At 39.5% G+C, this 70,493-nt stretch overlaps 5 protein-coding genes and 1 long non-coding RNA gene across 6 annotated transcripts; 5 read left to right on the forward strand and 1 right to left on the reverse strand.

Moving 5' to 3' along the window:
• The first annotated feature begins 241 nt into the window (after positions 1-241).
• Positions 242-18,962, forward strand: slc25a14 (solute carrier family 25 member 14). Its single transcript, XM_031750280.2, has 9 exons — positions 242-429; positions 1,018-1,122; positions 2,448-2,586; positions 9,648-9,742; positions 15,335-15,420; positions 15,641-15,736; positions 15,998-16,122; positions 16,208-16,421; positions 17,628-18,962. Exons 2-9 carry the CDS (start codon positions 1,059-1,061, stop codon positions 17,667-17,669), a joined length of 861 nt encoding a protein of 286 aa, XP_031606140.2. The 5' UTR covers positions 242-429; positions 1,018-1,058; the 3' UTR covers positions 17,670-18,962.
• A 5,441-nt stretch (positions 18,963-24,403) lies between these two features.
• btg4 (B-cell translocation gene 4) lies at positions 24,404-28,446 on the forward strand. Its single transcript, XM_031750355.2, has 4 exons — positions 24,404-24,873; positions 26,203-26,340; positions 27,394-27,676; positions 27,985-28,446. Exons 1-4 carry the CDS (start codon positions 24,701-24,703, stop codon positions 28,186-28,188), a joined length of 798 nt encoding a protein of 265 aa, XP_031606215.2. The 5' UTR covers positions 24,404-24,700; the 3' UTR covers positions 28,189-28,446.
• On the reverse strand, positions 26,455-27,484 carry LOC120442163. The gene is made up of 2 exons (XR_005614531.1): positions 27,348-27,484; positions 26,455-27,209 (listed from the first exon to the last, which is right to left on the reverse strand). It is a non-coding gene; the product is annotated as an uncharacterized LOC120442163 (long non-coding RNA).
• A 5,650-nt stretch (positions 28,447-34,096) lies between the features above and the next one.
• On the forward strand, positions 34,097-40,682 carry LOC116328511 (heterogeneous nuclear ribonucleoprotein A/B-like). Its single transcript, XM_031750320.2, has 9 exons — positions 34,097-34,251; positions 35,654-35,844; positions 36,034-36,202; positions 36,406-36,564; positions 36,930-37,061; positions 37,779-37,881; positions 38,081-38,218; positions 38,754-38,844; positions 39,824-40,682. Exons 2-8 carry the CDS (start codon positions 35,678-35,680, stop codon positions 38,822-38,824), a joined length of 939 nt encoding a protein of 312 aa, XP_031606180.2. The 5' UTR covers positions 34,097-34,251; positions 35,654-35,677; the 3' UTR covers positions 38,825-38,844; positions 39,824-40,682.
• Positions 40,683-52,174: 11,492 nt separating this feature from the next.
• Positions 52,175-56,341, forward strand: LOC116328534 (cornifelin homolog B-like). The gene is made up of 4 exons (XM_031750350.2): positions 52,175-52,277; positions 54,243-54,356; positions 54,441-54,598; positions 55,078-56,341. Exons 2-4 carry the CDS (start codon positions 54,251-54,253, stop codon positions 55,198-55,200), a joined length of 387 nt encoding a protein of 128 aa, XP_031606210.1. The 5' UTR covers positions 52,175-52,277; positions 54,243-54,250; the 3' UTR covers positions 55,201-56,341.
• Positions 56,342-62,173: 5,832 nt separating this feature from the next.
• Positions 62,174-65,791, forward strand: LOC116328520 (cornifelin-like). Its single transcript, XM_031750332.2, has 4 exons — positions 62,174-62,320; positions 62,608-62,721; positions 63,773-63,930; positions 65,217-65,791. Exons 2-4 carry the CDS (start codon positions 62,616-62,618, stop codon positions 65,337-65,339), a joined length of 387 nt encoding a protein of 128 aa, XP_031606192.1. The 5' UTR covers positions 62,174-62,320; positions 62,608-62,615; the 3' UTR covers positions 65,340-65,791.
• Positions 65,792-70,493: the final 4,702 nt, after the last annotated feature.

Below are 70,493 nucleotides of genomic sequence, written 5' to 3' on the forward strand. Positions count from 1 at the left end.
AACATTTAGAAATAAGTGCAACAACAGTAAACCATCAGTAGCCTAGCTAAATCACTATTTTAAAATTGTTTATTTCATAAAAAACTTTATCTTAAGATCACTGTTTTCATTTTTAGCCACCTGAAATTAAATTTAGCATTACTTTGTTTATTTATGTTTTTTATGTGTAAACACTGCTTTAACCGTAACGACATAAGTGACATTGCTTGATTACTTTAGTTAGACAAAAGGCGTTTTATTTTGAAAGTGCTAACGGAAATCCTGTTTTTACAAATTCTGCCCCAGTTGGCGCTAGGCTAGGGTAAATGGGAAGCTAACGAAAGGTGAGAAGTTTTCCGCCGGCATTGTATTAAAGTCAGTGCATAGTTATTCTCTGACACATGGGAAACCAAGCTGCATAGAAGGTCGAGGACTTTATCTACAGCACAGGTACGTTCAGTTTGACAGTAACTGGTTGCCAGTTGGTAAATTTGCTAACAGACCGGCTAGTAATTTTTTAGAAGTAGCCGTTAGCCTAGTAGCAGCCATCTGTTTCGAGGCGGAACGCTGGAAGCAGGTGGGCGATCATCTCTGTAAAAAAAAAGACCATTTTATAAAATGATTAAAACTGTATTATATCATTATACGATTTAGATTTCATTAATAAAATAGCTTCTTAACGTCGTTCTATGACCAGTATTAATAATAATAAATAACTTAATTTATTTCTCTTGGCACTGTTGCTACCGTTAACGCATTCCGTGCCCGCCTCTTACACCCCAGCCAATCAAGACGCCGAAAATGTTATTGCCTTAACTATGAGCCAATAGTAGGGTCACAACAAATATGACGGCTCTCCTCGCCGTGTTCAATACAGCGGGGCGTCTCTTTCCGGCGCAGTATGCTGGGATGCTGATGCTGAGGCACTTCGTTGATCTGTAGCATCCTCTTTTACCTCAATGTTTGTCGACATGTTGTATTGTCTGAGGTGGCAGCACTGCGTTGACCTCTGTCTGGGTGGTCTTCTTCTATTTTTAGCGGGGCTGCAGCAGGTGGAAGCAGCAGCCGCCGCCACGGAGATGGCCAACTTGAACTGGAAGCCGTTTATCTACGGAGGGATGGCCTCGATTGTCGCAGAATTCGGTACGTGGTGCGCCGCAATATCCACACATTGACCATCAGATGTATTTTTTTGGGGGGGGCGGGGGGGTGTTTAATGTAACACGAGTAGAGTGCGTTGTATGCAAATGGTTAACCGCCAGTATTTGTAGTTGTAGGAAAATGCATCACTAGAGATAACACTGGCTCCAAAAAGGGAAATGGTGCATGTAGCAGAGAAAATGTCAAAGCCATTTGGTGATAATTGTGTTCCCCATTCTGCAACTGCAGGTGTGTGGCATTCACAAAGTTCAGTCCAGGTTGTTGAGCGATGACAAAAGTCTGGTGTTTAGCTTCAGTTTGTGTCTCTCACACAATCATCACATTCAAAATCATTTTTAGATTGTCTGCTCCATGCAAAAACACATTTAAATCACTCTTCATCAGCTACTCTTTGCTATTTAATCCTATTGTCTACTATTTATATATTTTGTTCCGGTACAGTTGGTGTGGAGCACCTCCAATTTCATTGTACATGTACAATGACAATAAAGGACTATTCTATTCTATTCTTCTTCTTTTTTCTCTGCAGAGAACATGAGGCAAAATTAAAATATTTTATCTGTTGCTCTGTTTAGAGTCTTAAAGAATGAAGAAAAATACATTTCCAGTGTTTAAATAGATGTTGCTTAGAATTGGGTTGTAAAACTAATAACACAAAGACCTTCTAAGAGCAAGTAGCCAGTAGCAAGAGCCATGGAGGCATTCAAATTCAAATTTTAACAACACTTTGGCTTTCAGTCCATCCCATTCTTTCGCGTAAGCGTCTCCATACAAGTTCAGATTTACTCTCTGCTTGGTTCTGGCAGGTTTAGTTCATTTTACATGGACCTGTTTGTTTATTTTTTTGCAACTGAATGCGAAGTTCTACAACTAAAAAAGACATGTTTCTCTTTTTAATATAAACAATAAGTAAATGTGTAATTCTGTTGAATAATCTGTGGTTTGAATGAGTTTTGAGATTAAAGTAACTGTTAATAATAGTTTTGTCATAATCAATTTGTAATTTTGAGGCGTTCATTTCAGACTAATCTTTTTTTTTTTTCTAAATGCCAAAAATGAACTTTTTCTGGAAGTTATGCTTCTACCACTATCTTTCCTCTCATAGAACTCATCTATTGACTTCAGTAGAGGATTTCTCTTTGAAAATGTTTGATGTTTACTGTATATGATATGAACATAGAGCTACATGATATGCATTTTTTTTCTGTATTCTGAGTCTTTTTAAAATAATAAAATAAATAAAATAAAATGATAAACCACATAAAATATGTTTTTAATCCCTATTTATCATTATTTTTCATTCTCAGGCACATTTCCCATTGACCTTACTAAGACCAGACTACAGGTCCAAGGTCAGTCTCAGTACACAGAGGTGCGCTACAGAGGCATGTTCCATGCCCTGTTCAGGATCGGGAAGGAGGAGGGCATTCGGGCACTCTACTCTGGGTATGGAATATTATCTTTTAGGCCACTCATTTGATCTCCATGTCATAGTTTCACTGTAGAAGGGTTTTTCATGATGTTCCTCTCTAGTTTACATGAATGCTATTACTTGATCAAGATTAAAAATTCCTGTCTTTGCTTAATACGCCAAGGATTTTTGTTTCTGACTCAAATTGAGCCTTTGTAGGCTGACTGTGCACATAAGCAGTGTTGGCAAAGAGCCTGTGTTGCTTTACCTAACGGACGTCTTAGCATTTCCTGTAGTTTTTGGGCCATTTGATGTACAGAAAAGTCTTAATAAATTTAACTCTGTAGCAACAATGTTAAAAAATCTGGTTTATATCCCTTTGGTGGAATACCAAAACCTCATTCTTTGGTTTCATCATTTCTTATATGTAGGAAAGTCCATTTGCAATTAATATTTTCTCTAATGTTATAAATAATTCTGCTATCTCCCTGTCTACATTGCTTGCGCTGCAGAGAAGCGACTGCCCCCTCGCCAGTGTTTTTCATTTGAGCTTTACTGAGAGCTAATACACTTTGAAATGGGACTCCGCTGTAAGTTTAAGTGGGGGGTATTTGAATAAAGATTTCCTTAAAATTTCAGTCCTACCAGCTCTTAATTCCAGGGAGTATGCATACAATCCCAGGTAAATTATTGTTTCTAGAAGACAGGGAGCTCTCATTTTCTTTTCTCTCATTGTGCAGTCAAATAAGTCGCCTTACTTGCTACTCACTTGTGATATCTTATATGGGTGACGCTGGCTGCTCTGTTAAAGCAGTTTACTATTCTATTTTAGCTTCATGATATTTTGTGTAAGGGGGGAGAAGGGAGTCGGGTCACGTATGGTTAGAGAGTGGTCAGCAGCTTGGTTTGGTCGGGATACAAGCTTCAGTAAATATGAATGCACTCCACTGGTTAAAAATAAACTCACCACCGTCAGTGTTTCTCACATTGAAGTTTCAAACTTTTATTGTCATATGCACAAAATATCTGCATATAACAAAATATTTCCCAACATGTTTCCCAGTACAACTAAATTTCTCCTTTGCTGTCCACAATAGATGCAAAAAATGCCCACATAAAATGGAGAAATAGAATAAGTGATCATTTAAAGGAATAATAAACGTATAAAAACAGCATATGAGAAATACAGTAAAAATGTATGATATGCAAAAAAATATAACTATATGAGCTGTACACAGGGCTGTGCAATAAATGAATTTTAATTTCAGCCTAAACAATATTTGTGCTGCTTCTACTTTTAAATATTTTTCTCTTTTGGCCTTCATCACATCTCTTTCCTTGAATTTTGCCTCTTAATAAAAATCCCTGCCATGCTGCAGTAGGTTTGGTTAAGTTTATTTAGCTTTTGTTAGGTAAGGTATAATAAAAGTTAAAGAAAGATGAAGATAAAATATTTTATTTGCCGTTTGTACACATCCAGTAGGTCTGGGTTCATAGGAAATGTAGTTGAACAAACAATGCTTTTCTTATTTAATAAATCCCTTTCTTTTGAGTGATTGTGATGAATATCTATAGTCTTACTGACCAAAAAACACATAATTAAGCAACCCTGTGTTCACATTTGTGGCTCCTTTCTTTGCACACATTTTCTTAAATGAGTTATTGAATAACACAGTTAATAAATTCTCCCGTGGAAATATTTGTGAAGTACTTTGTGGCCATAAATACCTGAACAATACAATCAGCTGTCTCTCACCCTGTGGATGAACTCCAACTCCACTATCTTGGACTGGAGCTGGTGGAAGGTCAGTAATATCATGGATTGCCAGAGTAGCTAGCTGGCGAGCTGTTGGGGAAACCACAAGGTGGGAAGAATTAATGATATACTTGGGTTGGCTGCCCACGTGAAGCCTAAAGTCCTCTGAGTTCTTTAAATTATGCCTCCTTGTCTCTTCTGTCCTCTATCCTCCTGCCAGTGACCAGGAAATAGGGCTGCTCGATTATGGCAAAAATGATAATCACTATTATCCATCCATCCATCCTCATCCGCTTTATCCGAAGTCGGGTCGCGGGGGCAGCAGCCTAAGCAGAGAAGCCCAGACCTCCCTCTCCCCAGCCACCTCCTCCAGCTCATCCGGGGAACACCAAGGCGTTCCCAGGCCAGCCGAGAGATATAATCTCTCCAGCGTCCTGGGTCTGCCCTGGGCCTCCTCCCGGTGGGACATGCCCGAACACCTCACCCAGGAGGCGCCCAGGGGCATCCTTGTCAGATGCCCGAACCACCTCAACTGGCTCCTTTCGATGTGGAGGAGCAGCGGCTCTACTCTGAGCCCCTCCCGGATGGCCGAACTTCTCACCCTATCTCTAAGGGAGAGGCCAGCCACCCTTCGGAGGAAGCTCATTTCTGCCGCTTGTACCCGCGATCTCGTTCTTTCGGTCACTACCCACAGCTCGTGGCCATAGGTGAGGGTCGGGACGTAGATCGACCGGTAAATTGAGAGCTTCGCTTTTACACTCAGCTCCCTCTTCACCACGACGGACCGGTGCAGCGTCCGCATCACTGCAGCCGCAGCACCAATCCGTCTGTCGATCTCCGGCTCCCTTCTCCCATCACTCGCGAACAAGACCCGAGATACTTGAACTCCTCCACTTGGGGCAGGAACTCATCCCCGACCCGGAGTGGGCACTCCACCCTTTTCCGGCTGAGAACCATGGCCTCAGATTTGGAGGTGCTGATCCTCATTCCCGCTGCTTCACACTCGGCTGCGAACCGTTCCAGTGCGAGCTGGAGGCCTTCACCTGATGAAGCCAACAGAACCACATCATCCGCAAAAAGCAGAGATGAGATTCTGAGGCCACCGAAGTGAAAGCCCTCCGCCACTTGGCTGCGCCTAGAAATCCTGTCCATAAAAATTATGAACAGAATCGGTGACAAAGGGCAGCCCTGGCGGAGCCCATCACCCACCGGAAACAAGTCCGACTTATTGCCGGCAATGCGAACCAAACTCTTGCAACGGTTGTATAGGGATCGAATGGCCCGTAACAGTGGGCCAGACACCCCATACTCCCGCAACACCTCCCACAGGACACCCGAGGGACACGGTCGAATGCCTTCTCCAAGTCCACAAAACACATGTAGACTGGTTGGGCAAACTCCCATGCACCCTCAAGTATCCTCGAGAGGATAAAGAGCTGGTCCAGTGTTCCGCGACCAGGACGAAAACCGCATTGTTCCTCCTGTATCCGAGGTTCGACTAACGGACGAACTCTCCTTTCCAGCACCCTGGCATAGACTTTCCCAGGGAGGCTGAGGAGTGTGATCCCCTGTAGTTGGAACACACCCTCCGGTCTCCCTTCTTAAAGATGGGGACCACCACCCCGGTCTGCCAGTCCAGGGGTACTGCCCCTGATCTCCACGCAACATTGTAGAGGCGTGTCAACCAGGACAGCCCTACAACGTCCAGAGCCTTCAGGAACTCGGGCGGACCTCATCAACACCAGGGGCTCTGCCACCGAGGAGTTGTTTAACTGCCTCAGTGACCTCGACCCCAGAAATTGGCGGGTCATTCCCTCATCCCCAGACTCTGCTTCCTCCTCGGAAGACGTGTCAGTGGGATTAAGGAGGTCTCTCAGTATTCCTTCCACCGTCTGACAATTTTCTCAGTCGGCGTCAGCAGCGCACCGCCAGCACTATACACAGTGCAGGTAGAGCACCGCTTTCCCCTCCTGAGGCGCCTGACGGTTTGCCAGAATCTCTTGAGGCAGTCCGAAAGTCTTTTCCATGGCCTCTCGAACTCCTCCCACACCCGAAGTTTTTGCTTCAGCCACTGCCTGAGCCGCATTCCGCTTGGCCTGTCGATACCTGTCAGCTGCCTCTGGAGTCCCACAGGCTAACCAAGCCCGATGGGACTCCTTCTTCAGCCTGGTGGCTCCCTTCACCTCTGGTGTCCACCATTTGGTTTGGGGATTACCACCACGGCAGGCACCAACCACCTTGCGGCCGCAGCTCAATGCAGCAGCCCGGCAATGGAGCGCTGAACATGGTCCATTCGGACTCAATGTCCCCAGTCTCCCTCGGAATGTTGTTGAAGCTCTGCCGGAGGTGTGCGTTGAAGATCTCGCGGACTGGGGCCTCTGCTAGACGTTCCCAGCACACCCTCACCACGCGTTTAGGTGCACCGGGTCTGTCCAGCGTCCTCCCCGCCACCTGATCCAACTCACCACCAGGTGGTGATCAGTTGACAGCTCAGCCCCTCTCTTTACCCGAGTGTCCAGAACATATGGTCGCAGGTCTGGTGATACGATTACAAAATCGATCATCGACCTGCGGCCTAGAGCATCCTGGTGCCACGTGCACTTATGGACACTCTTATGTTCGAACAAGGTGTTCGTTATGGCCAAACTGTGATTTGCACAGAAGTCCAATAACAAAACACCACTCGGGTTCAGATCAGGGAGGCCGTTCCTCCCAATCACGCCCCTCCAGGTCTCGCTGTCGTTACCCACGTGAGCATTGAAGTCTCCCAGTAGGACAACAGAGTCTCCAGGTGGGGCACCTTCCAGCACCCCCCAGGGACTCTAAGAAGGCTGGGTACTCTGAACTGCCACTCGGCGCATAAGCGCAGATGACAGTCAGGACCCGTTCCCTGACCCTGAGGCGCAGGGAACAAACCCTCTCATCCACCGGGAAAAACCCCAGCGCACCGGCAGCAAGCCGGGGATATTAGAATACCCACCCCAGCCCGCCGCCTCTCACCAGGGGCAACTCCAGACTGAGACAGAGTCCAGCCCTCTCCAGGAGACTAGTTCCAGAGCCCAAGCCATGCGTGAGGTGAGCCCGACTATATCTAGCCGGTACTTCTCAACCTCACGCACTAATTCAGGCTCCTTCCCCACCAGAGAGGTGACATTCCATGTCCCTATTGCCAGTCTTGGCAGCCGGGATCGGTCCGCCAGGGCCTCCGCTCCTGGCCGCCGCCCGACACACATTGCACCCGACCCCTATGGCGCCTCCTGCGGGTGGTGGGCCTGCGGGAGGATGGGCCCATGTCTCCTCTTCGGGCTGTGCCCGGCCGGGCCCCATGGACTAAGGCCCGCCACCAGACGCCGCCCTCGGGCACCCTCCCGGGCCTGGCTCCAGGGCGGGCCCCGTAACCCTATCCCGGGCAGGGTAAACTGTTCCCTCGATGTTCTTTTCATACGGGTCTTCTGAATCGCTCTTTGTCTGGTCCCTCACCCAGGACCAATTTGCCATGGGAGACCCTACCAGGGGGCAAAAGCCCCCAGACAACATAGCCCCTGGGATCACTATTATTTTCACTGAAATTGAGATCTCGATTATTTGACGATATTTATTTAACAATAACAATGTATTGAATAATGGCTTTAAAGATTGTTAAAAAATAATATAAAATAGTGTGCAAATACTGATAACAGTGCAAATGTTTGCAATATAAAAAATAAATAAAAAATGTAAACATCTATGTTTAGTGAACTTCAAAATACTGCATAATATTTATGCATACAAATAACCAAACATCAAGGCAAGCTGTGTAGCCACACAATGCACAATTGCATCAAACGTATGTCACTTTGTGAGCGGTCTTCAAATGACTGAATAAATTTGTAGTGTTGCTCTGTGGTGCAGCTATGACACCGTAGCAAAGTTTACACACTATGTCTACTTGATCCACGTCTGACTCCGCGAACCCGTAATGTTTCCACACCACCGAAGTCGTTTTACCTCTCTTTTCAACCAACGGCATTCTTTCTTCAGCAGCCATTATCCTCTCCTCTCCAAATAACTTCTGCTTAGCTTTCTGAGCTTCCCTCGGGTCCTCTTAATTGTTGTGACGCGTGCTCGAAACGCAGAGAGGTGCGCTTGATTTGCCACACGGAGCAGCGCGAGAGTAAAGCACAAGGGAGGTGCTAATAATTCGCTCAGTCATTTTTAATGATCGTTGAAAGCCCAGATCGTAATTTAGATTAAAATTCGATTAATTTAGCAGCCCTACCAGGAAATCAGTCTTTTTCCACCATACTGAAAAATGTTCGAATTCTTACAATTCATGTGGAGAGCATAGAGAACAGGCATACAGGGGAAGCTGCTAATTGTTATACAATCGTTCTTTACTTTAATGATGTCTCGTGCATTTTCAATCAGCTAATCTTTTGCATCTGTGTGGTGTTTCAGTTATTAAGACAAGAAACTAATCAGACTCAATTTAACTAAGTCCTAAATGGTACCATGTCATGAGCGCTGTTACATCTGAGATCGTAGCATACATCAGTAGGTGGGCAGTAACTAACCAATTTATGATGAAGCTGCACCACATGCCCTCTTTAACTGAGGCGCAGAGGTAAATACATTCTCATTCTGTTCAATTCATGTTGCCTCCACTCCTCTGCTCACATTTCTCGTGGGTGGAATAAGACACAAGTTGAGGATGTTGCAGTCTGAGAAAAGCAAAAAGTGGGGGAATCATTCGCTTCTCATTTATCAGCCACGCTCATCGTCAGCCCTTTGGTACTCACCTTCTGAAGGAGAGAAACTGGATGGCTGTTCACCATATGGTTTTTCTTAACTGTTTGTAATCATCAGAACAAATAGTTTACATGTGCCACAGCAACCTCTTCAGGACAAGTAAAGGCTTATTATTTGAACATGATAAGACACAGTGAATACCTTTTTACATTTACTGAGGGGAGGGAAAAAAACTGAACGTTAGTCTGGAGCCTTGATGTGGTCTACAATGTACAGTAATAAAGACTGAACACAGAGCTGCTACACTTTGTGGGCGGCTGAGCTGAATTCAGCTGACAGCCCACCAGGAAAAGTATTGCAATCCATTCTGAAAAAGATTAAAAACAAGCTTCTCTTTGTTTTTAGAGCATTCAGGTGTTTTCAGAGCACACTTTCTAAAATCCTCTTTCTGTGTAACAGACAATATCTTGAATTTCACAATCCTTAATAAGGCTGAAAAGGTATTGATTTGCATTCCTAGCCACGCAAGTAAGTTCTTGATATATACTCGCTTTAGGAACTGACTTGAATCAAACTTTCTTTTTAATTTTTTTTTTTGTCTTCTCCTCACAGAATTTCCCCGGCTCTTTTGAGACAGGCTTCTTATGGGACAATCAAGATAGGAACCTACAATTCTCTGAAGAGGCTATTTGTCAGTCGGCCAGAAGGTTGGTATCACTATTTCTAACTCTATTATCTTTTTTTGTGTCTTTTTACTAGAGATGGACCGATCCGATATTACGTATCGGTCCGATACTGACGTAGATTACTGAATCGGATATCGGAGGGAAATAAAAAAATGTAATCTGATCCATTAAATATCAAAAAAGCACCTCAAAAAATTAACAGGGAAAAGGGGGCACAAAGACATACTTTTCTTTCTTATTCTCATTTAAAATGTCTAGCTTTTAATAAATAATTATCCGAATCTTACACCCAAAGTTTTAATCTGATGTAAAATGTATAGAAGTCCATTACTGTATATAGTAACTATTAAGTCTAATATACCCTAGTAAGCTATAGTACTTTTTCCTTTGGGAAGGTACCATCTGTGCAGTCTGCAATTCTGTTGAAGAAAGATGTTGAATCTATTTAATTATTCTTGAAAAATAATTGATTTCTGTGCATTTTTTTTCACACTGCATCAAATTAAAGTTGATTACATCGATTAAGCATCACCAGGTGGAGGGTGGGTGGTTCCCTTTTTTTTGCTGGGAGATTTAGAACCCTATTAGTTAGGTTGCTCACTCTTTAAAATACCAGAATAGGGAGGATGGAGTAGGTTTAAGTTTATTAGATTGATCAGTATTGCTGAACTATGAAATATTTTGGGTGCAGTGTATTTTTTGCATACAGGTATAACAGAATAGCTTTAGTGTTTTGTTTTGTTTTTTAACTTGAGTATGAAGTTATACAAAAAGCAGCAAGATATTAAAAAAACAGTTTTACTGATTAAAAAACACACTATATCGGATTCATATCGGTATCGGCAGCTATCCAAATTTAAGATATCGGTATCGGACATAAAAAAGTGGTATCGTGCCATCTCTACTTTTTACTAAGTTCTCCTTAAAAGTCTAATTTTACAGCCAGCCTGCTGTGAAGGAGACTGTCTTTAATTCACAGGATTTGATTAGTTAGTTACAGAGAACCCAGCTGAAAACTTAGTATTCTCGCGTTTACTCTAATCAGCTAAACCAGGCAACTGGCCAACCATGTAGGTGTTTTAATACGGCATAAAATTTAGAATAACAATTATTCTGTCCTCACAGGAAACTGATGCAATGTCCTTTAACATGCATTTGATTTGTAAGATTTTAAATTGGGCTCAGCCAAAACCAGAGATTACAATAAGCAAATGCCTTTTAAGCTATCTTGGATCTTCCATAATAAAAACGGAACTGACAGAGAGCCATTTTCTTACATTTGCATTTTAGCTGGTTAACTGATGCTGCTATTCAGAGTCATATCTTTGAACTCTTTAACACATGAAATGGAAAAACTATGTAAAACATTTTAGTTAATGTGTTAATATAAAGACACAGGGCTGTGCAATAAATAAAACTTTGAGTTTTTGGGAGAGGAATAAAAAAGAAAACGGAAGCAGTTTTGTGGCACTTCGGCCATCTCTTTACACAAGGGGTGGGCAACTCCAGGCCTCGAAGGCCGGTGTCCTGCAGGTTTTAGATGTGTCCTTGATCCAACACAGCTGATTCAAATGGCTAAATGACCTCCTCAACATGTCTTGTAGTTCTCCAGAGGCCTGGTAAGATCTAATCATGTGATTCAGGTGTGTTGACCCAGGGTGATATCTAAAACCTGCAGGACCCCGGCACTCGAGGCCTAGAGTTGCCCACCCCTGCTTTACACAGAGTTGCATTTGTATTGTGACGTCTGATTTTTTTATTTTTTTTTTCCCTAAATGTTTCCAAATATCTAAACACCCTCCAAACTGTACTAATGAGAAAGTCTAAAACTAACACTGAAACAATAGAAAACTAAAACTAAACATTTTCAAATGATTAAAAACTGAACACACTCAAGTAAACTAACTGAAAATAAAGTGAAATGAAAACAAAAAGGCAAAGATAATGTGTTACAACTACACTCATTAAGATGATTGATCATTTTTTCCCCCATAACTTAGTGGTGCCTGCTCGGATGTAACAGAGGTTCGTGGCATGGTGGAGTTAGCTGGTCCTATATAGACAGGAGAAACGGGAAAAGATTAATATTGCTGTTTATTTATTTATTTTTTAAATGGTAAAAACTCTGCTACGTAAAGCAAGCACTTTACAAGCCTGCCATGATCTTTAAGGCAAACTTTGAAGCTCAGTTAAACTGTCCCCAGTGAATATCAATAAATGTCCTTCTCTAATGGCTCCCTGAGAGACAACAGCCATTTCTTCTTGCCAAGTGTTGAGTTGATCATTAAGATATACTGACATTGAACAGGAATTGAGCATAACCAAAGCTGCACTGTACTGATTTACCTCAATTTGACTTCTAGCCAGTATTTTTTTTTTTTTTATTACTATGCAAGTCATATTTCTAGGACAGCAAACCAAACAGCAGAATATCAGAATCATTTAACATTGTAGTGTGGAATAATTAACACAAAATTCGGCTTCTAAAATGCTCTTGGCCTTCAATAAATCTGGGGTTGGTGCATTTTCATAACTATAGAAAACTCCATTGCAGGTTAACCAAAAATTGATTGTGCATGACCGTACTTCTCTTGCTTTTCATTTTTCATGCTCATTCTTTTTCTTTCTGTTTGCAATCAATGCTAGTTTTGTGCATCAAACATGAAAAACTCCTTGCAAATCTTTTCTTCGTTGTTTGGATTGCAAAATATTGGGTGTTGTGTTGTGTTGTCACTTGTTTGAGATCCAGTGGATGAAAAGAGGTTAATGATGTTTGTATGTTCGTTGGAAATGGTTGAAAGTAAAGCAGTTATATGATAATTTGCCCCTGGAAATGAATAAAATACATTCACCTTAGCTGAGTGGATGTCCTTTATTTGTTAAAAATCAAAATCAGCCTTGCTAAAGTAAACAATGTAAGGGAAAATGCAAACACACTAAGGTCCCAACATTTTACCCAGGTTAAGTTGGACATTTCTTTTTGCCAACATATTTCCTCTGAATAGAGCAACAATACAACACCTGTGTTGACCCATGTGGAAGTTAGTGTGTTAACCTGCCAGCAGTAATTTGCAAGCTAAACAACAGGCAAAGTGCGTCCAGGAAGGAAGGAAGGGACAGAAAGATGAGTGGGGATGGAAAAGGCAGGAAACTATGAAAGAGGCTGTTTTGATACTGCCACTCTGATATGCTTTTATCCATTTGTCACACATACATTTGATATTAAGTGTGCACAGCGCAAAATTGCATACATTTTTATTGACAGAAAAGGAAAGTGATGTTGTTTGAGACTGAAATTGGCTTCCTTTTTATATATCTTGACTTTGCATGCTTGTCTGAAACATGCCATATTAAGTCTGTCTTCCCTGCAAGACAGCTTTGTTCTGATTGCCTGCCCTTACCAAACAAAGTTTGAAATGCAGGTGGGTGGAGTTTCTCTACTTTGATTTAAAGCTGAAATAAATATATTTTATACATCTTAAAAGCTGGGAAGTCTCTGACAGAAAGCATATTAGGCACATTCTGTCACATGGATGTCATCCAAAGCCAAAAGTGGTGGGTGGTGGGGGCACCAGCTACCTTGGCAATAGTTGTTGTGGTTTGATGCTAAATAATATTTAAAGTCAGTTTAAAATATAATAAAATTGAATTTAGATAGCATTTGTCAGCACATTTGCCAGCTTGTACTTGAACTGACCTTATTTGAGACCACAAATCACAGGGAATTGTGTACATTTCTGTCCCGAATAAGCAACACAGCGATTACATTATTCTACTGCTAATGTCAGATTTCTACTCCAGTGTGGACACCACACTGGGTTACTACAAATGAGATCAACCATCTGAGCCTTTTTAAGCCAGTATGCACAATGCAGATTATAGAAAATATGAGAAAATTATGTGCAGATAAGCCAAATTGGCAACAATGATTACACCTTTGATTTTCTCCCTCTCTCTTCTCTCCCAAAACTGACTGTGAAGTACTGTGTGCTTGATAAGAGCTCTGAATAGGAATCGGTAATTTCAACTTGGTGCCTTTAAGCATATTTTTAACCTTTCAAACTTCCAGGAAATAGCTATCCTAATATTGTAGCTTTTACTCAAAACAAAGAGAGCTTCATTTCAGACAGCCTGTTAACTAGAGCCAAACAGATAATGTTTCTTTTTGAGGCTAATAATGATTTCTGCGGAGTTCAAATAATTCCAGTGTTTTTGTATATCATTTGCTACTGTCGATACACAATATTCTGTAGTATGCATTTAAAGAGAAAAATAGTCAGAGGTTGGGTAGGTTATCACCTACTAGCAAAATATTTTACAAGGTAGTTAGCAACTTGCCATGAAGGTGTCACTTGACTATGCATTGTCTGCTTAGCCGTGTTGCCTACTCCATTCTGCTTGCATGTTGTTGTGTTCAGGCCATTTCCTTTTTTTATTTAAATGTATTTTTGGCAACTGCCAAAAGAAAATCACCCAGCGAGGTTTAATTTATTCAAGCTTAGAAAAATGCATAGTTTTCTGTTAAGTCTGTAAAAATCTTGTTTAACAGTTTAAGGACCAGTTCAGCTCACGTTCATAATTACTTGAAGGCTAGTTTTTAGGCAGAAAAGAGCTTTTCCTGTCTTGGTTTTTGAAGACTTTATAAAAGGCTCATTGAGATTAAAAATCTCCCTTTTCAAGACAGACCTGGCCAAGGGCAGAAAGTACATCAAATATAAGTAAAGCAACAAGTAGAACTGATACTCAGCACAGGTTTCATTTGGACAAATTGATTGTCTCTTGCTATTTGGGGGGGGGGGTGGGTTGTTTAGTTTAATGGCTAGTACTGTTGGACTGCAGCAAACTCTCATATCTGTCTAGAAACAGCTGTAAACACTGAAATGTGATAATACCATTTATACATTTTTTTGTGAGGATTTTTTTTCAGCATTATAAGAAACGTAAAAAAATAAAGTGTGAACAACAACATCAACATTTACACTAATGCTGAAATGAGAGAGACTGATATATCAGTTGAGCTCTACTCTTGATTTGTCGTTTTTAAGGATGTAAGATATTTAAAAGGGTTGAGTCTTTGATATGTCGGTTTTTCTCATTGATCAGACGTTGATGTGAGACGTTGAAAGTACAAGGTACACAAACAATTGAACTTTTCTTCCTCAACAGATGTTTAAAAACAGGCCCTAAAATAATGCCAATATTTTTTGTTTTAATGTCACAAAAAGTCAACATTTTAAATTGGTTTGCATTAAAAAAATTTATTTATATTTTAAACTGTAAATATACAGTAACTGGATCCTTGCAAAATTAACACTTTGTTCTGTAATCTACAGACATTAACATTAAGAAGAAATGATAATAATTGAACTGAGTTGTCTCGGTTGCTGTTGCTAAATAATAACACTGATGTTTAGACCCAGAGAAGATGCAATAGTGTGCCAAAACTGATACACAAAGCAAGAATTAAGTGTTCATAAAATTTACATTATCTCTAGAAATAACCCTTTAGAAATCAATTCATAGTTAATTATAGGATAATCTTAATAGCGTATTTGTAGGTTTGCCGGTTGGTTTTGGCTCTGTCTTGACTCAATTTGTGTCATTTTGTGACAGATGAGACGATGGTCATCAACGTCTTCTGCGGTGTCGTGTCTGGAGTCCTGTCGTCCTCTTTGGCCAACCCTACAGATGTTCTCAAGGTGACTCCTAATGTTGGCAGTAAGCCCTAGGATATTGGAATGTGTGTGCTGTCAATATCAAAGCACTGCTTTATTATTTATTAAACAGCAGTTGTGACACTGATATGCTGAGAAATACTCAGAAACAGAATACTAGTAACCTTACAGTTGATTGATCCTTTTTCTTTTTTAAACCTAATCCAAAAGTTTAGTAACTGTTTTGTGTATCTGTTTGTTTTAGATCAGAATGCAGGCACAGGGCAGCCTGCTCCAAGGCAGCATGATGTCCAACTTCATCAACATCTACCAGACAGAAGGCACCAGAGGACTGTGGAGAGTGAGTGCTGCATTTCACTGTATAGCTAGGTCAAGGCGTTTTTGGCTATAAAAGTTACAGTTAGGTCTGGTCTAGCTCTAAACGTGATTTCCTTACAAGTTAATCTGGTCCAATCTATCCACAGTTTAGCACAAAGCCTAAAAGCAACTTTTCTATGCCCTCAAGGGAAAAAAGGCACCCATCTTGCTTCATTCTGTTCACTGAGTTGCACTGTAAGTGTGTTACGGTCTGATTAATTTTCTCCATCCTTCACTTCCTCAGGGTGTCATCCCCACAGCACAGCGAGCAGCTATTGTTGTCGGAGTGGAACTTCCTGTCTATGACATAACAAAGAAGCACCTCCTTCGCTCCGGCCTCATGGGAGACACTATTTTAGCACATTTCATGTAAGTTTAAACTATTCTTAAAGTCTGTCTTTAGCTGTGCAGTAGGAACAGCTGTAGTTTATCTGCATTCTGTGTTTTTCTGCAGTTCAAGTTTTGCATGTGGCTTGGCGGGGGCACTGGCCTCCAATCCTGTAGATGTGGTCAGAACTCGAATGATGAACCAGCGAGTTTTGTCTGGAAACCCCATTTACAAAGGAACATTGGATGGACTGATGCAGACGTGGAAGAATGAAGGCTTCTTTGCTCTCTACAAGGGATTTTGGCCTAACTGGCTACGACTGGGACCTTGGAACATCATTGTATCCTTTAAAGAAAACAAAACTTGAACTTTGGATCATTTCTAGCTCTTAGAAAAAAAAATTAATTCCATAAAAGACCTGGAATAGGATCAGAAATAGTAAATCTAGATATATAATATGGAAAAAAAAACTGCTAGTACTTTGAAATTTAGCATTTGGCCATCCCTATTAGACCCGGGCTATATCATGGTGTTATGGTATACCAGAGTAGTTATAAATCCCAGTGGATATGACTTCCAGTTTTTAGGCCTGCCACTTCTTATTTTGTCCTCAACTTAATTAATTTCACTGCCTCCATGTCACATAAATACCTATGAGTTCTCCTCTCCTCGACCTTTGCATTCCATTACTCCATTAAGCAGAAGGATGATGTCCATCTCAGCCACTGTGGTCAAAGCCAGTGCCCACTCCTATGTATTTTTATTGGATTCATTTTATGCATTTATGAGAATGCATCAATTTCTTAGAGAACATAATTACACACTAATCAGTGTATATTTATGAGTGAAGTATGCTTTTTGTTTGTTTGTTTGTTTTATATTGCTAAATAACTTTTTTTTTTTTTTTTTTTTTTTAACAGCTGGCCACTGGCTGTACTTTTAAAGAAAGTCTGGCTCCTTAGAACAGCGGTCCCCAACCCCCGGGCCTCGGACTGGTACCGGTCCGTAAGTCGTTTGGTACCGGGCCGCGAGAGTTGAGGCTCAGGTGTGAAATGTATGGTTTTCAGGGGTTTTATCGGTTTTCAGCGTTATTTTGTTATCGTTTTTATCGTTAACTCGGTTTTCCTGGGTCTTTTTCACGTGTGTTATGAATAAATCTTTCTTTTTTCGGTACCGGCACTAGTTTTATTTTGTTGTATTTATCCGCGACACCTTATTGCCGGTCCGTGAAAATATTGTCGGGCATAAACCGGTCCGTGGCGCAAAAAGGGTTGGGGACCGCTGCCTTAGAAGAAAAATATAAAGAAATTAAAGGAGGCTTGAGACTTTTGCACAGTACAAGTTAAATTGACTTGTATGGCATTCAAGTAATGGACTCGGTGAGTTTTTTCAGCCTACCCCATGAACCATCGTAGTGCAGGCAATGATGCCCTCTGTCAGTGTTTTCATTGGTGCAATTTGAATACCAACTTTTTTTTGCAAGGTAAATGCATTGAAGTATTTGTATCTGCCAATCCACTGTCTGTTTCCTTAACATACTTCTCAGTTCTTCATCACCTTTGAGCAGCTGAAGAAGCTCCCATTTTAACAAGAGCCGGTAGTGGGACTGTGTGGGTCGGTTGGACTGTGTCAGAGATAAGTGGGGCATGAGCATGGCAGCACCAGGAGATTTGGCAAATCTATATTCACACTCCCTTTGAACAAAAACCAGCTTCATTTCAAGTCTTTTTTTAAATTTTTTTTAAGTTTTATTTATTGTCACTGATTCTGTTTTAAAGCCTGCTGTGGTTAATGATTTCGCTCACCATTTCACACTCCTCAGGCAGCTAAATGTGTAGTTCTAGCAAAAGAGGGAAAGCTTAGAGGACAATGTGTTTTGTTTTGTTTTTCTCAGCTGATGAGAAACAGATTAGTGTGAATTGCATGACTGGATTTTTAAACTTGGGTTTTCTGAGAATAGAGTGCACATTTCTAATTATTTGCTCAGGATTCTTAGACACAGCTGATGCACGTACAGAGGAAAAAGGGTGGTAGATTTTAAAACGACTGTGTCGAAAGCTTTGTTTTAGGGGAAAGATGGCGCATGAAATTTGCTCAGAAAATCTCATTTTAACTGCCAGTGAGGAATGGCATGAATGAGTGGTACACGTGACAAAGTGACTGTTACTGGTAGTCACAGTAATAAGAGAGATGAAGGTACAACAGAGTTGACACTGAAACAGAGAGATGGTGGCTCTTCCAGTGAGTTGTCTCTGTGGAGTTTGGTGGAAAATAACCCAACACATTGACTTTTTTTTGGTCATCTAAAGGTTTTTGCTATTCATTTGTTCTGTTCTGTTGTTTTACAGTCAGAAATCTGAACCATCTGAGCCTGTGAAGAGTAAATAGCACACATCAGCTCTTATTAAGAAATACTTGATTCAAAGCAGCAGCCAATCCTTAACAAAAGGTTTGTTTTGTTTATGTTTCAGTTCTGTTCACATCCATCTGAATCAGTATTAGGATGTAGTCGGTGGTGAGCAGAGCTTGCTGCCACACCAACAAGAGAACAATCAGTACATAGTGTAAATGTATGTACAGACACATTCACTAACAGAGGTGGATGTATTTTACCTGAAGCATGTTCCTGTACATACAAGGCCTTATTGCGCTATCTTTCCTCTTTTAACCTCAGTTCCTGTGCCAAATTGCGTCCCGTCCCCAACTTGCACTTGGTCTTTGTAATAAGTCACTGTAGTTGATGTAGATTACTCGGTGACATGTGTACATTTGTAAATCACATTCTCTGAACTCCACCCATGCAAAACAGACCAGACATATTTACATTTATTTTTAACTGCGTGTTTAAATTTTATTTAAAATAAACAAATTTTTTCCCTCATTTTGTGTCTGGGTGCTGGTCAAATTCAGGTTTTTTTTCGCTTAACTTATCAAAATCCTTTAACAGCACTGTTGTAGGCAGCCGTGCTCTTTAAGTTGTATTTGACTAATATTTCATAAACCAGCACCACGTTGGTCATACTCATCCACATAGCTGTGCCATCTTTCTCTCAAATGCTAAAAAAAAAAAACCTGATTGGATTTTGTGAATCTGTTTCTTCCTCTAATTGCATCACCCCGTCTCCTCTGGTTTTGATTAAAAGAAGCACACGGTGTCCACTGGTACTGAATCATTGCAGCTGCAGAAATGTTTGGGGGTTTTTTAGGCTGCATTTGCACTACATGCAGTAGTCCTCCTTTCCTGCCCTTTAATTACATGTACTTAATAATCTGGCCCTGAGAGCGCTTTAGTTTGTCTCCGCATCTCAGCTCTTTTCTATCATGCTTGCTTGACTCTTTCAAGCAGCTCTGGGCAGCACTCTTCCATAGCGCAGTTAGGATCATAAATTTATGCATCTTGTAGTTTAATTGAAACAGTTTGTTAACTGCGTAACACAATTTTCATAAAGGCAGCTGTTTAAGTGCCCTGCTTAAGCCTGGGCCTCTGTGTACTCTAATCATGCTAATCAAACAAGCGGGGTACATGGTACCCACCGAGTTCTCCTTAATTGAGCCTGACTTTAGAATCCTAAGTAAAACAGACAGTCTTCCAGTAAATGCTGTCGTCCTGTGCACATTTTTTTTTTAAGTGACTAATAGTGAATAAAGTTTTCTGCGGAGTTGTTGGTAGATTTTACCTGTCCTCAAACTGCTGTAGCGTTTAATTTTTTTTTCCAGTTTGTGCTACAGAGTTTGTAGTGAGCCGTTTCACTTTGCATCTTTGTATGTCTAAGTGTACTTCATTTCGTTATTTTCTGGTGTAACGTGCTGCTTTCAGAGGTCACTTTAAAATAGGTTTTCCTGAAGTCCTGGGAGCGTTGTGCTGTTACAGCCTTACACTGTACATCAATCACCTGTTAGAGATGATATTCTGTAATTATATTCTTCCAGTCCTGTTCTGACGGCTCATCACTGCAGTAAGTGTACTGATTTTTGCACTTCAGTTTTATTTATTGTGTGCACACTGGTAATCTGAGTGCAGGGTTTAATCCACGGAGTGGGTTAAAGACTCAGGTTGAAGTCAAAGGCCACTGGGATGTTTTTCATAACAGGGTACATCTGAAAACAAAGATGTGTCTTCAGGTTTGGATTCAGTCCACACTGAAATAACAATACTGCAGTTATAAGTGTGTTTAATATTTTTTTTAATTTTTTTTTTTAAGTATCAGCAGGAAGTTCTAGGCAGAAGGAAAAAGTGCAGACCTGCCTGATTTCAAACTTGGGTTTTTGTTTTGTTTTTTAAAATTAAATTAATTTTTTTTGTTTCCTCCTCAATAACTTCCATTAATATACTGAAGTATTATGAACATATGATACAGTGTCATATGTTCATAATTTTGTTTAGAATGCTTTTCCTGGATGGAAACCTCTTTGATGTGCAAACAGCATTTTCAGATGTACCCATGTAAATGTGGATAATATTGAACATTTACTTAATATTCAATTGTCTTCGACTCATTCAACATGATAAATGTAAACTTTTTTTTTTTTTTTTTAATGATGAAATTACTGGAAAACCAAATTGTCATTTGGACCGAAGAACTTTAAGTTTAATTCTCTTTGGACAAACCTTTTCAAGCCGTTAATTTGTAAAGGATGGTACACAAAAATATTATAATTATTTATTAAATCCGAGTATAACAGCTACTTTTTGCACATTGTTGTGAATGTAAATGTGATTGTGATTCTCAGACAGGTAAATGATGAGACTTTCTGTTGTGTACTTATTTATGAACAGAGCTGAACTGAACAACAGTCGAAGGTCGGCTCAGTTAAATTTACAGAACATGTTTTTGTCTTCACTCCTTCTAATGTTCTGTAAAACCAGAAGTGCTGACTGACATTCGCTCTCATATTTCCTGTTTCCACGAATGTTTGTCACAGTGGGGTAATTCACTTTCTGCTCAACCTGTTTTCCTGCTTTTCAGTTTCCCCTGTGATATGTGTACATTTCAGATGATGCTCATAATAAACATCAGCAACATAGAAATAATCCCTGTAATTGGAAACCCCAGGCTTCAGATCGCTCAAAACAGCAAGTTTCCTGTTTTGTTTTTTTTTTGTTTGTTTTGTTTTGGTTTTGGTTTTTTTGGTTTTTTGTTTTTGTTTTTGTGGGTTTACTTTCCTCCTCATATTTAGATGAATGAAGTCAATCAGGGTGGATACCCCAAATATGGTCATCTTAGACACAGGACTCTGGCAGTGAGCACAGTGGCCCCACCCACATGCTGTGTGTGTGTGTGAGTGTGTGAGAGAGAGAGAGAGAGGGACAGCCAATTAGAAGAAGGTTTAATTCAGACACAGGATGAATTGAGGGCCTGAGCAAATGTCCAGTGTAAGATAAATGGGATCATTTTAAATTGTGAACTAAATCCGTTCTAGTGCAGTCCAACGGTAAAACCACGGAGCTGGAATTCACTGTAATGTTCTGTGAACTGTTCAGCATTTAAACATCCAAAGGTTTCTCTTCTCTTCTGATTGTCAAATATTTTGAATCATGATTGTACAGGATCATTTTATGTTTGAAGATGAAATTTCAAATTTTTTTGCTGATCTTATGTGACAACCTGTACATTTGTCTATTTATTCGACTCTCTTCAGTTAACCTGAAGTCAAAACATGTTTGTTTTATTTGTTTGGGTGTATTTATTTAAACTGTTCTGGTGCTGATGTGTCAACCACATTATTTCACATTTTCGGGCCAAGTAATTTTTCCCACCGGTGTGTGCCATGTTATTATTTTCACTCTTATTAACAAAACTAAAACACTGTTACACTGACTTAAGGGCCAATAATTTAGTGTTCGATTTTGGGCAGTTGTCATCAATGATCTTTGTGACGCAGGGGAAATGGGTTTTTCTGGACATGTAGTGTATTAGTTTTATTGTTTAGTTATACTTCATGAAAACATGTAATTGAAGGTTGGGTTCCATCCATTAAAGGCAATGTTTCTTGTCCTGATGAGTTCAGACACATTTAAATTTCATCAATTTACTGTTTAAAGAATCTTAATAATGAAACTTTGTAACTGCCAAATTTTCATCTTCAAGTGTTCATCTTCACTCCCACTGATCATTTGCACTTTTATTTGTGATTAGCTCGTGTCATTGCTGTATAAGACTTTTCTTTTTTCCTTTTTTTTGGACAGAATATAAACTCACTGTTCACGCATAATTAAAATATAAAGCTGTGATTATTAATTTCCTGTATTTTTGTATGTTTGTTTATTCAGTTGATAAAATCAATTTCATGGATTTTTTTTTTAAAAATATGAATAAAAATGTATGAAAAGTAAAAGTAGCTGATATTAGTAAATAACATTAGTAACTTTTTCTTAGTATTGGTAATTATTTGTTCTCTTAGGGGAGGAAAGTTACAAGTTATGTGCTGTCACATTAATAACACATCTAAGAGTTAAAAAATATAGAAAGAGAGAGATTTTGTTTTAGATGGATATAAAGTTTTAGGTAGGTGAGGAAAAAAATGCTGTAAACAAAGAATGCTTTCAAAAATGGAAGTGTTAATCATTTATTTTCATTAATCAACAAAATGCAGTGAATGAACAAAAGAGGAATCTACATCAAATCAATATTTGGTGTGACCAAGTCTAGGTAGACTTGCACATAGTTTTTCGAAGGAACTCGGCTGGTTGGTTGTTCCAAACATCTTTGAGAACTAACCACAGATCTTCTGTGGATGTCGGCTTCCTCACATCCATCGGTCTCTTCGTGTAATCCCAGACACACTCGATTATGTTGACATCAGGGCTCTGTGGGGGCCGTACCATCACTTCCAGTACTTCTTGTTCTTCTTTACGCTGAAGGTAGTTCTTAATGACTTTGGCTGTGTGTGTGGGGTCGTCGTCCTGCTGCAGAATACATTTGGAGCCAATAAATAATCATTTATATTTCTGAAAGCATTCTTTGTTTACAGCATTTTTTTTCACACCTGCCTAAAACTTTTGCACATATGAGAGAGAGATTTATATAAAGAGTAAGAGAGCAGTATCAAAGCATCAGCAACATGGAAAAGACTAAAACACCAACGGTGATGCACACAACCGTGAAGCTTACTTGGGTCCCCAGTACAACCGTCAAGGTTCAAGGGGATAGGGTAAGTGAAACACAGGAAAGAAACATTTTTTATTAGTGAGGTTAAAAAGAAAGGCAAAAATGTGTGTTTGAATTAGATCACATGACTAGTAGTCATGTTAAAACCTGAAAAAACACAAGATTCCCTTGTTAATATAGTTGACCGATTAATCCGTTTATCAAGGTAATGATTTCCAGGCTTACTTAGAGGAAAGTTTCACTTGCATCTACCAAAAAAGTGTCTGGTTTGTTTCACTCTTGGCTAAATCAGAGGCACTGGCCTCAGGCTTGTCTGATAACCTGTTTGGAAAACTTACATTAGTATCTCACAGCTGCATTCCCCGCCTCGGGCTTTCTGTGCACTGTAATGGTTTTTGCCAGGCCTGCGGCACAATTGCTTCACTCATGTATGAAAAGACTTGACATGACAGCCATGTTAATTTATCACGTTATTCCTTGTATCTTCATTATATCACAGTATATAGTCAGGTAACAAAATAGGCTGTTTGTGAATGCCAAACAAATGAATAACAAAAACATGTTTATTGTTCTTTTTCCTTGCAAGTTACATATTCGTTGTATAAAACTAAATAATCAATTACAAGCACGATTAGAGTCACATATCAGTTAGTGTCTGGTTAAGGGCAGCTTTACTTCTACATGACGAAATAGGCTTGATGTAATCACTGACTAACAACTCCAGAGGTAAATATCTTGCTAGGATTATGATGGGCTGCATATTTCTAGAATCACTCTAAACATGCATGTCTCTGGACTGTGGGAGGAACCACGGAAAACATGTCCAAGTATAGAAAATCCAAGCTCCACAGAGAAAGGCCCCAGAACCGTCTTGCACAACAGTACCACCATAAATATGTAAGTGAAACTGATTTTAAATTAAGCTGAGTCAAAGAAATAAATATAAGTTGTAAAAACAACTTTTTCAAACTTGCACCATCATCAGAAATGCTACTCTTCTTATCTCTTCTTCTTTCTTAGATTTAATGTAGAAGTCTGTTTCTGCTGCATAGAACTGTTCACTCATTTCATCAAATTTGGGGCATTTTAACACTGAAAAAGTGCAGAGAGGGGGTTGTTTACATTTTAACCCTGAGAGGAGTCATTAAGTAAATCAGCATCAGCTGTGGCAGCTGGTCACACAGCTGAACTGTGGTTTTATTAAAAACTCTTAGAATTTGATTTGAGTGAGGTTTCACTGCTGAGAATGGCACTGCTGCGTTTGCACATTTAGATGCATGTGGATATATTTGTGTTTTTGTATCTTTGATGAAGCAGCCTTACAATCCAAGCTGAGTTCTCTGTTGAGCTTCAGCAGCAAATATGTTTGCTTGAATTGTTTGGTTTTCACTTTGCTCTGGGAGTTTTTATTTTCTGTGGTACTAGGATCCCTACATGTGTTTTATCTGAAGAGATCATTTTTTTAAAAAAAATACAGTTTGAGTTTGCTGGGCTCGGTAAGTGTGTCGCCATGAAGGAGGAAATTGCTGCCGCTGTGTTCTTTTTGGCTCGGCTGGTGAAAAGATACGGATGTCTGGACAACGACAGCAGAGAGCGCTTTGCTGCTTCCCTCACCTCCCTTCTGTTTGAGAACTACAAGAACCACTGGCACCCAAGTACACCTGCCAGGGGTCAGGCCTACAGGTCAGTAATCAAAAGCAAGTGCTTTTGGTCCAGCTGAGGGTCCTGCTTCCTTTTGAAAACTAAATTTAACCAAATGTAATTTTAAAAATTAAAACTCAATTAAATATAAGAGAAGAAAATTTGAAACAAACTTGAATCTGTATCCATTTAGCACTCTCCTTTTAAGTTGTATGGATTGGCCAAAGACAAGTTGGTCGGGGACCCACAGGAAATCAGAATATTTGATCAGAACTAAATGGTTTAAAAAATAAAATGATTTGAGTATTGTTTTTCAGACTGGTGGTTTATGTACATGTTTTGCATGCACAGCATTATTGCAGAGATTTTACCTTTGAATATAAACTACCTTGAGGAGACTGTTGTGATTTGGTGCTATATAGATAAAAATGAATTGAAGTGACTGAGCTGGAGCCTGAGAACTGTTTGTAGTGAACAGCTATTTTGCAAAGTATCTATACTTAAAGGTCTGGTTGCTGAAGTAATGGTAAACGTTTCTCAATTAAAATTCTTAATGAATGTGCTTGCTTCAGTAATTTTGTTAATAATTTGTATATTTTGATACATACTGATTTTATTTTTAATGAACATCACTTTAATGTTGCAGCTGGTGATTGTATTAAATATACTGGACTATAAAGTATCCAAAGCTTTAAAATTGTAAGGTTATGAAACTCTTGATGCCTTCAGAAATGCAACAAATATTATGAACCCAGGTTGTAATTAAAAGTATTGATTCTTTACATAAAACACCAACTGTTATACTTGAGTTATTTAACCTTGTAAATGATCAAAACGCCTGGAAAACACTTAAAATGGACGTGTTGTAATGCTCCACTCTACTGGCCAGCCAAAGGAGAGGTCTGAGGACGTGCAGCTCAAAGTACAAGACACCTTACGGTTGAGCAGGAGTAGAAACCAGCACAATAGAAATACATTTGCATTGCAGCTGTATTTAAGTACTGGAGTAAAAGCACTAAGCTCCATTCCACTGCACTCTTTGAGTGGTGCTAGGCCCTTTAATATCGGGTGTTATTAAAACATGAACGCACTATAGGTAATTCTATAGTTCTATACTGTCTTCATTATTTGATTCGGCATCCTACAATTTTATGATTCATGAAAGGGAGATCTACAGTTTGTTTTTGTACCATTTAAAGGACTAATGTGCCGATGTCATTCCCACTTGTCTGGCTATAAACCTCTTTTAACTGGCACCAACTACTACTCTTCCATTTGTTTCAATTGGATCTTTACTGGACTTAATGTCTTGATGACCACGTGAAATTGCAACACTAGATAAAATACTTTGAGCTGCCCGGTGTTTTTCAGGTGTCTGCGTATGAACCGTGTTCGGCTGCAGGACCCGGTGTTGGAGCAGGCCTGCGAGCGGAGCAGGGTGAGGTACGAGGACCTAGGCCTGCCCCAAGAGCTGACGGTGTGGGTCGACCCTGGAGAGGTGTCCTGCAGGTTCGCTTTAATCATTAGTCACCTTGCATCTGTGCAACGCTGCAGGTTTCAAAGACAAGAGTTCTGATGTAGCTCTATAATTACTGATCAACAACACAGTGACCAGACTTGAGGAAAACTGCAAATAAATTGATTTAATACACATTTTCTTTATGGCTCAAACAGATGGTGATATGATTAGTTATCAGTGTCTTTATGTCAAAGCTAGAGCTAGCAAGTGGTTCAGTGAGTTACAAACCTAATGTTGAATCAATAAAGTGAGTTTCTTGCTATAATACACAAAATCTTCCTTGATCTGAACTTTTCCTAGACCACCTGGAGTTAACAGCCAAAGTAAAGGTTCTTATCTATATCACTATACCATTACATAGGCTGACAACCATTTGGCAAGATGATAAAATGACCACTTTTTTTTTTTTTTTTTTTTTTTTAACTATTTTACCCTGTGCATCTACCACACCTATAGTTGTAATTTCATTTTAACAAATAAGCATCTGATTACTGGTAATTAAGTTTGTCATTGGCATGGACATGTACTAGTGTATTCATAGTCAGGGGTAGGTGAATTGCCTCCACAACATGTCTTAAAGTTCTCCGGAGGCCTAGTAATGAACTTATCATTTGATTCAGGTGTGTTGACCCAGGGTGATATCTAAAACCTTCAAGACACCGGCACTCGAGGCCTGGAGTTGCCTACCCCTGTTCGTAGTTGTGTACTTGATGATTGCTGCTGAGGGAGGAAATGGATTGTACTGAAAAGGGCTGATTTTGCTTCCTTGCTGGAGCTTTTGTCCTGATTTCCTGCCCCTAAACTAAATAAGTTTGAAGCACATGAGTCGGGTTGATGTGGTCACACCTCTGACAGATTTCTAGAACAGAACAAGGAGACATGGGGGAACAAATGTTTAGAGCAGTGTCAAGGTGGAACTTCTGGTTTGTGCATATACTGGCCTCATAATGGAATAGTCCTTTATTGTCATTGAACATGTACAAAGAAATTGTGAAACCTGAATTTGCTGGCAGTTTCTCTAATTTTCTTTTGAATCCCTGCAGGTATGGCGAACATAGCAGTCCATTCTGCGTCTCAGCGGTGGACAACTGTCGACGCGGTGATGGGGAATTATCCCGCCGCATCCATGAAGCTGTGGAACGGGCAAGTCTCGACGTCCCATCAGGAAGCTCCTCAGATGAGGATGAAGACGGAGGTGGAGACAACAGCATGAGCACGAGTACCAGCAGCAGCAGCCTTTCAACTCTCTGCCCTCCTCAAATCCCACCCATGAACAGTGAACCCAAAACCATTCCAACTGTCAGCAACCCCAACAGTGTTTACAGGGTGAGTTCAATATATGGAATACAGTACAATTTAAAGTCTCCCAAGCTTGTTGCATGATGATGGTAGCATTTTGTATCTGAACATTTTCATTCTCTAAGCTTACTAACATGGTAAGACTTGGAGAATAGGCTTCCTGAAAGTGCAGGTCTATTGACCATCTTCAGGAGCAGAGTCTGAATTTTGGTAAAAAATTTAATTCTGCTGAATGAAAATTGCAAAGCTCTAGATTTAAAAAGTATTTTTAGTGACTTAAATATTTCTCTAAGAGATCTCTGTTTTCTATATGATTTTGTTGTACCTGTCCTCAGTTCAGCGAGTTCTCTCCAGGTGCCCCTCAGACCTGGCTGAGGGAGAAGCGGAAAGGCTTTCCTGGAGACATGTTCCCACCTCATGGCGCTCCTGCTGGAGCCCAGTTCTCAAGCCAGAAAGGCTTCAGATCCTATCGAGCCACGTTTACCTTCACTGGGCCTCGTGTTGACAAGTACCACTGGGTCAGCAAATCGCGATCCTAGCCTTAAAGCTACAAACCAGAATCTGGTTCCTGCTCATGTTGGATTTAGGCCACAGACTTTGTACATCTTTTAAAGGATAAGCTTATTTGTACCTGATTTAAAGTAATGCTGTTTAAGTATGTTTTTAAAATTTGAAAATTGATATTTTAAATAATTCTTCACTCTAATTGCCTTTTTTAAATTAAAGTGTGAATAAAGTAACATTGAACTGTCATTGAAAAGAAATAAATAGATTCATGCCAGCTCTACTGGCCATAACATGTTGTTTTTGATTTTTTTCTCCCTCTCTTAAACGGTCTCTGGTTAACCTAACATTTAGCACTTTTAGATAAATAATCCCAAATGTTCTTTGAAAAAAGCTGAATCTATATTTATCTGTAAAGCAGGTCAGTCTGGAAACAAATACAGCTGTGCTGGTGTGTGTGGTGGTTGTACTGGTAGTGTAGTTAGTGATTAGTGTGTAAGAACAATCAGCTAACGACACTGCCTATACAGCCACCCCAATCACACTGACCATTGGAGACTTGTAATCTTGCATGCTCTAGTCTGAACAAAATAGCCTGTCAGTTTCATTTTTACTCTTCATTGAAGGCACCAGGGCCAGGTACAGCACCTGGTCCTGGTGTCACACCTGCAATATTTTTAGCAGAAGTGCAGGAGACCCTTTCCTTGCATATACCTTGTTTCTGATACCTTATGAAATTGCCCATCTGCATCACTGAATGGTAAAGGAAATCATTCTTGAATTCGGCCATCTCTCTCTGCAACCCGTCCCACTCATGAGATGGTGCAATATACGCACACCCTTAACATTTGAACATCAAAATAGAAGTTTTACAGTTTCGAATTCAATGTCAACCATGTAATCTTCATAATATTCTGGGTTACAAAATATAACAAATCAATTATAACTTTGTATTTAGTTCAGTCAGTTAGGGTTCTTACTGTCTTGAAACAATGTAACCACATGATTTTCACACTTCTAAAAACCCCACTCACACCTTGCTTCAGGTAACCACAATAAATCACATTGTGGGATGGAGCAAAGTCTCACAGTGGTTTCACCCTTAACTCCCAGTGATGGTTACGACCCACACCTTTTTTTTCTTTTTTTCCCCCCCCCCCACACCTTGGCTCGTGTGATGAATAGCAGGTCAACGAGCTGCCAATACCTGGGACTGTCTGCCTTTTATTTTTAGAACTGAAGTGTTTTGGATGCGAAGTGAAATGTCTTCATAATCTCAAGCAGTCCAGCTGCCACCTTTTTTCAAGCTTTCATAATGACCAAGGCTGCCTCTGACTGGATACCAATGGTGTGCAGTGGGTATCCCAGAAAGTGGATTATGTTTATCTGGAAGTTGTTCTGATGGTTAACATGTTTTACAGTTGAACCGTTGCTGGTTCAATGACAGCCAAAGACAATGTCTTCATTATTCATTATGAAGCATATCTGGCATAAAACTATTCGAATCAAATATGCAGAGCTCCCCACTGAGGCGACCCTTTTGGCAAAGGAGTAGCCAAAAGTAGCCTAAGTATGTTGTTTAGGGCAAACGGTTTTACACTGTAATAATGCATGCTTGTCAAAAATAGCTTGAAGCATTAGCAAATGCCATTTTCATGTTTGGTAAATGTAAGGGTACAGGGAACAGATTACTCAGACTGGTAAAACAGGGAATCTGTAACCCTGTTCTGACCAGAAGGAACCAGATCTGTTTATCAAAACATCCAAAATCCACCACTTAATCCATATGCACTTTATAAATCCAGACACAAGTAGAGGTGCAAAAAGCCTTTTTCATGTGATTAGCTCTGAGCAGTCACCAGGCAACCTTCAGACACTCCAGGAAGGAGCTCAATAAACTAGTCCTATACTTCTGTAAAAGAATTAAGTCACCGCTTTGAAAAGCCACTTCTATGCTTTCTAATTCATTTTTTCTGTGGAAAAAAAAAAGTTTGAATGATCCATACACATTAAGAGATCATTATTAGAACAACAAAAGCAGTCACACTGTCTAAGACAACTTTTCTCACTCTTATACTTGGTCTTTGGTAACAATGTATGGGCTTTAGCACCACATCCATACTTTTTGTTTTTTGTTGTTTTTGTAAGAAACGGATTATTTCTTGTTTTAATCGGTTTCTATAATGCAATGACTTCTCAAAAAGTTAATATAGGATGTAAACCCATATTGCCTAATAAGCAATTTTAGTTGAAATTAAACAACAATACCTACCTACTCCACTTAATGATTTTTAACGTTTTTATTTATCCACATCTACAAATCTGGAAAAATGCACACTGCAGGGAAAAACAAGACGGGGACATAAAGCTCTAACTAGCTTGTTATTGCTGGGTGAAAATCCAAAAAGGGTTGAGGTTTGATCCTGATGGGCTTTCCATTAAAACAAACTCTTCAACTGGCATGTCAGTCATGTTACACATTTAGTACAGTGCATAGTCATTACTTTGACACAAATGAATGGATTAAGTAAACTTGGAAAATATTTTTACTAAAAAAAAGTAGTAGAAGAAGAAAGAATTTAGTCATGTTTAAAATGTGCTGCGTTCTTACCTGTCGTTGCTGCAGTTCTCACTCTGTTTACAAGTGACCACTGCTGGAGAAACACAACTGTCTCCACAGATACCCTTTACTGTGTGTGCGTGTGTGTGTGTGTGTGTGTGTGTATGTGTGTCCATGTTGTACGTGCCTCAACTTGCCCGGTAAAGCAGTAAACAGTCCCCCTGACCACCAGGACTGGCCAGTTTTGCCCTATTTGCAAATCCCGAGCACTCTTGTGTTTTAGGTACATTTGTTTCTACCACATGTTATTTGGCTCTGGTGTAAATGAAGAATCACTCTCTGGCCTGTAACTATAGTTTAAACCTACTGTCCCTCAATTTCCTTCAGAATAAAACTCCTGAATGGAAAGAGTTTCTTTAACACAGGGGTGGTGTTGCATGAGAAACTGGAGGTGCTGTGGAGGTTCTGCACGAATAAGTTGACCTCAGTCCTGTTCACTATTAATTTTCTCTGTGTATGAACTTTTTTGTGTAGGACGGGTCAAATGCTGGAAAATGTGTTTTGTTGTATTAATGAATTATTGTGGGGAAAATAATACAGTGGTCATTAAAATTTGTTCAGAATTTGCTACTTAATGATTTTTCATCTCATAAATCATGACACACTGCTCTCCTCTACATACGCTGCCTTTATAGGGTAAAAGTATTGGCATCAGTAATATTACACCTATATTTACATGTATTCAGATCAATGCTAAAATTTGTATTAGTATCAGACACCAATAAGTAAGAGCCATGTTTCACAAATGAAAAAAACTTGGAACAGTGGTGAACCGTCCCAGGAGTGGATGGTCTACTGAAATTATTGCAAGAGAGCATCGACGAGTCATCAAGGAGGTCACAAAAGAACCCAAAACAACCTCTAAAGAACTGAAGGCCTCACTTCCCCCAGTTAAGGTCAGAGTTCATCATTCACCAATAAGAAAGAGACTGAGGGCAAAAATGCCATCCATGGCAGAGTTCCAAGACAAAAACCACTGCTGATCCAAAAGAACACAAAAGCTTATCCCACATGTGGTAAAAACATCTTGATGATCCCCAAAACCTTTGGGAAAACATTCTGTGGATTGAGGAGACAAAAGCTGAACTTTTCGTAAGGTTTGAGACCCATTAAATCTGGTGTAAAATTAACTGATTTCAGAAAAAGAAAATCATATTATATATCACGGATCACATTAACTCGGAGGACCAACACATCAAATTCACCAGGGAGCATATGAAAAGTGACAGGTTAGCCTTCTTAGACTGTGAGATTTCCATCAGGAATGGGGGACACCTAAAAGCTGATTTGTACCGAAAACCTACGCATACGGATCAGTATTTGAGGTTTGATTCTCATCATCCACTGGAGCATAAACTGGGTGTTATCTAGACACTACAACACAGAGTGAACACCATCCCCACACACACAGCTGCCAGAGAAGCAGATGAATATCACATCAAGAAGGCCCTGAGTAAATGTGGTTATCCCAGCTGGACATTTGTCAAAGCTGGGAAGGCGCCTAAAGCCAGCTCCAGCCGATCCAGGAAAGAAGGACAACTGCCGCCTAGGCAAAAACCCATAGTGATCCCGTACGTGTCAGGAGTATCAGAACAGTTAAGACGCATTTCTTCTAAATATCGCATCTCTGTGGCTTTTAAACCTCAAAACACGCTGCGCCAAAAATCGGTCCACCCCAAGGATCAGGTCCCCTGACACAAACAGAGTAACATAGTGTACGCTGTTAAGTGCCAGGAGGATTGCCAGGATTTATACATCAGGGAAACTAAACAACCTCTGGCGAAGCGGATGGCACAACACAGAAGAGCAACCTCATCAGACCAGGATTCCGAAGTCTATTCACACCTACAGGCCAGTGTGCATCCTCAATGATAAAGATGTACACATCTTGGACAGGGAGGAACGCTGGTTTGAGGGGGGAGTCATTTACGTGAAAAGGGAAAGACCATCTCTGAATTGAGGAGGGGGCCAAAGGGTACATCTTTCACCATCTTACAATGCTTTGATTGCAGCCATTCTCCAACTCTCTGTGAATGGTACTCATGGCTCCCCGACTCTGGAACTCGCTCCCTTTGAGTTTGAGATCTGTGGACTCAGTCATGTCTTTTAAAAAGCAGTTAAAAACCTATCTGTTTAAACTTGCTTTTGGTTAATTTAGTTTTGTTTTGGATTTTAATGTCTGTTTTCTGCCTCTGTAAAGCACTTTGTGATTTTTATCTTGAAAGGTGCTATATAAATAAAATTTTACTTTTACTTACTTTACTTACTTTTGATCATTGAGCTTTGATCAGTGGTTGTTGATCATTGGTCGTGAGAATTTGCATACTAATGATGAAGGAACTAACCTCCCAGCTCATTGTTCATTCAGTGGTGCTAGTTTCAGTCATTATGCAAATGTACTGTTTATAAGGTTTGGGAAACCTGCAGTCAGCTGAGACTGAAGAAGTCACTTGGATGAGTGACGAAACATTTCTCCCACTGAAAATGCTACGTCCAGATGAACAGAATCAACTTTTTGGGACATACCAACAATCAAACATCGTGGTGGTAGTGTGATGGTTTAGGGTCACTTTGCTGCTTCAGCACCTTGAAGACTTGCCAGAAAAAAAAACTATGGTTTGTATATATACTGCATATACTGTCTATTAAAAAAAATGTGTGCACAAACTTGGCCAAAGAAAGATGATTCTGATTCTAAAAAACCTGACATAGAATGTCAAACCATCAGTTCATGCCTGGTGTGTTTTTGGACAATGATCCAAAACACACCAGCAAGTCCACCTCTGAAAGGCTAAAAAAACAGAAGAAGACAAAAGGAGAAGACAAAGAGTGTCTAGTAAAAGTCCGGAATTATACCAGATTCAGATACTTTGACATGATTCCATTACTGATTCTCATAGTGGCATTTTTCCCATCAATAAATAAAATCATAATTTTAAAAACTGTATTTTAACGTAGGTTATCTTTGTCTAACATTAAAATACCTTTGATGATCTGAAACATGTAAGTGTGACAAATTTGTACAGTACAAAATGTCTTCTTTAATCCCTGATGTCACAGAGGCTCGTAACAGTGTACCGAAGCTACAGAACAAACATCGGTTTCACTTTTAAAGCTATTTGTATCCGACTGAAATTAAGATATGGAAACACACGTTAGTCTTATTCACATTTTTAAGCCTAGCGCATTTAAAACGTTTCTTTTGAGACGCCACTCAAAAAAGAAAGCAGAACACAGGAAGCAGGAAGGACGTTTGAGTACTGAATGTGGCTTTTGTCACAGCGGGCGAACAGTCAACCAATAATCCAACGCCTTTAACTTCAAAAGGGCCGCTTTCGTCCAATCACGCATGTCGACATTACGACGTCTTCGTCTCTTGGTCACATCCGGTCATATATATGTTGCCACGAGTTAGCGGCGAATTTGGAGCGTGTCCATTTTGAACAGCCACTCGGCGTCCCCGGAATTTTCAGTCAAAGTAAGAACACGTTTTTGTTGTTATTTTGGGTAATAGCAAATATAAGAGTAGTAAATAGTGAATATAAAAGTTCCGGTTTATATCGTGCTCATTTTCATCGTGAGTCTTCCGCGGCTACCATTTTGTTCGTGTGCGGTGTTTTCTTGTTAGCCTGTAAGCATGGCTAGTTCGTTAGCTGCAGCGTGCTAATGTTCGTTAGCGCGGCTTTTGTACGCTATGAGTCTCTAGTTCACCTATCGCGGCATGATTCCCATCCATTGTGCATAATGGTAGTTTTTAAATGCACTTTATATCATCTAAAGGGTTTTTGTGTTTGGTCGGTTTCCCATCTGATAGCCGGGCCTGCTGTCTGCCCCGAGCGGTAACGGAGCAAAGCGCGGTCCGCTTAAACGTTTGGATAACATGGAAGACTCACGCTCTTTATTTCCTTTCAACCACGGCTGTGGGGCCACTGGAGCACGCACAACTGCGGGTTACTGTCTTATTACTGATGATGGTCGGTTTGGTGTGTAAATAATACATAACCTGTTGATATATAGCGCGATTGCAAAGATCGGACTAACGCTTTAACTTAAAATTAGCATTCAGTTAGCATCAGGTATGCGGCTCTTTATTAGCATTCCGATTTACGCTCAATATTGTCTGAAAATAGGGACGAAGGGAAATGTTTTTAGGCCGTGTGTCGGCTCTCCGTATATAGTAATTTCCAACCTCTTGGGAAAAAAATAGTTTAACTTGATTTTTGAATATAAATGTGTCCACTCCTTGTGTGTAGCTGTTTTGAGTTAATTAGTTTTTATCCCGAGTGTTTTTAAAGCCATATGCTGATTCCATTGTTTTGCTATGATGCTATTGGTTATGTTTAACTACTATAACGAAGGAACTTTCAAACTGTACATTTTAAAATGTAAGATCCTAAAAATGAGAAAAAATTAAGATGTATGATAACAGAAAATAACATGAAAATAACAAATGTTTAAAATACTACACACTATTAGTTGATCACAGAAGATCAACTAATAACATGTTTTATTAAAATTAATCTAGGTGAATGTAGGACTAAAACCACAAACATAACTAATTAAAAGCCATTCTGTAGTTTAAATGTCAGTATTTTCAGATGGGAAATGCTGCCTCGTCTATTGTTTTAGTTAAATCTTTCAGTTAATAGATCATAAAGGATCTTTTTGGTAAATAAATCAACCGCATTTTAGATGTTCTGCCTGTTGCAGAGGTATATAATGTATAACAAAAGGCTTCTTGTCCTTGTTGAAGAGTATTTATAGACCATTGAAAATGTAAGGAAAAAATACCGCTGCCAGTTAGTGTTGTGCTTGAATTGTTTAATGTAGTCTGTTACCTACTTCTCCAATCCCTCAAACTTTGTCTTGTCCTGTCTCAGTCATTTGAAGATCCCACCATCAGAATGGCAGACGCTGAGAACCTGCTCATGGAGACATCGGAGCAGAACGGCAACGAGGGAGAGGAGGAGCAGAATGGAGCTGAGCAGGAGCAGATGGCTGGGGACGAGGAGCAGGACAACAACACAGATGGCGGAAAGATTGACGCTAGCAAAGGAGAGGAAGATGCTGGGTGAGTGTCTAGTTGGACTGTGGTTAGCCACATGTGATGTGTATGAGCATCCCGTGATGGCGTGATGAACCCTGGGAAAATAAACTGAAACATTGTAAGTTTGTAGGCAGCAAGTGATAGTTTTGGATGAGATGCAGTGTTGTACAAAAAATGGAGAAATGTTAGCAATCTCGACCTGTCATTTTACAGTAAAGTGTTCGTGGGCGGCCTCAGCTGGGATACGAGTAAAACGGACCTGAAGGATTACTTCAGTAAGTTCGGTGAGGTGTCAGACTGCACCATCAAGATGGACTCAAACACTGGTCGATCCCGAGGCTTTGGTTTCGTTCTCTTCAAAGACTCTGCCAGCGTGGATAAGGTGACTCCCCTCGTAACTGAGCATAGTTTGATCCTGAACGGGCTCCGGAAGCTTTTATGGGAGAAGGGCTCTTAGTAATATAAATGAATCGTATGCTAATCGGCCACACTGCCTTGTCTGTGCATAATTAGTCATCTCCGTGATGATGACTTTAATCAGTGTGCTGTTATTGTCTGTTAATTGTAGTATATTTGTATCTGCAGGTACTGGAGCAGAAAGAACACAGACTGGATGGACGCAATATCGATCCTAAGAGGGCGATGGCTATGAAGAAGGATCCCGTCAAGAAGATCTTTGTTGGGGGTTTGAACCCAGAAGCAACTGAGGAAACCATCAGGGAATACTTTGGCGCCTTTGGAGAGGTTGGTTTCAAATAAGATGTTTTGAAATATTTGCAGTTATCTCTCTCTTTTTGGTTAAGTGTTTCCGGATTGCAATGTGGGTAGATGGCAGCACAATGTTTATTTTCCTGTACAAACTCCGTGGATATGTTTGAGAGCCACTGACTTAAAATGCCCAACTTTGCGTACTCATGCACGTGTACATCACCACTGGCCAGATTAATTTGAGGAAGTCATCCTGTTAAAAATAAATAATAACTGAGATATTCTGGCACTTGTGTGTTTGAAGTTTGATATGGCTGAGATTCTTAAAGCAGAGACAATTTACTCCCACTTCTTTTGTTTCTGATCAAAATGTCTCCTCCGATCTTCCCATTTCTTTTCAGATCGAAACAATTGAGCTCCCAATTGACCCCAAATCAAAGAAAAGGAGGGGATTTATCTTCATCACATACAAAGAGGAAACTAGCGTAAAGAAGTGTCTGGAGAAGAAATACCACAACATCCAGGGTGGCCGGGTAAGCAGTTATTCCTGAAATGCTCATGTACAGCTGGAAATCAGCTTTAATTTTTCTTATCAGCTACCTGGCGAACACTGCAGCCTCACCTGTGATCATTTTTGGCGAAGACTGACAAAGTTCATTAGATTAAGCGACTACAGGTTAACTTGTTGCAAACTGATTTTTGACCAAGTCAGTAGTTAAGCCTTGAGTTAATGTTAAACCTCCTAAGACCCCAAACTCTTTAATGGCATGCATTTTTAATTTCTCTTTGCTATTTGGGCTGATTCGGACCTGATGAATGTAAAAACAAATGACCTGATTTTTTTTTTTTTTTTGATCTTTTTTTTTTTTTTTACCTGATTTTTGTTTCTGAGAAAAATGAAATGCACATGAGGACATTTGTTTTCAATTTTGATTGAACAGTGGCAGTGTAGTGTCCTCGTAAGTGGATATCAGATCCTTGTAGAGCAAAATGAAGTATTTTGGTCTAGACAACCCAACATGTGATGTCCACATATGTGGACGCCAGGTCCTAGGAGGTTAAGACATTTAGAAATTTAGGACTTTGAGTTTTCTCTGTATACATGTGGGAAGTGGGTCACTGCAAATGACAAATGTTTTTTTTTGTTTTGTTTTGTTTTTTTAATAAATATTGCAAGAAGGTTTTTAATGTTTTTTTTAAAGGCCACATAAAGGAGAGAATGGATTTTTCATTATGTATATCTCTTTTAGTGTGAGCTGAAAATTGCTCAGCCAAAGGAGGTGTACCAGCAGCAGCAGTACGGAGCAGGGCGTGGAGGTGGCTATGGAGGCCGAGGAGGCAGGGGCCGTGGAGGTAAAAATGAAGATTATCACCCTCTACTTTTCTTGGTTTTCTTGTTTGTTTTAAAGCTGTATGTTTGGGTAAATGCTAAAGTCACTGACGCTGCACGTTTTAGTGGTAATGGGTATTGAGATGTAATGTGGAACTTCTCGTGTACAGAGTTGGATGATATTGAACTTTAGACCAAACTCGTGTGCACTTTGAATTTCAGGTCAGAGCCAGGGCTGGAACCAGGGCTATGGAAACTACTGGAACCAAGGATATGGCAACCAAGGCTATGGCTACGGTGGATATGGCAACTATGACTACTCTTCTGGTTACTACGGATATGGTCCTGGATACGATTACAGTAAGTGCAAACATGCTCACAAGTTTTAGCTTGGTGTAACAGTTAACACATCGAAGCCCAAACTCGACGTATACGCGCCAGTACTGATTGTGCAAATGTGATGGTTTCCCCTTACCCCACGCCCACTAGAGCCACAATACAAGAGTAAACTGCTTGATGTAGTCATGCCAGTGCCTCTAGACCTTTGTTTGAGCTGTTCCATTTGCTCTGATAAACTTGCTAACATAACGTTTAAGATGTTCATTTTTTTTCCCTCAGTTATATTTTTATAGATGCATAAAGTTGGTGCTACATTAACAACCTAAAATGTGCCAAAACACATCTGGCTCATGTTTCCTGGTTTGACTCTTGGAGTTTCCCTCGTTCCTGCAACCCATCTTTAGTGTTTAAGACTTTGAGTGCCATATTTTCTTAAGCCTCTAGAGTGTAGTTTGGGGAGCTGGAGAAATTGGGTCCTGTCCTGCTCTTTACTTAACACTCAAACATCAACTGTTAGATGTTGAGCTCTTGCAATAATACTGCGTCTCCTTCACAGACCAGGGCAATGCCAGCTATGGAAAAACCCCAAGGCGGGGGGGACACCAGGCCAACTACAAGCCATACTGATGGTCACTTGGCAGTGCAAGGTATGACATGGCTACAACTCAACATGTGCGACTGTGTCCTAGTGCTAAGTATTCCAGTTTAAACAGTGGCTGGACTGATTAGACCCCTGCTCACACCTTGCTGTTGTAATTTCAAATTTGCATGATCTCCCCTCTGGATTTCTCCCCTCTGGATTTCTCCCCACTGTCCCAAACATAGCTGTAGGGTCCTGGCTTTCACCAAATGGGAAAACATTCCTTACCAATCGAAACCAGAAATGCTGGGCAGTTGTATTAAATATTATATTTAATAATAGAACACAGTTAACTGTTGGCCCCAAGATGTTAGGCAGCCACCTGCTGCTGACCGGCTGCAGTTGTTGCACATGTTTGTTACTGAAGATCATAACCTTAACCTGAAAAGTCTCAAAAGCACTCGCTGTATTTCTGATGCCAGGATTGTTTTACTGTTGGACGCAGGTGCCTGCAGACATAACTGATGACTAGTCGTTCTTATGTTTTTATTTTTAGTGTCTTTTTAATACAACTTTTACAAAGTGTTCAAATACAAATTTGAACACTCGGAGGACACATTTTATAGTTGGCACTGAATTTCATAGATGAGTGTTTGATCACAGTAAACTGGCGAACACATGGATGTCCTCCTGTGGCCTCAGACTCTGATCCAAACAGATGCAGGAACTAACACGAGTATAACAATTTGTAATTGAGTAAATTGGCTGCCAGGAGCATCTCTGCTGCTTAAACTGAAATAGAGAACACTTAGGTGTCATGTGCCACTCTTCTGGGTTTTTGATTGTTGGCATATTCAGCCTTAATTGTAGACAGCGATGTTTCACTTGGCACTGAGCTACTAATAGCTGCTGTAAGTGGAGAACGGACTGAAGTTTTTAAGTTAAAATACTAGAAGGCTGCCTTTTTAAAGTTTAATTTCCCTTTGAAAAGATTAGTCCTTAAATAGTTTGTTCCAGCTGTGTCATTAATGTGTTTCATCCGTCAGGACTCCAGTGAGACCACGGCTGGACGGACACACACTGGGCCAGACTCGACCTCTTTTATGACAGAAGACCATTTGTACAGAAAACACCAGAAATGTAACTTTTTTTTTTTCTGTTTTCTTTGTTTTCTTTTTTGTTTTGTTTGTTTTTTTGTTTTTGTTTTTTTTAAACCCTATCAGTTTTAGTTTTTATTTTTCCCTAGTGTTTTTTGTTTTGTTTCCTCGTCCCCTTCCACATTTCCACCGGAAGTGTAATTTTTACTGTACTTTTTGGTACCTGTTTTGATTCTATTGTATTGTAAGGGTTGTATTTTACATGTTTGATGGCTTTACAGGTTGAAAATCTTGGCGCTGTAAAGGAGCTTTTTTGACAAATAAATACAGTTTTCAGTAAATTTTGTTCTGATGCTTCCAGGTTTTGGGGAGGAAGATGAAACATTGAGTGGGTTTAGGATTAAAGTTCAAATGTCAAGGATAATGTTGATTATGGAATTCTTTTTCCCCCTTTCCCCCCTTTTCTCTCCTCTTTGTCCCTCCTTACATGGATTCCAGTGTACCTGAGAAGGATTTTTAACTTGCCAGATTTCATCAGTTGTAAAACACAGGTTAAAAGATTGTCCCAGGCTGTTTGAACCCAACATCTGGAAGCCTGCGGGGTGTGTGGGATGTGCTGGGAGGGGAAATGTTTTGTCACTTTAGATCGTGTTCTTCATTCGCCGTTGGTTTTAGAAATTACAGTTTCTGAAGTTAAATGTCTTTCTTTTCTTTTTCTTTTTTTCTTTCTTGACGGACTTGAGGGCCAGTGTCGTCGTCTCAGCCAGTGTCTCTGGCATTTATTAGTAATAAACATTCTGGTTTGTAATGATCTTTGTACTTTTAATTCTTAATGTTACTGTTAATGGTCCAAGTCATTAGATAAAACTGTTTCAATATAAACATGCCGTAAAGGAAGTTTCCTACTAAACTAAAATTGAGCCCCTGCGGTTTGTATTTTTCAGTCATTTGTGAGCGATCCAAGTTTGACCTCAGGATGCTAATTCCAGGGAAGCCCAAATCCAAAAGTCTGTTCCCTGGATGTCACCTGGAGTTCTGTCACACCATTATGTGCACATGGATGCTTCATGCGTTCAATTTTTTGTTTGGTACACGTCACTATTGATGCTTGGTGCATTAGGTGGCATTCTGTAATGACGAAAAAGGATGCACACTCTTCAGTTTGGGAGTAATTATAATCTAAAGGATTGTCTCGTGTGGGGAGTGGCGACCGTGCATTTCTGCAGTTGTCTCTGTAGTTTGGTGTTAGGGCTTTGAATTGAAATAATGTGGCTGTGTGCAAACAAAATAAATGCGTTTAATGCGTTAAAAAAAAAAAACAAAAAAAAAACACAAAAAATCAGAGCTGTCCTGATATTGCTCAGATGTGGCTTAAATTGAAGGAAAAACTGCCACGCTTTGTGGACTCCAGGTAAGAAAAGTAATACCTGATGTTCTCTTTTAAGTACAAGTACATGAAGGCAAAATTATGTCTGCCTTGAGCTACAACTAAACATGTATGGCAAAGGCAGGGTGGCACTTTTTGCACTTTAGCTGATAACTCCCTTCATCTAAGTTGGTATGGTTTTTTTGTTTGTTTTTTTCCGTGTTCATTCTTTGTTAAACCTGGAAGAAAAACAAGCCATTATGAGTGTCATGCAGGTAATAATTGTAGTTAGAATAATAACCACATTTGCATTACACATAGCTGGTTAACACCAATAGCTATCAACTTTTTTTTTTCTGTTTACTACCTAATATGATACAGTAAAATAAGCACAGTTGACTAAAATCAAATACTCTTAGCCTTTGGGAAGTATTGTTAATGAAGTTGCGGCTTCCACTAAAAGCCACTAGATGGCACTGATGTTAAACTCAGCTCTCAGCATACGGTTCACTTTGATCTTCGACCAGAGTCTGAACCTCCGGTTCTCGCAGTCACAATCGGGTTTAGACCCTTTCATCAAAGCACCCCCAAAAATCACTACATATAGTGTTAATAACACCGTATCTTAGTTTATTTTCTGGAATTATCTTTGTTCTCTAAATAGCGTTAAAACATTAGAAATTGTAGCTTAATTTACCAGAGATTATTAGCTCACAATGTGATTCACTAATCTGCTGGTATATCGGGAGTTGCCAATCAGGGAGCTGATGTACTTTATTATTTTTAGTTTATTTTTTATTTTTTTAATCATTTTCTGGTCGATTTTGGCTTCAGTGTTCAGATTTTGCGAGATGTATAGACGTGTAACCTGTACAGACACTGTCAACAGTGGAAAGTCAATTTTTAGACTTACTCTGGTGCTTTAAGGACCTCGTGATCGTGGATAATTTTAGTTGAATGAGCAACAAAAAAATGGTTTTCATCCTTAAAACTCCTGAAATGATGGCAAATGAAATTATTTATATGAAGAGAAAACAAACTTACAGGCACTTTGGCACTTTTATTTCAAGTTTACAATCAGCATTAACTCTGTAGATTTAATCACAGGTCTTCTTTTAAACTTCAATTTCAGCAATGGCTGGTAGCACCGGGGCCTTAAATCTTCTGGTCTGACTGCTTGTGGCACGACAGCCAGACTTCCAAACATAGACTACACCTGTCTGTCTTTCTGCTGGTCTGTTTGGTGAGGCTGCACCTTCCGATGTCTCTTTGGCTTTATCATCTTTTTCAAAGCCTGTCTTTCCATCCAGGGATGTCTTCCCACTGCTCATATCAAGAGTCCAACCTCTTCTGGGGTCCTTACGGCAAATCCTAATCCTGACTGAAGCCTTATCCCCCTCTGAACTGGTGAAAATGGGTTGACGTGCTGAACCATCAGATTGTGAAAACTGCCTGTTTGTTTTGTTCCCTTCATTGGGCCATCCCCTGCGGACGAGTCGGGCTGCCATGAGGAAGGAGTCAGTCTGGCTGTGCAGCATCTCGGAGCGGTCTGACAGCGGGCGCCCGGGCAGGGCCGACTTAGTATCCCGGTCAGAAGACGTGTTCTCTGGCTTACTGCTGCCCACCATCCCTCTGTTGTTACAAGTCGCCACCTCCATTGCTGTAATACAGAAAGCATAGATGCACCAAAACATAATGAGTAGCATCTTCAACAAGACATAAACACTGACTCTAAGCCAAGTGTGCAGTAATGTAGAGCGCAGAACTGTAATTTTGCTTCATTTATTATATTTTTGTAATTTCTTTCAGTTTATTCTTAACTTTCTTTGAATTATGTTCACACTGCATGATAAACTATGGAATGAACACACGGCTGACTGAAAAAAGACAAAAAACCCGCATTAAACAAAAAAAGACATTTATCACCTTTATTTACATCCAATATAGATATGTCCAAATATTAGTATTAGTGTCAGAAATCTGTTCATCTGAAAATCCACAATTTACAAGCTTGAGACTTGAAAAATATTAAAAACAACTGAAGCAATTTGGTGAACTTGGAAAACTATTTAAAATAAAATAAAAATATAGCAGAAGTTTTAGTGTGTGTTTGGTAAAAGTTTTATCACAGTTTACCTGACGAGGATTTAATAGACGTGTTTATTGAGACTCACTGCTTTTAAATGGTTGTGTTTTTTTCATTGAAATATTTGTACTGTACTGTAAAAACTGTGACTAGAGGTTACTTAAAAAACCTATGGCAACAAAGTGATACTTAATTTACTTAAGTAGATTTTAATTTCAAAAGATTTATGTAAAATGTATAGAGAATGTTAATTATGGTTATGGTTTTCCTAAATCTTGCCTGTAAGACATGCCCTCCGTACAATAATAATTTAAACTAATAAAAACGAAACTAAAGCTGTGATTGGAATAAGATTTTCAAAGTGATTGGCTGAAAGAATCTTTGCTGGCACTGGAGGAAACTGCAGGTAGTTTTTACTCCGTCTCACTTTAATGTCACTAAAGGGATGTAGGTATTAATCTGGAGGTGGAGAAGGCTGCTGGCGGTAGCACAACTTTTCTACTTGTACAGCATTCAGATGAATCTCAGCTGAAATTTCTCTTCAATCAACTAGAACATTCATAGTTAGAAACATGTCAAATGCATTGTGGTGCTTGAACTTAAAAGCCATATGGTTCCTTTTCCCCTTGTTCAGCAGATATTATGTGGGGTAAAAGCTCTGATTTGCTGCTGAACTCGGCCACTTTGGACAGACTGTTTTGTATTGCTGATAAAGAAAAGTCAGCGTTACATTGACAGTGGCTGGTGTGTAACCTGGACTGTGTCCAGGGCTTCTTCCCTCCTTGCTGTTTGCACTGATTGCACTGACATTTGGTCCCTGGTCTTTACTTTCGGAGTTCAGCAGGTTTATCTGCTGTGAACTCGATTTCATGTCGGTGTCTGCTGAGCAAGCACATTTTTAAAACCGGTTCTTGTACCAAACTAGCACGGCTCAGAGCATCTCTGTCTGCTAACTCAACCCAGTTAAACATGTTTTTATCTGAACTTGTCTGGATCTTATATAGGGTAGATCTTATAACTTTAATGCAGCTGCTGCTGAAACAGTTTGTGTTCATTGATTCTCCAAGAGGTGGAGGCAGAGGTCCGGTGTAAGAGCAGCTGCAAGTAAGACCATTACAATAACAATGGCACACTGAAGTGGCCTTTCCTAGAATGTGGGAAACTTTACTTGAAGCTGCAGAGCTCACCTAACCGGAGGCTACTGAAACTGGATGGATCTGCCCTTTGTCTGGAGATGCTGTCAGCAGCCACACCGCCCAGGCGGAGGAGGGTACAGGATGTGCCAGCTAAAAGATGGACCCCCAGGGCCCGTGGTGGAAAAAGTCCTGGAAGGAAAAAAACAAAAGATTGGAACTTAAAGATTAACTTAAAACAAGATTTAAGGCTTGATGCCAACAACGAACCACTTTTTAAGCATATGGTACAAATTCCTGTACCTCACTAGATATTTAATGTCATAATCAAATATATAAATGCATTAAATGATATAGTTTGAGTTAGCAGGTCAGTAAATTATGAAAGACTTTTAGTCTTTGAAATATTGCAAATGCAGTTTTTATAGGTCTTACAAATATTTATAAAGTTTACATTGCTTGTAAAATTCTTTGTATAGTATTGATCATGGACTAACAAAACTACAAAACAATCAATATGGAACAAATATTCTCCAATTAAACTGTACAGCCCGGTTAGAATTTATCAGAGGAAACTTGTCTCTATGTGTTATGTGTGAGCCAGCGTAGCATTTCCCCTCAAAAACTTAAAGTTGTTTCTGTTAATTCATCCAGTATTGGTAGGTTTAAGCTGAATAAGATGCAACTTGATAACAGGGCAGTTTATACTTCATTTAGAACATAATGAATATGAAGCCACTGCACATTTTGCAATAAATAACTTTGAGTATTGTTTTTTTTAACCAAATGAATGAAACTCAGACTACAAGAAATGCACGATGATGATCAGCTCTAGCCAGACCTGTACGAAAGCATGCTGCTTTAAAGGTGATAATTCATCTTTAAATATTTAGATTATCGTCAGTTATGTAGTTATCATAGAAGCACACTAATGCAAACCATGACCTGGGTGTGGGTTCAAGTTATACCAGATTTCAGTCGAAGATCCTCATTTTTCTCTGTGCTCCTCTTCGTCTTCTCAGGACTGACTCATCCACTTCTGCGTAATCTCGACCTGAACGCTTTTTACCTCTCTCTCTCTCTCTCGCCGACTCCCACTCGTTCTCTCCTCCTCTCTGCAGTTCAACAGCCACTTACAGAATTTAAATAAGAGAATGTTGCACTATAAACAGTGGCGTTAAAAAGTAACAGTGCACGTGCGTGTGGATGAGCGGTGTACATACATACTGACTGTGCAAAAGAACAGCCCTGAAAAAACAAAAACTAATAAACACAGTTAAACACACAGTTTGCATTCTACATTAAAACCTGAAAGTTGCAGAAAATGATCTGAAAACCAGAACTCAAGGTTATGTCGTGTCCTTGCTCAGGTGCTAAACCTGCACATATCCGTATTTTTAGCACAGCAATGCACAAAACAATGTAGCCCTGTTACACTGCAGCTCAGTGTTGCAAATAGTAAAAGTGAAAGTAGGTCTGTTGGCAACTCGTAAAAACAAAAACAAATGCTCTTTAGGCTATGTCCCAATAAACAGATGTCATAAGCATATAACCACTTAATAGGATGTGTAAGCACATTAAGTACTTGGCGTGCTTTCTTATTTTCACCAGTCAGATTAGTCCACCCAGCACCATAACTTAGTTCAGATTATGTAAAATGCATATTTTTCACCTTATTTACATTCAATATAGCATTAGCATTAGCGTCCGAATTCAAAATCCATAATTCACAAGCTGTTTGCTAAAACTTTCTGTCTGCTGGGAAGGAGGATACAGTTTGAACACAGCTGCCTGCTGTGACTGGAAATAAGGTTTTCAGAGTAGCACAACAATATGATTGGCTGAAAGAATCTAAAAACCTAAGCTGGAGTTGAGAAAACTGAATATATTCTTTTATTCTGTTTCACTTTAATGTCAGTATAGAGATGTGAGTGTTAACCTGGAAGTGCAGACGGCTTTAGTAACTGGGAACATCTTATATGCTTTGCGATTTCTAAACCTAGAAGTAACATGTTTGTATTCCTCCTCGTTAAGCAGAGGCTATTTGGAAAGAACATTGGTTGCCAGTGAAAGCCATAAAGAACAGTTCAGAGAGAGCATCTTTAGAGGCATGTTACATTTCTTTCACAACAGATTGGCTGTTTGAAAATTGTAGTATATAACCAAAGATGCTTGAGGATTGGTTCTTTAGTTTTCCTCCATTTGACTTCCGCTGAACTCAGCAACCTTGGAAAGACTGTTTGGCATTGCTGATTAAAAAGAAAAAGAAAAGTCAGCATTATGTGACGTGGCTGAACTTTAATCTCAGTGTGCAGGACTTCTGTCTTCTTTTCTGTTTGCACTGATGCAACATAACAACGTGCCAGAGTGAACACGGTGGCAGGACCGCTGGAAATCAGGATGTTGGTTTCTGTTGAGCAACGGCATTTTTTAAAACTTGTTCGTGCGCCAGTCTGGCATGGCTCAGAGCATCTGTGCCCGCATGAGACATGCTTTTCGATTGCCTCTTGTCTCATATCTTGATTTTGAGTGAGTTGTGCCAGTTTTGCTAACATTCCAGACAGCAGTGTTTCTCAGAGAGTCGGATTTGATCTCAGAGAGTTGCTTTTTTTGCCTTTGTTTTGAAAAAACTAAATAATACTATATGTTTTGTGACTTGAATCCATCATATTGGACTGCAGCTGAGAGTAGTCCTTGTTCTGCTCTGCTGCTTCGATGAGCTCAGCATAGCGGCAGCACCTGTTGCGGGTTCAGATTAGATTAGCACTTTAAGAGCAGATCAAGGACAAGATAGACTGCAGAATAAAAGACTCATGACAGTTCACTGACATCAAGAATTGACAAAATGGTAATCCGGGCAGGCTGTCACCAGGACAGTAGGAAATCCACCAGACTGTAGGGACTTGAGGAATCTGATTAGCAGCAACCAAACCTTCAAAGTGAAAGCTTGGCCAAAACTACACTGACTGCATTATCATCTCTGATGATGAAAATAAAATTGCTAAATATTGTTAAGTACATGTCCATGTAAAGTCTTGTGTTTCTGAAAGACTGGACAGTGGAAGAAAATGGACGTTTTGATGTTTCATTTGCTTTGCAGCCATCATGTAGCTTGTAGCTCTATCATAGGTTTGCTGCTTAGACTAGCCTATTGTTTCTGAGTGTTACCGCACGGTTTGAAGGGTCAGTCTGTCTTCCAAGACCCACCAAATCAGTTACGGCCTAACAAGTGAAACCTGTGGATGTTTTACAAGTAAAAGGGTGCACAGGAAACACATATCTGCAAAGGACAATCAGATCGACAGAGAGAATCACCGGCACTGGTCTTCCATCCATCCAGGACCTGTACATGTCCAGGGTTAGGAAACAGACATCTCTGCAGAGCCCTTACATCCCAGATATAAACTGTTCAACCCCACTGCCTTCAGTCAGGCACTACAGAGCACTGTTTACCCAAACCACCCATCACAGAGATGGTTTCCTCCCTCAGGGTGTTTCTCTGATGAACACTGTGAAATAACCCACTGCTCTATCATTCAGGTCATATGTACAGTGCACTTCTTAGTTTTGCACATATAGTTTCTTAAGACTTTCTATAATTTGTTTTTTCTTAACAAAAATCTTTCTTTTTTTGAACTGGAACTGAAGTTAAGCTGGGCATACACTGTGCGAATTTTTCAGTCGCGTTATTCAGCTTCTGCTCAAACTCTACGATTGACTCGCGGGGGTTAGAAGTTCGCAGGTCACGATGCAGGGTCTCACACTATATGGCCCGATGCTCTGATGCGACCTGAGTGCTCACACTGTGCGTCCGTAAAAATGAAGGTTATAACAGAAATGCTGTCGCTGGCTCTCCCTCTGTGTCTTTCACTCACACAGACTCACACCACCACCATCAACTTTGCTAAATTGCTAATGAAAAACATTGATCAGGCAGCTGTGATTGAGCAGCAGTGTAGATCCAGCTATTTTCACGGTTGTTGTGGTCCTGATAATTTTGTGAGGCCACATCGAAAAGGCTCGGATTGGCTTTCCAAAGTTCTATAAGTGCCTCCATCGCTTGTGTCCAGATCACACGCTGCACTGCTGTGCTACTCCGTCTTTTTCACCGATATTTATGTGTTTGCGCGTGCGCAGTGTGAGCGACTGCGGTGACACCCTCACGACGGTCGGGAGGATTTCAAACCTGTTTGAAGAGCTGGTCGTGAGGTGTTAATCGCTTCTCGTTACCCCACGTATACAACACGATGCACGACAAATGATGAAGGCGAAACTCGGGCCGATCCCCAAAACGGTCGCACGAGTCAAAAATCGGCTCAAAATGGGCCAAAAATCACACAGTGTAATGCTGGGCTTACACTGCTGCTCAATCACAGCTGCCTGATCAATGTTTTTCATTAGCAATTTAGCAAAGTTGATGGTGGTGGTGTGAGTCTGTGTGAGTGAAAGACAGAGAGGGAGAGCGAGTGACAGATTTTCTGTTATAACCTTCATTTTATGCACGCACAGTGTGAGCACTCAGGTCGCATCAGAGCATCAGAGCAGTGTGAGACCCTGCATCGTGACCTGCGAACTTCTAACCCCTGCGAGTGAATCGTGCAGTTTGAGCAGAAGCTGAATAACGCGACTGAAAAAATCACACAGTGTCTGCCCAGCATAAGCCCAGCATTAGATTTTTTGTTTGTGTGCACAAACTTGGTCAAATAAAGATCATTCTGATTATCTTTAATGTCTGGTTGCTACAGAGGCTGTATTTATTTCTTGTCACACAATAGCTGCCTTGGCTGATTTGGATTTGAACGCTTCTTTGCTTTAGCAATCTTACTCTCACTATTCCCTTACATTGTGAACCCCATTTTAGACAGTGTTTGTAGGTTTACCACAAATTTGAAATTGTTTTGAAGTTGTATTGTTTCAGTCTCATCATTTAGCATGTTGTGACTGTAAATACGCATGATCAGCTGGGCAGCTCTCATGTGCTAGTGTGAAGGTGGAATTCAGAAACTTGAAAGCAGCAAGACTGACAAGTCTGTACATTTCAGAAAAGGCTACAAAAAAAGAAGAAACCTCTTGTTTATGTTGTGCATTAAACATACAGTCTGTGGCTTTTTATTCTTTTCCCTCTGCTGCATGCACTTGGCATGATTCCAGGTATTGAACTAGTCGAGAACAAAGAGGGTGTTGAAACTGCTCCGAACTACTAAGTGAAGTGATTGCTGGCATCTGAAAATTGCATTCGCACACTCCGAAACCTTGTACCCTACTCATTAACCTCTCAGAATCAAAGTTCAGAGTGGGATGGAATGGGAGTGAGAACGTGTTGAAGAGACCCATGATCGAAGTCCATCAGGGTCAGTTTGCTGGGTTTGCACTGGCTCATAGCGGCCATCAGTCTGGGGCGAAAGGTAATGACAATGCTGCAAAACAGTCATTGAACAGCAAAAGCTCTGAAGTTAAAGTAGTTGTCTGCAGACCTTACTGTGTCTATTGTTCACCAACCTCAGTATTATCTTTGACTTTGTACAATTTTATTGAATTCTTCTGTGATTTATGTTACATTCATTTTCTGGGTGTGGGAACAAAAAGAAAGTATCTCTCAGTCTGTGGAGAAAGAGAAAGGAGAAAAGGGCTTTTGAGTGTTGCAGGTGTGAAATCTAACATGGGAGGACGTTAACATGATTAGTAGCTACTGTCATACAAATATGTGACCAAAATGAAACTGGGACGTCTGATGGCGTTTGTTTTTGACGGAGCAGCCGGCTATGAACCGGTTCTAAATTCCCATCAAGCATTCCTTCTTTATGTTGGACGTGTTTATTGTGACAAAGTCACGTATACGCTACTTTCTGCAGTAGTATAGCAGTACACCAGCTATTTAATAAATGCAAATATAAAATTTGACACCTCTTGTTGTGTTTGTAAATAATTTTTTCTGATAATAAAGAGTTTAGATCAGGGGTGGGCAACTCCAGGCCTCCAGAGCTGGTGTCCTGCAGGTTTTAGATGTGTCCTTGATCCATCACAGCTGGCTAAATGGCTAAATTACCTCCTCAATATGTCTTGAAGTTCTCCAGAGGCCTGGTAATGAACTAATCATTTGATTCAGGTGTGTTGACCCAGGGTGAGATCTAAAACCTGCAGGACACCGGCCCTCGAGGCCTGGAGTTGCTCACCCCTGTTTTAGATAATGCAGAACAAAATTGGGAAAACTCTAAATAGGTTAAAAAATATTTAGTAATTCCAGTAGAAGTTTAAAAGCATAACTTTTCAACTTTTCAAATTCTCACTCAGTAATGTAAAAGAAATCTTTATCTGCCTTACCAAAAAGTTAACTAGCTGATAGTTATACTGAAGAAAGACGGAAGTACTGATGCTGGATCTATTCAGACATGTCTGCTGTTCCAGTGGGTAACTCTGACTAAACCTGTCATTGTGTTTGAGAAAACAGTCACAGTGGTATTCAAGTGCAACAGGAATGCAGAGCTATGCTGGAAGGGTATAAGGATGGCTTTATCTTCACAGCACAGATGACAGTCAAAAACTTTTTCCATTCCTTTGTTTGTTGTTTTGGATTTCTCAAGCTATTTAGGTTAATCTGCATTTACAGGCTTTAACCCTTTGTTTGTTGGCAAAGAGCAAAGTTGTAAAGCACCAATCATTTCTTTAGTGTCTGTCTAGATAAAATTTTATTAACAATGTTTCCCAACAGTGTTTTGGTCTGGACATCGTTCCCTAACATTCACGGTACATTCTTTAGTGTTCCTTTAATGTGGTTTGTTGCTTAAAGATGATGATGTGTATCATTAAATGAAACATTAATGGTGATTGTTATACTGAATAGAGTCTGGGAGAGGTTTATGTACTTATGGCTTCATTGGAATGAACAAAGAGGTGACCTTTTGATGCCAAAGCCAACTTTTTGCGTCATGTTTGTTTGTCTAGTTATTGAAAATCAACATTCGTGGTCTTGTGCCCTGACATACACAGGAAACAAAGTGAAGGAAACTTCTAGAAACTTTTAATTAAATTAGACTTTTGCAATCCAGCTAATCCAGCTGTTGACAGACAAACTTTTCTTTATAATCAAAATGCAACCAAACCTTAATCACAGATTAAACCAAGGTTTCAATTTTCTTCCAGGTCTAATGAAAATACTGTTTTGGTTTGGGGTCATTTTCACCAATTGTTCCTTTAACTAAGTCTACCTTCTGTTGGAACGAGAAAGTTGAATTATTTAAAAAATAACCTACATTACATCTGTATCAGTTGTTCAGGGAACAGTATATTATTAGAGACAGTTTTTAAAATGTTCTTGTAGGAATAGGTCCCTACCTACAAACAGCTTAAATATTCTTTCAGGAAAAGGAGAAATATGGAGGTTTAAAGTGCATAAATGCGTGCAGATTATGACTAGAATTGGTCTGAACAGCCAGACAACATCTTTGTTTATAACATGCAGACACATTTTAAAGAAATAAATCAACCCAACAAGTTGAACAGTCACTTTGGAGATTTATACCCCATGTCATCCTGTTATTATTCAGGTATAAAGTGCACTAACGTTCATACTTTTCTTTTCAGTGAAATTAAAGAACTAAAGCAGTGCTACACATTCTTTTCCATGTTTTTCTTTTAATCCTCTGTGCGTTCCAGTGGAAAATGCAACTATATCAAAAAAATAGTGGTGAACCGGTATGTCCTGATTGTCTTGTCAGGTGATCTCTGGTGTAAAAGGACTTAAAAGAGCTGCGGAAAGCAAACATCACCTGTGTCTGCTCAACATTGAACTCAGAGCTCTCTTATCTTCAAACACAAAAGGTAAGGCATTTTATTTTATTTTGTTTATATCCTCATAAGGTCATTTTCATGCATTAATGATGCAATTAATGATGTGGATAAATAAACTGAGTGAAAGTGTATGATTTTAATTTGAAAAAGTATTCTGTGTCATCAGTCTTTTAGAGTTTTGGGTTGGCATGTGGTTTCTGAATTATTGTGTCTAACTTTCATGTGCAGTGATGTACGCTGTCATAGCTGTAGCAGTGTGCAGTTAGATAACTGAGCACTGAAACTGTTATTCCTTTGCAGCCATATTAAATATGTGTACAGTTATTCACTGGCCACTTCATTAAGTACACCTGCCTAGTACTGGATTTGACCCACCTTTATTTTTACAACTGCCTTAAATCTTTGTGGCATGGATTCAACAAGGTGTTGGCAACATTTCTCAGATATTTTGGTTCATATTGACATGATAGCATCACCGAGCTGCTGCAGATTTGACAGCTGCACATTCATGATAGGACTCCTCTGTTCTACCAGATCCTAAAGATGCTATGTTTCATTGAGATCTGGTTCCTGTGGATAGCATTTGGGTGGAGGGAACTCATTGAGAAGTTCAAGAAACGAGTTTGAGATGATTAGAGATTTGTGACATGGTGCGTTATCTTGCTAGAAACAGCCATGAGAATATGGGTGCACTGTGGTCATAAAGGGATGGACATGGTCAGCACTCAGCTAGGCTGTAGTGGTTAACCCTTTCATACATGAATTATGACAACCACGATTAGGATTTTTTTTTATTAAGTATTCTTATTCATCTTTAGGCATGAAAAAAAAAAATTTTTGAACTTCATTTTTTTTAAACATGTACTTTTCAAAGTACACTTAGGTGGACAACACTGACTGACCAGTGGGTGGCAGGGTATGGAGTGACAAATCAATGTCCAGTTTAGTGGTTTATGTGCAAGTATACTATCAACACTGACACAAATACAAGAAAACTGCCTTTGAATAGCTGTCCACTGCAGTGACCACTATGCATGAAAGGGTTAAATGATGCCCAGTTGGTACTAAGGGACGCAAAGTGTGCCAAGAAAATATCCCCCAGATCATTACAGCACCAGCAGCCTGAACCATTGGCAAGGCAGGACGGATCCATTCTTTCACTTTCGTTATGCCAAATTCTGATCATACCATCTGAATGCCTCAGCATAAATTAGGACTCATCAGACCAGGCAACATTTTTCCAATCTTCTATCATCCTGTTTCAGTGAGCCGGTTCTTTGCTGATATAGGTGGCAACTAGTGTGGTCTCCTTGCTGTTGTAGCCCATCTGCTTATAGGTTCGACATTTTGTGTGTTGAGAGATCCTCTTTTACATAGTTTAGGTTGTAATAAGTGGTTATTTGACTTACTGTTGCTTTTTTAATCAACTCAAAGCAGTCTGACCTTTCTCCTCTGAACTCTGATATCAACAAGGCATTTTCATCCAGATAACTGCTGCTCACTAGATATTTTCTCTCGTTCTTTGCAACCCAGCAGATCGTCAGTTTCTGAAACACTCAGATTGCCACGCCAAGTCACTTCATCATAATTCTTCCTCATTCTGATGCTCGGTCGTGTCATGCCGACACACTCCTCTTGAAAGGAGTTTGTTTCATTGTGTATGAACTGAGTTGGCTGATTAGGGAGCAGTTGAGCAGGTCTACGTAATATGGCCTGTTTTATAAGTGTAGCCTGTATTATTATCATACATGGGAATATTTCATTTGAGCAAACAAAATTTCTGTTTTTAAATCTGCCATTGTGATTATCTGTATAAGTGAAATATCTGATTATATTGTCAAGTTTTAAATGCACTGGTTAGATGTGGTTAGCTTAAGTCAAAAATGATGGTTAATAAAGGGTTGTGGCTGCTCTCTTCCACAACAGCCTCACACATTACTTTTGTAGTGCTTAACCTTGTGATCTTATGAACTTTCAACCTGGTTCCTCCTTTAGACTCCATCATGTCTAATACGATGGTCGTCACGCAGCCTCAGCCTGTGATGTATGTTCAAGGGTCGGATGAATGGTCATCTGGGATATTTGACTTCTGTGAAAATGTGCCAGAGTGTAAGTGTCTCTGATTTATATCTATACCACAGCAAGTACTAATTCACTGCCAATGCACTGTGCTTATCATTTCTCCTTTTTAAGGCCTTTTTGCTTACTTTTGCTTACCCTGCTTCGCCTGTAAAACTTCGAGAGACTACGGGGAAAATCTCTGTCTCCCTCTGGCCGACTGGGTGGGCGGCATTATCCCGCCGGCCACCATGTCCATGAGGGTCTCCATGCGACACCGTTATGGCATCAGCGTAAGGCCAAAATTTGATTTATTTTTTTTTAAATGTATCTATCTTTCACTCACTTAGCCTTCAGCCACTCAGTTATCTGTTGCACTAATACTTTTGAGAGGAGTTTGTTTCAACTTTTTAAAAGTTGGTTTTATTTGTGTTAATAATTTCTTTGCCTACTGACAACCTTAAAACGTGTAAAACAACCTTTATAACATGACCAAATTATAACAAAAGAAAGATTATATATCACCATATTTTGGATTTTTAAAGGAAGAAACTTTATTTTCTTAAATCATTCTGTGTCTGAATAATTTTTATAGATCATCATGTATTCCGTCAGTGTTTTATAATCTGCTCTTTATCTATAAACTCAGGAAGGGTGCTTAAGACTATTTCTTACCTAAGCCATTGGGGTCTTTCACCTCTTACACATTAACATAAAAAAACTGGTCTGGTTAGCCACTTGCTGACCAAACGTCATTGTGTTTTGTTTTTAGGGCACCATGTGTAACGATTGCGTGCTTTCGACATTCTGTATGGCCTGTGTCTGGTGTCAGATGTCCAGAGAGATGAAGAAGCGAAAGCTCCCAGTCGTTATGGTTGCTACTAAAAATATGTAGCCTCTTCCTTCATCATCATGTCTGGGGCCACCATCCTCATGGGGGTCTTAGTAGCACAATACACTTTAAACAGAAATCCTTTGAGAAAGATTAGTGTAAATAGAAATAGTCCTCACTTTACTGAGTGCTGTAGTACAACTGTAGCCATCCAAGCTCATTGAAGTTAGGAAACTAAAATGAAGTAAAAGAAAACTGTTCTTTAATATAATTAAACTATCATTAACTATCTAAAATAGTGCTTTTTAAATTTTATTTTACATTTTTCCCTTTGAGAAAAAAAATACTTCACTGAGGGGTTTATAATGACCACTTATTAGCCAAAGAATTTAGTTTAGAGTTTAAAGGGGGTGTTAAAAGTGTGTTTTTGTGTAATCTCACATACTTCTAGTCAGGTTTGTATTTTATTTTTATCTGGCATAATGAGAATTTTAAACAGATAAACTTAAATTACATGAAAATCCAAACACTGTTCTTTCATTTTTTGTCAATAAAATTAAGTGAAATGCGCATGACATACACTTATTTTTCTGTGTTCATACAGCACGCTGTTAACAGATGGTAAACATAAAAGTATATAAAAGTGAATTTCAAAAATACATAAAAGAAAAAGGGTTTGGTTACCTTTAATAAGTGCTTTAAAAGTGTAACACAGCAGAACACCACACTGGATGCCACTTCTTTTATTGTGTTTTTTTAATAATTAATTTTGATTATGTAGTAGTAGTAGTAAAAGTAGTAATGGCAGAAATTAGTTGGGTGCCAGGCAAAAGCATGTGCTAGTTTACTGATATTGATATTTTGGTAAATTCAGCTGTTTTCTGTTTGAAGGAAGCTGACATTTTTCCAGTGATGTATGATCCTGACAGAAGGTTCTTCCACAGTACGATGGGTTTTTTTTTTCATTTTTAAATCCTGTCCCTTCTGGCAGGTTTTTGCAATCAGAATTATAACAAAAGGATAGAGCACAGATAGAAAAGCACAATGTATCACAAACTGATGCACCTGTAAGAAAAAACAAAGGAAAAAAACAGTTCATTCAGTATATGAGGACATACATTGATGTATGTAAGATGCAGAGATTTTTGTAGTCTCTTATGTTATGTACTGCAGTTTCTGATATTAAAATCAATTTTAACTGTAAGTTCTTAAGAGACTATGAGCTGTCAGTGCCACACACAGTGCTCAGGAGTCAATTCTGAAAATTGGTAAAATGTTTAAAATGTAAAATGTTTATATATATATAGTCAAGCCCATAATTATTCATACCCCTGGCAAATTTTGACTTAAAGTTACTTTTATTCAACCAGCAAGTTCTTTTTTGACTGAAAATGACACAGGTGTCTCCCAAAAGATAATAAGATGATGTACAAGAGGCATCATTGTGGAAAAAAAAATATTTCTCAGCTTTTATTTACATTTGATCAAAAAGTATCATGTCTAGAATTATTCATACCCTTCACAAACTGTCACAGTCTCTGGGAAAGTCCAAAGTTCTATACCATTCCAAATAGTCCAAGCTGTTCTAAAGCATCCTAATGACCCTGATGAATTGGGAACAGCTGTTTTAATCAACTCAACAGGTGAAAAACAGCAGCTCTCTGCAGGTGGTTTGTGGACAGTCATGGCTAAGACAAAGGAACTCAGTGAGGACCTGCGGCTGCGCACAAGTCAGGAAAGGGCTAAGGCCATATCCAAATGTTTTCAAGTTCCAGTGGCTACAGTGCAAAGTATTATTAAAAAATACAAGATGTTCCGCACTGTGGAAAATCTCAGAGGACCTAGTCGGAAGCCAAAAGTGACACCTGTGCTGGCCAGGAGGATAGTGAGAGAGGTGAAAAAGAATCCAAGGATCACCACCAAGGCCATTCTGGTGAATCTGGGCTCTGCTGGTGGCAATGTCTCAAGGCAGACAGTCCAACGGACACTGCACACTGCTGGGTTCTGTCAGGAAATCAATATCCTTAGTATCCTTATTTTCCTATTATATTGTTTTATGTACTTTAATAATGAAGGCTTGTAGAGCAAGGCCACCTTTGACTCACAAACTAAGTGCTCAGCCAAACTGAAAAACAGGAAGTTTTAGTGCACAGGCATATTAATAGATAAGACACAGAAAAGAGGAACTTTCCATATAAGCAATGTTTGAGACTGTGTGACGTGTAAAGTACCAAAAATAACACCTATATGAGACACAGTTTATGATTCTAATGTTAGAGCTCTTGCAACGGGCGTTTGGGCTGTGCAGGGGTCTCTCTCTTCCGGAAGATGATTGAATAAAAAGAAATATAAATGTTTTAACATACTATGAGTCAGTTTTCTCTGTTCTATCATGGGGACAAAAGGATCGGGGTTTAATAGTTCCATGGATGCAGACCAAGGAAAACGCCACTTCTCCAGATAAGGCACGCAAAAGCTCATTGGCCTTTGCAAATGCTCATCTGGACAAACAAGAAGATTTCTGGTCTTCAGTGTTATGGTCAGATGAAAGAAAAATTGAATTGTTTTGTCACAATAATGTTGCCTTCATTTGGCGCAAGAAAGGAGAAGCCTTCAACCCAAAGAACACCATCCCCACTGTCAAACATGGTGGTGGGAACCTAATGCTTTGGGGGTATTTTTCAGCCAATGGACCAGGGAACCTAATCACAGTAAACGGCACCATGAAAAAAAGAGCAATACATGAAGATTCTCAACAACAACATCAGGCAGTCTGCAGAAAAACTTGGCCTTGGGCACCAGTGGATATTTCAGCACAACAATGACCCAAAACATACAGCAAAAGTGGTGAAGAAATGGTTAGCAGACAACAACATTAACGTTTTGCAGTGGCCTAGCCAGAGTCCTGACTTGAATCCAATTGAGAATCTGTGGAGGGAGCTAAAGATCAGGGTGATGGCAAGAAGACCCTCCAACCTGAAAGATTTGGAGCTCATTGCTAAAGATGAATGGGCAAAAATGCCTGTGGAGACATGCAAAAAGCTGGTCTGCAATTATAGGAATCATTTGATTGCTGTAATAGCCAATAAAGGCTTTTCTATTGATTATTGAGAAGGGTATGAATAATTCTGGACATGATACTTTTTGCTAAAATATAAATAAAAGCTGAGAAATATTTTTTTCCACAATGATGCCTCTTGTACATCGTCTCATTATCTTTTGGGAGACACCTGTGTCATTTCCAGTCAAAAAAGAACTTGCTGGTTGAATAAAAGTAACTTTAAGTCAAAATTTGCCAGGGGTATGAATAATTACGGGTGTATGTGTGTGTGTGTGTGTGTGTGTGTGTGTGTGTGTGTGTGTGTGTGTGTGTGTGTGTGTGTGTATGAAACTGTACATATGTGTGGGGGGTAATTTTCGAACTGGACTGATGTTATTTCCTAGGCCCACCTGCAGTCTGGAGAATCATTTGTTTCTATGAAGGATTTTCACTCACTCTTTGAAGGAATATCAAAGTCTTGGCCCTTTAACAGAGATGTGTTACAGCGCCATCTGGTGGCTGACTTTCATTGGATTTTTTTTTTCTTTTAATTTAGCTTGAGACAGGTGCATAGTTGCTGATTGCTCTTGAGGGGATTTGTGTCTCTGATATATCTGGGGAAGTTAAAAGATAATGAGTTTTCTTGATCGCCTCCATCTATAGCAAAGAGCAAAGTACATACTGTAATCTTGCATGTAGTGTTTTCAATTTTCAGTGCCAAGTCTATCCATTATGGGGTCCAGCAGAGCATTAAAGTCACCTATTGTCATTTTTGAGCTATAAATATACTTGTAAGTGATTCTTTCGCATGATTTATTTCATCTTCTGGTTATTATCTTTTATTCATTTTTGCTGCCTGCCTGTCTCCAGTCCTACATTCATTTAATTTTCGTTCCTTGTGCTGTTTTATATGTGAATGGTTGTCTGTCTCTCTCTGAAACCTTGCCTCACCCTATCATTTGACCTATTGAGGTCCCCTGAGGCAAGATGTGAGTGGGGGTTGAGACGCCTGGGATGGGATGTCAAGATTGCATTGTAGGTGGCAGACAGTTGGTGTCGTAAGCCACCCCCTCTAACGGCCGTTCACAGTGGACATAGATGGCCTCTTTCACTCCTCTTTCACCCCTCTTTCAAACCATCTGTCTTCTCATTCCAAAATGTGAACACTGGCATCCTAGAAATGGTGACTTTTATCTTGTACTGTACAAAGACATCCAGTCATCACAAAAACGCACTTATGTGAGTGGAGAGTTCTGCAGATAACCTACTAACAATGCACTGATCTACGAAGAAAGATGCAGTCAGTTCATTCCAATAACAATCATTCCAGCAAGAGCAGCACAAATATTAGGTCATAGCAAACGGCTTCGATGCAGGTATCCCACCAATCTACTTACCAAATAGCACAAGTTTTATGTTCCTCTCTGGGAACAGTTGAGGGATCTGAAGGAGAATCGATATGTTTTTTTAAAATGTTTTTGCAGCTGTTCTCTATACAAAACTGATAGGGACTCATCCTCCCTTAATACAAATTGTGCCAAGGTGTGATGTCGCAATCTGAAAACAGCTGACCTATCTGGCATAAGGAAGAAAAAACACAGCTTATCATCAGATCTTGACGCAAACACATGCGATTAAAGTTACCGTTCTATCGTGTGCCACGTGAGTATGTGGGAAGTTGTAGTTACTTATTAAAGTAAATATTAATCAGACACACTTCAGATCTAAGCCTGAGTATTTGCTGCATTTTGAGAGACATTGCTACTTGGTTTGAAACAAATGAGAAAACCAGGCTGTCGTGTTTTCATTCTTTACCAATCTTTGTGTGGAAATGGGATTAAAACCAGAAATGCCAGATTTCAGTCAGCTTCCTGGAAAACATAAGGTGTCTGCCTGCACAGGTTTAACAACTCTGTGACAGGCCCAGGGGCAGATGTTTCACTGGCTTTTTTTTCACCTACCACCAGAGGCAAACCAGAGTACATAGCTAAATCTCTCTTTCTCTCTCACACATACATGCACACTGTTCATGCTAAGACAATAGTGAATAGGAATAATCAACTATATTAATAACATGATTCCACCAGTGGTGGATCTGCCAATTCTGGTATTCTATGGCAAATACCAACTGGGCTCCAGTGGGCAGTGAGCACAGGGCCAAGTAGAGGATGTTGGGCCCTCAAGCCACCCTCACAAAGTCTGCGTCTTACTGTTTGGTCAGAGACATTTACACCAGTGGTCATTTAGTAACTCTGGTAATGTTCCTGTTCCTACTTGGACAAAGGAGCAGATACCAGTCCTGCTGATGGGTTAAGGTCCTTCTATGGCCCAGTCTAGCTCTCCTACTGTAGCTGCTTGTCCGTGGGAGGCACAGCAAACCTTCTGGCAATGGTATGTATGGTATGTAAAAACCATTCCTGTTTTGCGGGGTTGTCTCACTTTTGCTCCTCTAGTGCACCTGCTGTTAATTTCATCAGCACCAGAGCAGTTGAAACTGGTTAACAACCCCCTCTGCTACTTAGCTGACCAGATCAATATCCCAGAAGTTTAGAAGTGTCTCTTGAATTTTTTTGAGCAGTATATTTCCTCTGACATCAAACCTTTTCATACATTTTTAATCCACTGTTTTAATCATGTGAGTGTTAAATGAATGAGAAAATACAGAACAAGTTTATTTGACCACCACCAAATATAAGGTTTATGTCACAGCTGCCCTACATTAACAGTATTGATCATTACCAAAATATTTCTCATGTTTCATTGAAGGTTAATCTACCAGTATGCACAATTATATTTGTAATGCTAAAATATAATCATTATTATATTATATGACTTTTCATAACTACTTTTCTACAAAAAAGCAGACAAAAAGAAAAAGCACATTATTCTTTTGGGATTAAGGTGCCAAATTACAGTTGAAATCCTAACAGAAAAAATTGTTTTAGTTTTTGACTTCCCAGATAAGTCCAATGTTCCGGCTCACATTTCAGTATAAAAACGTGAATTCAGTTAGTTATCTGGCTAATAAATAATATTAAAATTATTTAGCTTTAAACAAGTTTTTGACATAAAATTTCTGAAATATTTGTGTTTTTTGTGTTAGGCTCGGTGTTCCCAGAGCTACAGTTCAGTTCATAAGGTAAATAAATACTGCAGAAATGCTTTCTTTACAAGCTAAAGCCATGACATAAGTATCGGTGTGATGGACCTCATTAGGTAACCTATTGTTGGTCATTCTGACTGGGCTCCTTCTACCGGTCCCCCCAGCCCAGCCGCCCAGTCAGATGTTACGCCCTTGGCTGCCTGTCATAACCCATATAGGGCGTATCTTTGCATCTTATATTAAGATCCTCTTCCTGCCTCCTTCACAGCGATGCTCATCGCTGTTTCATCAGATTGTCGGTGTTACTGAAAATCAGAAAGATGTGGAGCTCTGATGCTAAAGTTTTCGGTGAGGACAGAGCCGACGCTTTGGCGTCACGCCCGCAACTTTGACTCATCCACGCACGCCAGTTGCTCACTTCATCTCACAATAGCACATTCCAAATGAATGACCACTCCTAATGGAAATCATAACAATCACATAAAGGAACATAAGACATCTATTGTTATTGTTGTTGTTTTTTCGGTGTTAATTACAGTGAATTGCCTGGCGCGAACTTTGGGTTAGGGCAACTTGACCTCCCGTTTTTCTGCCCAGAGCTTTTTAGTTCAGAGGGCACGAGGTCACTAGAGAAAGCAAAAAACAAGAACAACAAACAAACAAACAAAGAAACTTTAAAGAAAAAAAAACACACTTTAGAGATGTATATGAATATGAAATATATGCATATGAATAGAGAAAGCTTCCGTTCCGTCAGTGGGAATCCTCAGTATGCAGCAATACCACATATAGGCAACATTTCCCCCGGTGAAGTTAAAAAACTTGCAGTGAGAGCAGTGTGGGATAATTTTTTCCACATTAGACAATGACCTTTCTAGTTGCCGCACCTTCACTTTAATATTAACACAAAGTTGCGGAGTGAACCGGTGCGTCTGGATTCCTCTGTCAGGTGATCTCATGTTTTTAAGACATCAGAGCTTCTCGGAGCTTTCAGAGATCGAACATCCAACTCAGAGCTTTCTAATCATCAAACACAAAAGGTAAGACATTTTATTTATTCGTTTAGTTTCGACTTTATGTATTAACCACAGTAAAATTATAAAAATAACGAGCAGCAGTTTACTGTTTTAATTTAAGAAAGTAATGATATTACATTAATAACCAACATGTTGACAAGTAACAATTTGGGACTTAAAAGCAGAGGAATTCTTTAATGGTTATTGAGAAAGGCTGGAAGTGTAGTGAACATTTACCAGCTTTCCTGAAATGCACACCTGATTTTAAGAGGACTTGCAGAAGGAATTTTTCACCTTGCTCTTTCTTTTAGGCGCCACCATGACTTCTAAAATGGTTGTTCAGCAACCTCAGCCTATAATGTATACCCAAGAGTCTGATGAGTGGTCAAGTGGGATCTGTGACTGCTGTCAAGATGTGCCAGGGTGTAAGTGTCTCTTAATTATCTTCAAAGTTTATAGAACACTTATGCTCTGCTGTGATCGTCACACCTCTGTGACAAAGGAACTTATTTTGCTCACTCGAAGAGAAAATATTTATTTCTAATAATCTAATTTTTAAAACGGTACGAAACAAAATCAAAACAAACAACAAACAAACAAAATCGCTGTTTTCGTATTTACCTTATCTATAAATAACATAAAAATGAATCAAAGAGTTCTTTTGTTTTCTGGACCTGAACCTCCTGATGAAATCCAGGAAGCCACGCCTATATAAAGAATTAAGGTCGCGGCTTGTAGTATGTTTTTTTTTTTTTTTTTGTCAATGTAGTTAGAAAGGCATTGGTCCAAGAAAGAAAAAATGATTCATTAACATCCTCATGCTTTCATTTGTATTTTCAAACATGTGGTGTGCGTCATGTGATTGGTTGTTTTAATCAGACAAAAAAGAACGAAAGATGAATGTACTTCCGTCATACTTAGATGTTATTTTTAAAATTAAAATCATAACTTGTACATACCCACATGCACAACTATAGCACTCATACTTAGTTTTTCCAAAGAAATAATAAACCGGTTTACACTATTTTCAAAGATCTGATTTGTTTCTGGCATTCATTTTCATTTCATTCTCTACAAAAGGGAATTTCTATTCTAATAACAATTAGCGTCTTTTGAAAGCCCATGCTCGCCTTTTTTTCTTTTCTACATTAACTTACTGTGTCCTTGTATAATTTCAGAATCATAATGATGTTAGATTTGATGTCTTCTATGTTATCACTTAAATGGCCAAACCAAAATGACGATAGGACAACTATAAGACATTTTATTTTCAGTTTAAATCAATAATAATGCTACTTCCTTAAATAGATTTAAAGCAGACTTCTTTCTGACACATTCTACATAAATAGCGCTGTTTATTGTCCTGTTTTCTTTATTAAGCATTTTCAGGATTTTACGTGAGTGTGTGTAGTTGAGTGTTTTCCTGGTTTCGCAGTCCATATCATTTGCTTTTCTCTGTATTTTTGCCTCTTTCAGGCTGTTGTGCTTTTTGGTGCTTGCCCTGCTTTACCTGCATAACTTCCAGAGATTATGGTGAGCCGCTCTGTCTCCCCCTGCTGGAGATTTTCAGTGGTTGGATCCCGGCAGTCACCATGTCCATGAGGGTCAACATGCGACAGCGCTATCGCATCAGGGTAAGGCCAATGTTTTCAGCTTTATACAGTTAGTTCCCGAAATGTTTGGACCAATATAATTAAATACATCAGACCCTGAGCATTCATTTGAGAGATTTTTTTTTTATTTTTTTTTTTTTTACTTTAAGCAGGTAACAGCAGGTGACCTGTTAATAGTCATTAAGTCACTGGTAATTGTCTTATAGCTAGAACTGTGTTTAGCCAAATAAGCAGAGTTTTAGAAACTATTTGCTTTCAAATCAAGTCTGAAACCTGCATTTGTCCTTCTAGTATCAGATTTCTGTTTGGGTATGATATGTAAGAGAAATTAGATAAGAACCTACCCCAACCTTGAAAAGGTCACTGCTGACCTGGTGGATGTTAATAGGTAAAGCTACAAAAACAAAACAAGTCTGTCTGACAGATAGAAAGAACATTAGAAGCTGCCAAACAGACTGTTTGCTACGTTCAGAGACAGAAAGAATATACTCAGGAACATAAACATGCCTAGACATCCCCCCAAAAAAGACAATAGTGGTGGATGATCGCTGAATCTTTTTGTTGGTAAAGAAAAACCTCTTCAACAGATCCAGCCTTGTGAAGAGCACTCTCTGGGAGAAAGGCATGTTACACAAGTCTACAATAAGGATTAGATTTCACAAAAACATGTCAAGTGTGTTCACTTAAGGTGCTACATTTAAAAAACTACATTAAACCAAAATACATTTTAAAAAAAGTCAGCTGTGTCTCAGAGGAAAGATGATCCTGAGCAGAATGACTAGAAAATAAAAAGCATGAAATAGTCTCGGAACAGCTCATGATCCCATCAAACAGCTGGATGTTGAAATGTGCAGAGTTAGAAAGTAGATTGGATGGTGCTCAACCCTAGTGATGGGCACTGTTTTTCTTTTTTTTTTTAGGTCAGAAAGTGGAATATTGTACAATTGCTGGCCAATTCAATGAAACTTTTTGAGTTTTGATGACTTTTGTTGGTCAGTCTGGTAAAGGTAAACAGTGTATTGCAGCATAATCATCAGGAACTGTAGAAAACTCACCTTAAGGAACAATAACTCCAAAACCAATTCAACATAGTGAAAAGCAAAAGGTTAATAAAGCAAGATTTTTTAGTCCAAACTGCTAAAACACAACCAAACTGTAACCGCACATCAAAAAAACACAACAAAAAAACAACAACAAAAAAACCCTGATTCATCTCTTTTCACAGGAAACATCATTTTAATATTAATGTAAAAAAACTGATCAGATTGACTGTTTATTAACCAGATGTGTCTGTATTTTATCTGCAGGGCACCATGTGTCGGGATTGCGTGATTTCGACTTTCTGTTGCGCCTGCAGCTGGTGTCAGATGTCCAGAGAAATGAAGAGAAGGAATGTTTCAGTTGTTATGGTCGGTGCCAAAAACACATAACCTCTTCGCTCTTCATCATCACCACCTGGGCTGCCGGTTATTTAATACACCACCATCTGCGTGGGGTGTCAGTAACGTTTTGCACCGATGACTCCTTTGAGGAGGAGGAGTGCTCACGTCACTGACAGAAATGTGTCTGTAAATATGACTTTGTTAAAGGGAGACGGGATCATGGCTTGCTGACTAAAACATTACAGAAATCTCTTAATAAATGTTAAAAATATATAATGACCTTTGTCTTGTATTTTAATCGTAATTTTTCTTTGTGAGTTTGCTTACATACACAACACTAATGGTTGCATTTAACACGTCACAATCTACGTTCACAATAAGCACTGGGATTCAGTAAATAAAAAAATTTGTATAAAAAACTGAAGAATGTATTTTTCTTATCCTGCTTGCAATTAAATAAACAAATAGCACAGAAATAAAAAGAGAGCATGGAGGTTTTATTTATTTGCGTTTATTACCAATAAAAAAAATAACCGCAGTATGTTCAGAAAGCAGTTAATTCTCTGAATGTCCCCTGCGCCTGGGCAAGACTCCACCTCAGGTTAAAGGCACACTGCACAGGAAGGTGACGCTGGCTCCTTTAAACACTTGTAAAAAAGTGACACGGCCACTAGAGGGAGTCAAACTCTTTACAATGAGTCCAACAGCTCGTTAAGGTTGAGGTCAGAGTGGGTCACACAGGATGAGACTGACTACAGCATCCCCACTCATGTTTCAGCTTACTGGCTGTAACACCTGTGTGCAGAGGAGGAGTAACAAGTCATAAAAACATCACACAATATAAGATATTTCAGTGTAGTTGATAAATCTTTGTTTTACCTCTACAAAGTTGTCGAAGTCAGAAATAAAGCTGCAAGCAATTTTGTCACTGTCAGTAAGTCAATGTAAAATAAAGATAAAGTTTAGAATAGAATAATTTTGCTTGCCTACAGGAAAAAATGCAATATTATTATAAACACTGCAATATTACAAGTTTCAACTAAATAGTTACTTTCCTTGAAAATGATCCTTGCCTCAAGATTTCTTCAGGTAACAGAAAAATACCACAAATACAAGTTTTTAGTGATGTTTTTTTCACTCCCGTCTGTTACAGATATGATATAATTTTAGCTTACTTGTTAAAAAATTGTATTTATAAATGATCTCATACCCACGACTTTGAGTTGGATAAGCGGATTAAAATGGATGGTTGGAATTACATCGGAGTTTTAACAGCAAGTTTCTTTTTTTGCGTGTCTTCCCAAAGTCTTAGTGTTTCCCCCTTCTGAAGCCTGATAATGGGTTTCCACATTGTCATAGTTAACACCATTAACAAATTAGCATTTTGTTTTAAATGTAGGGTTACTCTGCCTTGAGCTGAGCATGAACAGGTGTTTCATGGATCCAGAAAACCTTTTAGTCTCTTTAATCCAGTTATTTTGGCTTTAAAAGCACCTTTTTTGTTGTTGTGTTATCCATTTAAAGGCCTTATGGATAAACCACCTGACTTTAGCCGGTTATAGATCTGTGCTACTACTACTTTCTGTACATGGTAAAGAAAAATTGTAGCTGCTTTGTATTTTAGAACCCCTTATTTACAGCTCCTGGAATCATTAATGAGTGTTTTAGTCTCCTTTAGCTTGTTGTTTTGGTTTTAATTTCACAGGACAAGCCGGACAATTTAGCAGCCAAAGAGACAGATGATTTTTCTCAAAAGTCAATAAACACAGCTGAACAATGACAGCAGTGAAACAGAGAGGATGTTAGACCTAAAATGCATCACAAGAGCATTTTAGCTTGTATTTAGCAGCTTGTTTTGGTCTTTTTCTGCTCTAAAAGTGTCCAAATTGATTGATTCAGCTTTAAACTTGTGACATCTGCACCGCATGGTCACCTCAGTGTTTGCCAAGACCCATTACATTCAAAGGAGGACAAAGAAATAGCGCTTTAGCCCCTTTTGCTTCAGTTATGGAGTCTATATCATGTCATATTTTGTCAAATTACTCCCAATAAACTTTCCCACTTGTTTAGTCCCATTTGTGTTCCACAGGGGCAATCCTTCCCCACTCCTGGCAAACGTGGCCCTGGTGTTCACTGTAAATTGCTCAGTGGTTTGTTTTTAATGGGATTATAATGACAGTTATGGTTTGCAAGAATTGATGTTTGTGACTTTTATGAGGTGTGAGTGAAGGGGCGGGTCCAGGCGGCTCATAAAGGCTGCAGGAATGTTAATTGGTCGAGGGCAGTGCTGCCCTCTTTGTTCTGCTCTCTCATACTGGGCTTCTGTTGCGCCCGTTAAAGGCCAAAGAACTGATTTAAAATCTGTGACTTTAACCCCACACACCCTATACTTCCCCCTACACACACACACACACATATGTAGACAACTTATCCCACTTACAACTCCCCTCTGTTCATCCCCTCCCATTCTTTCTTCCAAGTTTTTCCCTCCCACTCCTGAAGAGAATGGACCTCTTTGCTTCTCTCATTTCCTTGGTGTTCCCTAATCAGGTGGTTGGTGCTCCCCTCTCTGCAGGGTTTGATCCAGTGTTGGGGGAGTAATTTTATCACAGTTTTTTCCCCTTCTTCTCTTAAGGCCACACGGATGGTTGCACATCCAGTTGTGACGAGCCAGATGACTCGGCACTGTAGCGAGGGAGAGGTTTCTGAGCCCCAGAAGGGGATTTATGTCAGAGAGTCATTGTTTATGTTACGAAATATTGAATAAATGAGCACACTTCTGACAAAACTAAAGAAAACTACTTTTATTTTAGCATGCACTGGTTTCTATTTTAACCAAAAGCCTTCGGGCCCTCACATGCTGATGATTTTCTTTTGCTTTGCAAGGGTTTTTTGGATTTGGTCTTTTCTTATATTATACAAAATTCCTGGAACTGCTGGATTTTTAATTTTTAATTGGGAACAGACTGAAATATTTTTGTTGCACCAGCACTTGGGCTGGACGAGTGAAACTCCCCTGTCAATGTAAAGAAGTTTAATTACACATTTAATCCCTCACTTATCTTAATATAAGATGAAGAAGTGCAATTTGAACAGCTTATATGATAAAGAAGTCATGCTGTAGTAAATGAAAGAAATGGGACTCTTTTGGACTTACACTGTAAGAAATAAATGTGTGAAATTACAGGCAAAAAGGTCCTGGTATCTCATTGCTCAGATGGTCCTGTAAGTTTTTTTAGGGTCACAGAAACTTTTATTGTGAGCCATTAAACAAACAAACAGACATTTCACTAGCAAATCATAATAAAACAGGAATTTGTACTGTCATTTAATTTTTGTCTATTCATTTATTTATTCTAATTGTTTACTTAATTACTTTGGTGTAGTATGACTGTAATTTTGTGGCTTCACAAGTCGGTCTCACGTCCTCCTTTTCTAGTCATTGTGGAAAATAGAGTGACCTGTCACAATGAAATCCAAGTATGGGCTGTAATAATCTGTCTGCCTGAGCAACCAGCAGGGCTGGACAGGCTACTTGTTAAGTTATCTATAAAAAACCGAGGCTACAGATAATCTTCAGTTATGCTCAATCAGTGACTCCTTGGAGGGCAGAACCTGAGATGACAATCAGAGGTCATGAGACGGATTTGAACCTGGACGAACTGGAATCAGCCCGAAGCTGCCGAGTGTCATCCGGTCTGTCCTGGGGTTTCCACCATAAGAGATAGAGACCTAGTCTATCTGCCCGGGTCTCTCTATAATTTCCTGGGGAAGTGTTCCTTTTAAAAGACAAGGTTGGAGTTGCCCGGGGAGTCGGCTGATAACAGCTAAGGTTAAGATGAGGCAGGAGGGGGAGGCGTAGTCCGACGTGCTATCAGACGATGGGCCTCCAAGCAAACAAACAGCTCTGACCTCTCAAAACAACGGCAGCAGGGAGCAGCTGATAGGGAGAGACGGATAGGTAGAGGCTGGTGATGATGCGGCAGGAGTGTGTGTCTCGGAGTGTGTGTAGGGGAGGTAACAGGGGGCAAAGGGGCTTGCAGGGCAAGAATTATCTCAATGTCTCAGCGTCCATTAAAATCAGCGGGCCGTGTATGTGTGCGTGGTGGTTTTCACGGTGTCTTAAATGTCCCAAGATAATTTAAACTCAGGTTTTGGTGGAGAGTCGATGCTCCAGCAGTTCCTCTGATAGCCACACAGGAACCCTCATCTTTTATACTTTTATACTACTTTCTTATTTTAAAGTAGCTCTTGTATCTTCTCTTCAGAGCATGTGCCATCTGTCGTGAAATGTGATATCTGAGTTTACATCCTTTTCAAAGTAAAAGAGTACACCAGCAAAATGTCACCTGTTTATGACCAAAAAGCAAAAAATGTTTTCTCATGATACTAATGTCTGAACACTGCATCAGTTACATTTTACATATTATAGAAATCTACAAAAAAACAAGAAACACAATTTTCAATGTACATTTAAATGCACATTTACAGTGATAATAAAGGGCTATTCTATGCTATTAAATAATACAGTACATCATTATATTTGTACTGGAGTCTGTAGACACACACACACAGATGGAAAAAAATGTTGAACTATTAATTGGTAATGATTAACACAATAGACAGAAACTGTGAAACAATATAAATAAAAATTAAAAATAAATAAATAAACAAAATAAAGCTGATAAAAAAGTCAATTTTAGTGAAATTAGATCATCTGTGTAATCAGGATACAGATTTTTTTTTTAATTGCATTGAATTAAATTTTGTATTATAAAATTATAGGATTTAAATTTTGGATCAGTGTCTTTCACCAACATCATCTCTTACAGGAAATCAATAAATTTGAAAGTTGTTTTTATTTCACACCGATCCCACGAGCTCGTTATCTGCGCACATCTTTTGGTTTGTTCGTATAATCACAATTTAGGTAAGTTCATCTACACGACTCAAAGTAACATGAAACTCGACAACTGTCTCCAGTGTTTAAGTAACTCGTTGCACCTGATCGGCCACCCTGACCTCCTCCCTTAACCATTCAGAGTGAAAACAGCAGTGTGTTAAATCAACGGTCGGGGCTGCATTGATGGGGTGGGCTGGCTTTGGGTATTGTTCATATTACGATTCATAGAATAGCAGCTACGTAACAGATATATGTGTTTAAATAAATCTAATCATGCAACAGGTGATTGTACTAGCAGA

This window comes from Oreochromis aureus, linkage group 10, assembly GCF_013358895.1.
Source record: "Oreochromis aureus strain Israel breed Guangdong linkage group 10, ZZ_aureus, whole genome shotgun sequence".
In the NCBI taxonomy this organism is placed as follows: domain Eukaryota; kingdom Metazoa; phylum Chordata; class Actinopteri; order Cichliformes; family Cichlidae; genus Oreochromis; species Oreochromis aureus.

Excerpts from the sequence above, each read along its gene's own strand:
- slc25a14 (XM_031750280.2), top strand. The coding sequence starts at position 1,059 with ATGGCCAACTTGAACTGGAAGCCGTTTATCTACGGAGGGATGGCCTCG. Across the intron at positions 1,123-2,447 it reads CTCGATTGTCGCAGAATTCG|GCACATTTCCCATTGACCTT; the intron begins GTACGTGGTGCG and ends TTTCATTCTCAG. Across the intron at positions 9,743-15,334 it reads ATTTGTCAGTCGGCCAGAAG|ATGAGACGATGGTCATCAAC; the intron begins GTTGGTATCACT and ends ATTTTGTGACAG.
- btg4 (XM_031750355.2), top strand. The coding sequence starts at position 24,701 with ATGAAGGAGGAAATTGCTGCCGCTGTGTTCTTTTTGGCTCGGCTGGTG. Across the intron at positions 24,874-26,202 it reads GCCAGGGGTCAGGCCTACAG|GTGTCTGCGTATGAACCGTG; the intron begins GTCAGTAATCAA and ends GGTGTTTTTCAG. Across the intron at positions 26,341-27,393 it reads CCTGGAGAGGTGTCCTGCAG|GTATGGCGAACATAGCAGTC; the intron begins GTTCGCTTTAAT and ends GAATCCCTGCAG.
- LOC116328511 (XM_031750320.2), top strand. The coding sequence starts at position 35,678 with ATGGCAGACGCTGAGAACCTGCTCATGGAGACATCGGAGCAGAACGGC. Across the intron at positions 35,845-36,033 it reads AAAGGAGAGGAAGATGCTGG|TAAAGTGTTCGTGGGCGGCC; the intron begins GTGAGTGTCTAG and ends GTCATTTTACAG. Across the intron at positions 38,219-38,753 it reads TGGTCCTGGATACGATTACA|ACCAGGGCAATGCCAGCTAT; the intron begins GTAAGTGCAAAC and ends TCTCCTTCACAG.
- LOC116328534 (XM_031750350.2), top strand. The coding sequence starts at position 54,251 with ATGTCTAATACGATGGTCGTCACGCAGCCTCAGCCTGTGATGTATGTT. Across the intron at positions 54,357-54,440 it reads CTGTGAAAATGTGCCAGAGT|GCCTTTTTGCTTACTTTTGC; the intron begins GTAAGTGTCTCT and ends CTCCTTTTTAAG. Across the intron at positions 54,599-55,077 it reads GACACCGTTATGGCATCAGC|GGCACCATGTGTAACGATTG; the intron begins GTAAGGCCAAAA and ends TTTTGTTTTTAG.
- LOC116328520 (XM_031750332.2), top strand. The coding sequence starts at position 62,616 with ATGACTTCTAAAATGGTTGTTCAGCAACCTCAGCCTATAATGTATACC. Across the intron at positions 62,722-63,772 it reads CTGTCAAGATGTGCCAGGGT|GCTGTTGTGCTTTTTGGTGC; the intron begins GTAAGTGTCTCT and ends TGCCTCTTTCAG. Across the intron at positions 63,931-65,216 it reads GACAGCGCTATCGCATCAGG|GGCACCATGTGTCGGGATTG; the intron begins GTAAGGCCAATG and ends TTTTATCTGCAG.